The sequence below is a fragment of the Lycium barbarum genome, chromosome 2, assembly GCF_019175385.1.
Source record: "Lycium barbarum isolate Lr01 chromosome 2, ASM1917538v2, whole genome shotgun sequence".
Lineage (NCBI taxonomy): Eukaryota > Viridiplantae > Streptophyta > Magnoliopsida > Solanales > Solanaceae > Lycium > Lycium barbarum.
Window position 1 is genome coordinate 115,066,961 of NC_083338.1, and position 72,089 is coordinate 115,139,049.

At 38.9% G+C, this 72,089-nt stretch overlaps 5 protein-coding genes and 1 non-coding gene across 7 annotated transcripts in view; 4 read left to right on the top strand and 2 right to left on the bottom strand.

The window, feature by feature from the left end:
- LOC132626839 (uncharacterized) overlaps nt 1-2,360 on the top strand; it is a 3,097-nt gene extending 737 nt beyond the window's left edge. Inside the window, exon 2 of the mRNA XM_060341847.1 lies at nt 1,697-2,360. Coding sequence (XP_060197830.1) covers nt 1,771-2,115 — 345 coding nt within the window. The 5' untranslated portion in view covers nt 1,697-1,770 and the 3' untranslated portion in view covers nt 2,116-2,360. The remainder of the gene's footprint in view (nt 1-1,696) is intronic.
- A 3,555-nt stretch (nt 2,361-5,915) lies between these two features.
- Nucleotides 5,916-15,238, top strand: LOC132626840 (probable serine/threonine-protein phosphatase 2A regulatory subunit B'' subunit TON2). The gene is made up of 12 exons (XM_060341848.1): nt 5,916-6,294; nt 7,920-8,011; nt 8,115-8,177; nt 8,453-8,551; nt 9,395-9,553; nt 10,341-10,412; nt 10,541-10,673; nt 10,891-10,955; nt 11,820-11,895; nt 12,606-12,707; nt 13,708-13,900; nt 14,677-15,238. The coding sequence occupies exons 1-12, from the start codon at nt 6,153-6,155 to the stop codon at nt 14,915-14,917; spliced, it is 1,437 nt and encodes a 478-aa protein (XP_060197831.1). The 5' UTR covers nt 5,916-6,152; the 3' UTR covers nt 14,918-15,238.
- Nucleotides 14,031-14,148, top strand: LOC132629664 (small nucleolar RNA snoR104). The gene has a single exon (XR_009578424.1). It is a non-coding gene; the product is annotated as a small nucleolar RNA snoR104 (small nucleolar RNA).
- Nucleotides 15,239-18,662: 3,424 nt separating the features above from the next.
- On the top strand, nt 18,663-21,727 carry LOC132626841 (proline-rich receptor-like protein kinase PERK3). 2 transcript variants are annotated; one of them, XM_060341849.1, is made up of 9 exons: nt 18,665-19,078; nt 19,170-19,475; nt 19,585-19,770; nt 19,848-20,056; nt 20,348-20,474; nt 20,541-20,612; nt 20,679-20,862; nt 20,945-21,077; nt 21,160-21,727. In XM_060341849.1, exons 3-9 carry the CDS (start codon nt 19,620-19,622, stop codon nt 21,406-21,408), a joined length of 1,125 nt encoding a protein of 374 aa, XP_060197832.1. In that variant the 5' UTR covers nt 18,665-19,078; nt 19,170-19,475; nt 19,585-19,619; the 3' UTR covers nt 21,409-21,727. The 2 variants fall into 2 exon arrangements, with proteins under 2 accessions (XP_060197833.1, XP_060197832.1); XM_060341850.1 differs by having other exon boundaries at nt 18,663-19,078; nt 19,170-19,770; nt 19,854-20,056.
- A 20,782-nt stretch (nt 21,728-42,509) lies between these two features.
- On the bottom strand, nt 42,510-43,061 carry LOC132628768 (uncharacterized). The gene has a single exon (XM_060344534.1). It carries the CDS (start codon nt 43,059-43,061, stop codon nt 42,510-42,512), a length of 552 nt encoding a protein of 183 aa, XP_060200517.1.
- A 57-nt stretch (nt 43,062-43,118) lies between these two features.
- LOC132628769 (uncharacterized) lies at nt 43,119-51,793 on the bottom strand. Its single transcript, XM_060344535.1, has 3 exons — nt 51,735-51,793; nt 43,670-44,087; nt 43,119-43,319 (listed from the first exon to the last, which is right to left on the bottom strand). The coding sequence occupies exons 1-3, from the start codon at nt 51,791-51,793 to the stop codon at nt 43,119-43,121; spliced, it is 678 nt and encodes a 225-aa protein (XP_060200518.1).
- Between the last annotated feature and the right edge of the window lie 20,296 nt (nt 51,794-72,089).

Sequence of the window (72,089 nt, forward strand, 5' to 3'; positions counted from 1 at the left end):
GATTACCGAACCGAAGTTTGAAAGTTCGGTATTTGGTATATACTTTCAATTACCGATTACCGAATTACTGGACCCGAACTTTAAAAATACTGAACCGAATACCGAACGCCCAATCCTAGGAAAGAGGCAGGGAAAAATGGGGAGGGGATCAGAAGGTGGTGATTCGAACCTCGCCGAATGCACTTAGCCAATCAACTCAGCTATTAAAATGTTCCTCTCCACACTCAAAAATTTCAAAACATAAGTTTTTTTTTTTTTTTTTTTTTTAAATTGAAGTGTTTGGTCAAAGCTTTTAGAGGAAGAAAAAGTGCTCTGAAGTAAAGCATGTTTTCGAGAAACTGAAAAAATATAGTTTCTCCACAAAAACACATTTTTTATTTTGAGAAATTACACTTAAAAAGTATTTTTTGAAAATTTGATCAAATTACTAATGGTTGCTCAAGAGTTCTTTTCAAATTAATTAGTCATACGCAGACAGCTTTTGCTCTTCTGCTCTGACTTTTTCTTTTCGCTTTGTTTCTCCTGGCATTTATCTTTAACGTCAAAAGCGATATTATATTAAGCACAAATTCAAAATATTACAGCCCATAATTGTGTCGCTTAGGATACTTTAATTTCCTATACTAGCTAACATTACAATTTTTTTCATCAAGTTCCTTCCTAGTTGAAGGAGTAATAGTTCATAATCAATTAATTTATATCTTAATCTTAACGAATTAGGGTTAGTCATGTGCTCTAAAACGTGCATGGGAGGCACACAATGTTCTCCAATATGTAGAAAATAAAAATACGATTACTTTGATACTTTCATAGTTGCAATTTGTGCCGAGTTACAACATACTCTTAGTACAGGCTATAATGCAAACAATGTATCGCCAAAAACAATCGATCTAAACCTGAAGAGGCATCTTAACAGCATATCTAAAATGTGCTTCCTCTTATCTAAAAGGTTTACCAGGCTAATACTAATCTCTTGCTTTTTCTGTTTCACAATATCTCTGACACCATATACTATTAAGATTCTTTTTTGACAATGACAAACTGTATTAAGATTCTATAAACTTTCAAAGAACACAAATCAAATAGCCATGCCTTTGGGCCTTGAGCACACCAGACTAGACCTCAAAATGCCAAATAACAATAAAATGTCAATATCTTGCATTTTCTAAAAGGTGAGATCCAACTATGGTAGTCTGGTTCTTGAGACTACTTGTGTCAATACATCAAAAGTTAGATAGAACTCAAAGGTGGTCATGGCTGTGTTTTTTTTGTACATCTGATAGTTGTAAGAACATTTGTTGTCTGCTTTTCATTTTTTTCTCTTAGATAAATGAGATCAGGTAATTTGATTCTTTCCACTCTGTTTGTTCTATTTACATATGCACATTAATCTAAATGAACACATAATCCTTTTCCAATAATAATACGTTATAAAAAGCAATTTCCTAAAAAGTAAAATAAAATTAAACAATAAATAAGAAGACGAAACTAATGGCACCAAAGTTTACAAATCCAATACTTTAGAGGGTCGAAACAAATTGCAAATGTGAAAGTATCAAAGTAATGCTTCTTTTATTTTCTACATATCGGATAACATTGTGTGCCTCCCATGGAGGGGTTTAGACCATATAATGTTGGGGCATTTGTAGGTAATGCTCTTCCTCAAAGTAACCAGGTAATGCTCTTTTTTCTGTAGCCAAGCAACAAACGTCTCCGAGGTGGTTTTATCTTTCTGAGGACAGATTCAAGTGGTAAATAAAGGGAGCAGCGATGACTTCTCAGGAAAAAAGTGAAGGTAGTCAACAATCAGCTGAAGCAGAAAAGCAGTTGGGAAGCTACTCATATACTAATTGGGCAGACAAGATACAAGACCAGTACCAGAAGATCAAAGAGAATGCAGAAACTTACCCCTATGTTTGGGGTTCCTATATAGTTGTGTATGGGGGATTCGGGCTTTGGTTTGCCTATAGATGGAGAAAGCTCCGTAAAACTGAAAGTCGAGTTCGAGTCCTTCAAGAAAGACTCCGGAAACTTGTTGAAGCTGAAGCGTCAACTAGTTCCTCATCTGCTTCCGCTAGTAAGGCGCCTCCATCTTCTGATATATCGACCAAATAGATACTTGTTTTTACCCGTGCAAGTAACTACCCATTTCTTTTGTGCTCAAATACTAAATTGAAGTTGTTAATGAAATTATAAGGATGTCACTCCTTGTGTGATGATGCGTGATTGTAAAGGCAAAGTTGGCTAAGAGTTAGTAGGGTTATGAGGAAAACAGTACACTTACTAAAGTTGATGTACATTTCGTGGCATTTTGAGATCCCTGACCCATAACGATGTAGAAAGCAAATGCTTGGATTTGACGCTTTTGTGTGGACAATGACTGTGACTTCCGTTTATCTAAGAGATGGAATGTGACTTATGGAGGCTAAATTACTTTTAGCATTTGTCTTTGCCAAGAGAAAATTTTCCCTGTTGCATTATTTTCAAGAACCATCTCAGGCAAACTTAGGCCTAAGAAATTTATGTCACTTGCACATTTTGTACAATAAAAATTCACGTACTCCGTTGGATTTTAAGTGGAATATTGGTTTCTACTCATCTGTCTTCAACTTTCACAAGTAAAATTCAATAAAATTTATGTCAAACCGTACTTCAGTTTCAACTTTAACTCAACACATTGTTTTGATGGCCGTTGCATTTTTTATGAGGGTTAAATTATCTTACTGTTCCGGTACTCTTTTCATGCGAAGCTGAATTTCATGTTGTGAATTCTGAAGTAGCGGTCAACTCCACTAATTTATGCAGTTAACACATCGTTGGTTTAGAAAGAAAGTATAACTTGCTTTTCAGAGATAATGTAATAAGTACTTACTGACATAATATGAGTAAGTTTATATGTCTTGAAATTTTCATTCAAGGTTATTATAGATTCCTTAAATCAGCAACCTTTTGATTTGTTGATATTTAAGGGAGGGAGGGAGAGTTTCTATCCGGCTTCTTGTGTGATTTGTCTTTTGTCCAAAGGGCAATTCGCAGAATTGCCCTTCTTTTGGGGTGATCTTTAAATTTTGCCCTTCATATTTGAAATCTTTAAATTTTGCCCTTCGGCTAAATCTCATGGGTTTCAGGTTCGAACCCTCACACAGTCAAAATTTTAAAAAAAAATCGCAAGACAGAGTTTAAATTTCGCTATGCCCCCATCGGCATACACTTGTGAAGGAATTACCAAAGTTATGTCGGACCCGGCATACTTATGCCTTATGGGCAGACTTGGCATAAGTATGTCGGTCCGACATAACTTTGGTAATTCCTTCACAAGTTTATGCCGGGTCCGGCATAAAAGTTTGCCCATTAAAAGTATGCCCCATCGGCATAAACTTGTTAAGGAATTACCAAACTTATGCCGATGGGGGCATACTTATGCCTTATGGGCAGACTTTGCCTTGAAGCATATATATGTATTTTTTTTTAACTTTTCAAGGTAAACTTTTAGTAATGCCTTAACTAAAAGTGTGCCCCATAAAACATAACTAAAAGTATGCCCCATAAGGCGTAAGTTTTCCTTAAGGCATAACTAAAAGTTTGTCTTATAAGGCAAAGTTTAAATTTTGCTATGCCCCTTCCGGCAGACTTTGCCTTGAGGCATATGTATATATATATATATATATATTTTTTTACTTTTCGAGGTAAACTTTTAATTATGCCTTAACTAAAAAATGTGCCCCAAAGACATAACTAAAAGTATGCCCATAAGACGGAACTTTTCCTTAAGGCAAAACTTAAACTTTGCCTTAAGAAAAGTTCTTGCCTTATGGGGCATAATTTTGTTATGCCTTAACTAAAATTCTGCCCCATAAGGCATAACTAAGCTATGTCTTAGGAAAAATTCTGCCTTATGGGACAGACTTTTAGTTATGCCGGATCCGGCATAACTTTAGCTTTTCCTTAAAGATTGTATGCTGGATCCGGCATACACTTCTCCAATCCTGCCTTGCGAAATTATTTTTTTATTTTATGCCTGAGCGCGGGTTCGAACCCAGAACTTCATGTATTCGCCCACCTTTCCAAGCAAAGGGCAAAACTTAAAGACCACAACTATGAAGGGCAAAATTTAAAGACCACAAATTTCAGGGGCAAAATTTAAAGACCACCCCAAACGAAGGGCAATCCACGCAAAAAAATGTTGTCCAAACATAGTAGTTCTAGGCTTCTAGCTTGTCATTTTGTGCCAGAATATAGGGCAAAGTGTATTAATTGGACAAAAGAGCATGGCTAGAGATTCAAATGTCAGGAATGCAACAAGAAATTGAATCTTTGGGCCATAATATAGGGCAGAGTGAACTAATTAGCTTGAGATTCAAATGTTAGGGATGCAACAAAAAGATAATTTTGAATTAATGAAAAACATATTCTCCCCTTTCCATAATAAATGGTGTTTCTAGTTTGGGTACACCCCTTGAAAAAATTACTCATTCCTAAAAAGTAAGAAGTGTTTTATTACTAGTAATAATTTTTAACCAAATGTCTTAAAAAAGAAGTAGCTCTTTGATGATTTTTCATTTGTTGTGTAAAGCTCCATCTATTTAAATGGAAGGAAAAAAAAATCAATGTCTTCTTGATTTTGAGAAACAATACTTATTTTGAAACAAAATAGAAAGATAAAAACACCACTTATTTTAAAATGGAGGGAATAACATCTATCGCATAATTAAAGCTTACAAGCTTGGTTTACTTCCATACAAATTAAAGAACTATGCATAATTAAAGCTTACAAGCTTGGTTTACTTCCATACAAATTAAAGAACTATCTCATTGCTATTATTTATGCAAGAAGCCGAAAATGGTCGTTAATCTTTTTATAGTTTTGCTTTTTTGTCATCTCCTACTTGAGCTACTTTAATTTAAAATGCTAGAATTGAGAATTTAAGCCCTAGGTTCTTCAACTTGAAACCTTCTATTTGAAGGGCAAATATCATCAACATTTAATTTTGATTAGTGTTTTGGAGTTCACGTGGTCTTGATTCGGACTCGTCGATCAGTGTCAATTTTTTCAATCGACTTTTGTCTTCGGGTTTGATTTGATATAAAAATAAAAATAAATGTTTCTTTAGTGATTTTTGACTATCTAAACTCATGTTTTTAATTTGAGGTGATTTTGAAATCTCGAAGTATCTTTTGGTTTATTGGAAAGGTTATCTAAATTACGCAATTGAGGTAGTGAGATTTTAAGTTTTGGATGTTTGCCACTCAAAATTTGCTTTAAAGATGTATTTGTCTGTCCAACACATAGTGTTGGGATAAGCTATGCTCCGCAAAATCAATGGTTTGTAGATCATCCATTTATAGTTTATCTTTTTTTAAACTGGATATGTGTGTACTTATCAAGAAAAATAATAGTGAAGAGAGTGGGAGTTAGTGATTATGATAGTGAGGTCTGTATCAATGAAAATTTAATTATTAGTTGCATTTTTTGTACTCATGTCATGATTCTCGATTTCATTGAATTTTTGGCATCACAAGGTATTGGTAAAAGTTTAAATGGTTTGCTGGTTCAAATTTCTTTTGCTGGAATTCGAGGAAGAGATGACGATCGACATCGAGACCAACGGCGCCGACGTAGTAGTTGGAGATGGGCGTGGATTACTTTGCTTTGGAAACGGGTCAGGTTTTTTTATTAATGAGCTGACACGTGTCATTCTGTTAAAAAATAAAGATAAATTAGTGTCAACGTATAAGAAAGGAGCATACTTAAACTGAAAATATAATAAAGGGTATATTTATATCATTTCTAATATTACAAGAGTATATTTGAGCCTTTACCGTTAATAATAATAATAATAATAATAAAGAGTCTTACATTTAATAATTTGGTGGTTAATTTAAGCATTGAGCCAAAGTAAAAAGAGAAAAAAATAGTACAGTTTTATTTTGGTGAGCAAAACAACAAAAACTGAGTTGACGATAAAACTATCTGGGGATTGTTTTCCCTGTGTGGAGTCAATTTCCAAACATAAATTTATTAATTTTCCTTTCCTCTCTGACTTGTGTTCAACAGATCGAGGGAACCAATCGACAAGCTTTCACTGTTGTAAATGTACATTTCTAGGGTTTCGAGATCAAAGCTCATTTGAGACCATTATTTTGTTGAAGAAATGTACAGTGGGTCAAGCGATGGAGAAGGGCCTGAGGCTCCGGCACAGCGAAAGATTCCCCCGGCATCCTCAATGCTTTGGGTCAGAAACCTCCGTAGATACATCGGATCCGGGGCGGGTCTCGGATCCGAAGCCCTTATGGGTCTGTCTTTCTTTCTATACATACATTTACCACTACTCAGCTTTTTATTTATTTTCGTCCATATACTACTCCCTCCGTCTCAATTTAGTTTGACTGACAACAGAATTTAAGAAACAGAAGGACACTTTTGAATATTGTCGTCTTAAATTAAAGATATGCACAATGTACCAAAATGCCATTTAATCTTGTGGTTTTAAACATGTCACGTGAAAAGTTGAAATTATATAGTTGCCAAAAAAAAAAAAAAAAAGGAAAGATACTTTCTTTTTGCATAGATTTACCAGAACTTGTTTATGTACTCCCTCACTTGTCCAGTTTGGACTTTGCGCATCCTTTAGTAAAAGTGAAAATCTATTTTTGGAATAGTGGACAAGTAAAAGTGAACGGAGGGAGTATGTTTTTTCTCTTGATATGCTAAAAGTGAACCGAGGAAGTATTTTCCAATTTTTTTTTGTCTCAGCTTTTTCTTTATTTTCGTTCCATATGATAGAGCTGAAGAAATAGGATACTGTTGCGGGGAATTGGATGCAGAGGATTCATACAGCTTAAATAGTTTGCGATCAAGATGCCTCTTTTGTTGTTGCTCTATACAACTGTGGTGACAATTATGTATTTATATATGCAAGCATTGAAGGTGTTTTTTTTTTTTTTTTTTTGTTTTTCAAGTGGGCGGTGTTAGTTTAACTTTACTGTGATTTTTCTGAGGTTAATTCATGCCTTATAAAGATTTAATTCTTTAGATGCTTTGAGGAGTCACAAGCTGAAATTGTTTCTATGTGACATTCAATTAATCATTTATATGCATTTTCATTTCAAAAGTGTTATACATGTGATATTTTATGTGCTAGTTTTATTTTTGAAATTAGTATTGTTCACGAGCTATTAATCCTTGACGGAAGATGGCAGATGGAGGAGGACTAGTTAAACTATAGTGGAGACAGTGAGATCCAACTATGGTAGTCTGGTTCTTGAGACTACTTGTGTCAATACATAAAAAGTTAGATAGAACTCAAAGGTGGTCATGGCTGTGTGTTTTTTTTTGTACATCTGATAGTTGTAAGAACATTTGTTGTCTACTTTTCATTTTTTTCCTTAGATAAATGAGATCTGGTAATTTGATTCTTTCCACTCTGTTTGTTTTATTTACATATGCACATTAGGAAACAGAAAAAATTATGTTAAGGATGAGCTTCTCCCATATTATGATGATGCATTTCATGCCGTTGGAGCCAAGAACACCGTGTGATATTTTACTTGCTTTCTATTGATCAAAAGGTCCATCTAGAATTCAAGTGGGCTACTGTTCCGTACTTGTGTCCAATGGTTCAAATTGACTCCACATTTGTCACTTCAGGACGGATTAGTTTTCTGTAACGATTTAGGTGTCTATTTGCAGAGCTGGCTTTTCTAAGCTAATGTGTTTGTTTAGTTTTTCCCTCCCATACTAGTTTTTCCCTCCTATACTAACTTAGCTGGGTGATTCAAACATTTTCTGTGTCAAAACCTTCTTTTTAATGTTTTGATTTGGTTTAACACTTCCCTTGATATGAAAGTCTATTGTTGCTGTAAATTGTGAATCTATGTGCAGTCTGCGTCGTCTGACTATGTTGCCTTGTTTCATTCAGAGCTTGAAACAAAAAGAATCTTGCTAGATATTTTCAAGGAGAAGCAGCAAAAGAGTGCTGAAGCTGCCACAATTCCTAGCTTTTATAAGAAGGTATCACACTGCATTCCTTTAAGATAGTGTTAGTTGTGTTGCTTCTACCTCATTTCCTATTCTCATCCTTAATACTTCTTCTATCATTTTTTCTTTCTTATAGAAACCTGAAGAGGGATCTATTAGTCATAGGGTTCAGAGGCTGGCAAAATACCGATTTTTAAAGGTATTAATACCCTTTTCCCAGTTTGCATGTGCTTACTAGTTGTATAGCCTTAAGCATTGAGGTCCAGTCTTCCAGTGCTCATGGCCAAGGAGCTTCTATCTGTTGTTACCGAGGGGTTCTGGTTTTCTGGTTGATGGCCATCATGTTGATATTGATATTGATGACTAGTAATTTTTACTTATTTTTTGGAAACAGTGTCATTGGGATTGTAGAAATTGTTATAGGTTACGTTTGTGAAAATATATAAAGTTAATAAACCACTTTTATTTGTTCAGAAACAATCTGACCTTTTGCTGAATGCTGATGATTTGGATGCTATGTGGGTCTGCTTAAGAGAGAACTGCGTGATAGATGATGCAACTGGTGCAGAAAAGGTTAGACCTTAACTTTATTTTCCTGCGGTTCAACTCTAGTAACCAGCATCAAGTGAGTAATGAGATACTCTTTGGGAGGCTCTCCTCTCTTGTCTCGTGTTTGACCACACATTAACACATACATACATATGGTAGATATTTTGCACTCGCTCCAGCTCTGTGTTGTTGCCCCTTTCCGGTGAGTTAATTTTAGATTCATAATGGAGTAACGTGTTGATAAAAATTGTTGCATATACAGTCTTCTTCAATTGGAAATGTCTAAACTGTGTTTGCCAAATGTCACCTACATGAGCACATAGGTGCATCATTCAGAAAACTGTCAGCAGATTTCTATTTGTTGAACTTAGAGTTGGAGACTATAATTCAGGAAGTGTTAGAATGGACAATTTTAGAGTCCTCATCGTTTCGATTTTTTGTCCGAATGGCTGTCATACCTAATCACTGTAGTCGCTTGAATCCTACTTCCCATTTACTTTGGCTCAGCTAATAATAAACCTGAATATGTTGATAGAATAGGTGTTAAGTGGTTATGGTTGTATTTTTCATGCTTCAGTTTTTTTTTTTTTTTGGTGGCTCCTTGTTGATGTGCTTTTGACGATATCTAGTTGCGTGAATATATCTTCAACTTCCTTAACTGCTTCTCTTTTATGTCGGTTGCACTGTCTTTGTTCTTTGAGCAATTAACCATAGACATTGTTTTGAGCCATCTGAGAAAAAAAAGACAAAAAGTTTTCTTGATTTATTATTGGTGATATTATTATTTCAATATTGTAATATTTCTTTGCTTTCTTGTAACACTTGTAAGCATGAAATGCTGAGAAAGTGATTCTTTGTCTTGTTTAGATGAATTATGAAGACTTTTGCCACATTGCCTCTGTCTGCACAGAACAAATAGGGCCTAAATGTCGCCGCTTTTTCAGTCCTTCAAATTTCATGAAGTTTGAGAAGGATGAATCAGGGAGAATTGCCATCCTGCCATTTTACCTTTATGTGATGCGTACAGTGAGTATTATCAATCCCTATCTGCAAAGTCCTTTTAGTTCTAATTTTCTTCCCTCAACAGTGTTTTTATAAACTCAGATATCCTTCCCTGTCAAATCATTTGCATGTGCTTGTTTTAGTGTCTTTCTCATGGATCTTCCTGAAGGAAAAGAGGGAAAATGTGAAGAAACTAAAGAAAGAGAAAATGTAAATAAGATTCAGCTCTTGAGAAGAGAGTGTGAATTTTTCCTGACAGAATTGCACCCCTCTGAACTGCATAAATCAACTCTATTTTATTTGTTAAAAAAACTGGAGGCACCATGAATTGGCTGTCCTCCAATTCTATAATAGAGTTAATATGTTACTCGCAGATCTTGCTAGCTACTTAGACTTATATTGAACAGGAACTTCTGTTGAACCAGAAAGTTCATCCAATAGCATGGCGTTCCGTATCCGTCTCTGTAAGAATATATAATGCGTAATTATTGGATGTTTTTCGTAGTTAAAAGAGATGTTCTGAAAGGTTTCTGCAGGCAAGCTACTTGGCCATGATTTTCTAATGAGGGTTCATCTTGCGAGATGTAATGGTTACTTTGATGTTGGCGACCAAAAGTTCTGTAGTCATTTGATACTTGTTCTTTTTTGGAATTTGATGATTAGTAGTCCTTGGTCCTCTGGAAGAGTTGATGCATCTTCTTGGCTTACTTTAAATGGAGAGTTAATATTAGCTAAGAATAAATTAGGAAGAGGTATTAAGCTGTCTGTGTCAGATTTTTTGCATATGTAATATGATCTCTCTGCTTTTTAGGTTTCACTTACTCAAGCCCGAATTGACATGAGTGAGCTTGATGAAGACTCTGATGGCTTCCTTCAACCCCATGTATGGTTCTCCACTATTCTCAACTCCAATGACTATTACTACTTTTTGCCTTATGCAGTTATTACATTTGTATTATTAGCTCACTTAGACAAATTGTATTCACATATGCACTTTTTGAGGTCAAACAGGAAATGGAAGCCTATATACGGGGCCTGATTCCTAACCTAGCACAGCTTCGAGACATGCCAGCAGCTTTTGTGCAAATGTATTGCCGTATAGCTGCACACAAATTTTTCTTCTTTTGTGATCCCCATAGACGAGGTTTGTATTTTTTATGACTGTTTTCATTACCCGGTTTATGTGGTACTCCTGCTTTTTTGTAATTCAGCAAATCGATAATTTTCTAAGCACAATGTTCTTGCTTTATGTCCCCAACCCATTAGATCTTAGTTACCCTTATCGCGGGCTGCTGGACAAACTCTTTTTTTACAGTCATTACCTGAATTTACCTTGAAAAGTGCAATGTTGATCCCAACAGGTAAGGCATGCATAAAAAAGATATTGCTTAGCAACTGTCTCCAGGAGTTGATGGAACTTCACCAGGTAACTTCTGGTTGTTGTCTGCTACTACTTTATGCAATTAAGTTTGCTTCAAGAGCTATAGATAAATATTGCACAAGTTGTTTAAAGTGTATGGCAGTTTACCTGTCATTTCTTCGTGTGACAGTTATAGTGGGCTTTATTCTCAATCCTAAAGGAAATGCTCATATCCCTTCATTTTAATCAGCTTTGAACATTTAACTTCTTACATTTAGCACCTCCTTCAGCAAAATTTATGGATTCCTTATAATCAAACTTTCTGCCCTAAAGGAAATGCTCATATGGCTTATTCTCTCCCTAATCAATCCAATTGAATTTCAGAAATGTTTTCCAAAGAAATGCTCATATGCTTGATTAAAAAAAAATCATTATTTAAGCTGTTTGGGACTTGGTGAAATACTGGAAAGCACTTTTACATCTCAAATTAGTTTATTCAACTTTTGATATCTTTTGCAACCCTAGTATTTTGCTAAATGTTATTGCTTTAAAATTGCGGGTTGGCAAGTAGAATCCGGTTATTCGGCTGTTCCCAGAACTTCTAAACACATAAAAGTGACGATCCCAGGTCATTATTTTGCATAATCTTAACAAAGTTATTCGCATAGTTTTCTGAACCTACTTTTACAATCTCACCTAGAATCTGAAATCCACAGTTTTTTAACAATCTACCCCTAAAACATCTACTCCTTTGCATGCACAAAAATGTTCACGTAAACTATTTTTTAGCAAGCATTCATTATTTTCGGAAGGAGAAGTATATAACTGTATTATTTTACTTTCCCTATTTATTTTAAAAGCAAGAATCTGCAGTTGCATTAGTTTTCCTTTTACTTAGAGGATGACTTGTTCACATTTTTGTTCTACTAGGAGACTGAGGAAGAAGTCACTGACACAGAACAAGCTGAAAACTGGTTTTCCTTGACTTCTGCACAGCGCATTTGTGGTCAGTGCTTTAAATCTCTTAATTTAGAAGCAGATCCATGTCATGCTTTGTCTACTGCTTTGCTTCTACACAGCTTTTGTTGGAGCTGTAAGCCTTGGTTGCAGTATGTTTATGTTATAGTTCCAACGTTTCCCGACTCCTGGACCATTTTGTCTGCTAGTTTACCAGCTCTGATACATTGTTCCCCTTTGAATGAGTATAGTTCCATATAGTATATCAAGTACAGAACTGTAAGGTGTATAAGTGGTGATCCTGCTCTCAAAAGATATGCTGTCGTAAGTACTTGTGAGGTGATAGGAAACAAAGGTTGAGGTGGTATGAAACAAAGGTTGTCAGTTTAGTGCTTCCAATTTTCTCAATACTTGGTCATGCATTACAAGATTGGTTGTAGCTTTCATACATGAGCTGGTGGAAATTTGAAATTCAAACCGCATACAATGGAGAAAGTTGGTTGTTAGATGTCCAAATACCTGCTTGTGTGGTTGTTGCGGGAAACACAATATCCTAATTTCCATTGTAGTTCTGCTCACATCTTTCTTATTATTCCCCGTTTTCTCCACAGTTTCCTCCTTTCCCTTCTTTTTCTTCTTGTTCTCCTTTTCCTTCTCTCTCTCTCTCTGCTGTTTTCTTGTTTTTTTCTATTTTTCTGGGTACTGGTCCTCGTCTTCCTTCATTGATTTATGATCAATATGTTTATATGAATTATGCAGACATGTTTCTTGCTCTTGATAAAGATATGAACGGAACATTGAGCAAGCAGGAGCTAAGGGAATATGCAGATGGTACACTAACAGATATCTTCATTGAAAGAGGTAAAACTGAGAGTCTGCTTATGTACCATTTAATGTATCTTTCTTGAGATCTATAGGACGTTTCAGATGTGTGGTCCACTGCAGCTGTGGTCTATTTTCCTAACTATTTCATTCATTTTCTGCAATTATTGCTTGAATTTGTCCTATAGGAGTCACTCCTGCAGTTCACATTGAAACCTTGCTGTCCAAGATAGACACTGTGTATTCACCTACCTGACACTAAACCTAGGAATATGCCTTGTGTTGATGCCATCATCGAAGTCCTACAATTGTCTCGTTGCTAGAATCAGTTCTGACACCACCTGTTGAGTTACCCGCAAATTGGGAACACTTCCAATTGTTAGGCACCATAAAGCAGTTCAAGATGTTATAATGATTAAGAAAACATTTGGAAACGTTCTATCTTAAAAAAAATAAGATTAGTATGTAATCTAAACACTAGAAACATTACCTCCATCATCAATATAGTTGCCTACTTTACTGCGGCAATCTTTCCCTCTAACCCTCTATAGGTCGTGTTTACAGTATCTACAGTCCAGACTCTAGATAGAATAGATGCACCTCTACTCATCTTCTGGATATTAAAGGATTTTGGCCCTTTTTTCGAAAAGGAATTAAAGGAATTTGGCCCTTTTAAAGATGGATTACCTGAAGTGTTCCATTTGCATGGACGTAAAATTATCCTGCCTTTCGTTCAAGGAAATACCACAAACATTTCAAATGAACTTCAGCCACATCATGTTGCTTTTCCACTTTGCCTTGCTGTTTGTAACATGATGCAGTGGACTACTCTTGGCCCGTTCATCTAACAGCTCTCTTTCTCTCTCATAAGGTTTTCTTCATCTCTGTGCTCGTTATCTCATACCAATTTGCATTGCTCATCTGTACAGTCACAAGTCCTGTGGTGTTTTCATTTTTGAACCTCCTATAGCTTTTATATTTTACAAGGATTGAATTTGTATGTTTGTTGTGAATTTCTGTTGGTTTGTGTAATTACTAGTTTTTGACGAGCATGTTCGACGTGGAAAAATTGGAGGTGGCAATGCCCGTGAGATGGATTTTGAAAGTTTTCTTGACTTCGTTCTGGCCCTGGAAAACAAGGATGCTCCGGAGGGTCTAACATATTTGTTCAGATGTCTTGATCTCCATGGAAGGGGTTTCCTAACTACAGCTGATATTCACACGCTATTCAGGTAAAAGGAACATGAAGTTATATTTTTGCTTTGAGTAAATTTTCTCGACCTGTCTGGTTAGTGGTACATTGGTAATTGTATTTGTTTTTCCTACTGGAGAAAAGAAAAATTGAAATATGGAAGTGAAAGAAGGGATCACATATAAGTTGATATGTATCCTGATTCAGTCTTCCTAAACAGAGTTTCTGGGGTTTCCTGCTTGTGGTTCCTGAAATAGTGCTGCAAGTCTCAAATAACCAGATACATCAGCTCATTGAATTGCCATCCACTCAATAGGCTGAATTGCACTATTTGATTCTATACGCTACCCGTACCATTTACCTCTCCCTTGTACACTAAATGGGATGTGGAAAAGAGAACAAAAACTCAAGAAAGGTTGGAGGGTTTTGGAGTTGATCCATCTAGGTGTTAGTCACCATAATTTGCTACAGAATTTCTTCCAGTGTCTGTCCTGATTAAGGCCTATTTGGTATGATGTAAAATGTTTTCCTTAATGAGATCTTTTTGTATTTGGTTGTTTATAACTGAAGTATATGTTTCGGTAAATGGAAACATTCTCCCACTTCCGCTCTCCATTAATATTATATTGCACCGACTTATGTCCAAAAACACCAAAAATGATTTTGGTTCATACTTTTCAGTCCGTCAAACATTTTACATTATCTCAGATAGGGATAAATATTCATATCTAAAGTCAGATTTATTCTTTTATCGCCGAGCATTCCACTATAGTGGTCCATGTCTGATATGACTGTCCTTTGTATTTTAAAAAACAGAGATGTCCATCAGAAATGGATTGAAGGAGGGAACTATGAACTTTGCATCGAGGACGTAAGGGATGAAATATGGGATATGGTGAAGCCGGCTGATCCTTTGAGGATATCACTGGCTGATTTGCTATCATGCAAACAAGGTGGCACTGTTGCAAGCATGCTTATAGACGTCCGTGGTTTCTGGGCCCATGACAACAGGGAAAATCTTCTACAGGAAGAGGAAGAACCCCAAGAAGAAGGATGAAGGATTAAAGAGCCAATCATCTGTAATTGCATTAACATCAGATCCTAGTTTGCAGAATAGATTATCCTATGTATGTATGTAGAGAATTCAGCTTTTCTTAGTTGTGTGAATGGGAAGTGGCTAACAATGCGGTCACTATGGTAGTCTTGGATGCTGAACAAACCTCCAGAAGTTGTATGTTTGAAATCTTGTGTAGCAGAGAGATTCCTGAAATCTGAGATGGAGACTGAATCAAAGGTGCATGTTGCTTAGTTCACTGGCCATACCCCACAAAAGTGAGCATGTTTTACAAGTCTTATAATGAAAAGCTATTTCAGGTTTTCCTTCTCTCTTGTATCATCTCTACCTTTGGCCAAGTATATTATGCTTTTCATGAACTTGTTGAGTTTTATCAATATGAAATTGTTTTTCTGTGAGAAACTATAGTCTAGAGTTCTTGTAACCAAGATAAATCTCTTGAATCTGACTAAAGTCGAATTCAAAGTACTTGCTGACCCCTTTTCAGTTCTCATTTCTCAAATGATTTCTTCTAATTAACGTTCATAGTAAAACAAAAGAATATATTTATCCACACTGATTATTCGTGATGTATATAACTTTTTCCCGCATAGCACATCAGACACACGTTGCCTTTTAAAAATAAATTATTTAGCAATATTGGGATGATTAAAATGGAAATACAACAACAACATATCCAGTGAATCCCACAATGTGGGGATGATTAAAATGGAAATAAAGGAGAGATTTTGTAGTCCTCTCACCTAGTTTAAGATTGAGGTATAGTTTGTTTAATCTGATGATAATGCACTCTGCAACACCCATTAGAATAAATAACGAAAAAAGAATCTATTGTGATGAAGACGAGACGAAACAGAAAAAGAAATAAAGGAAGGAGTAAACAACGACCCATAAGAAACACCAAAATAATATTTTCTTGATAATGAAAGTAGCAGATGGGAGTAAAATTGGTCTTAGGACCACTGGTGTTTGTAACCAATTGCATTCGACTGCACATACATAATGCACATACATAATGGTTTTATAAAAATTACCTTCAGCGTCGACCTCAAACTATTGGTTGTTTCAATTGATTAGCTGAACATATGATAAAATGTTTTAGAATTTTTTTGGGCGTGTTCTCAAGTGACCATTACCTTACATTAATAAGTTGCAAAACCTCAAACTTGTTCCAGTTGAGAGGCCGACATGTGTAATTAAAGGAGATGACATATTTTATGTGATTAATTTAATTACATAATAGACGGTTGAGAACATGCACAAAAGTTTTTCTAAAATTTAAACTCATAGTGTTTAATAGGAATAGCCATAGAGAACTGCACATGCACATATCCCTACTTTTAGACACTACAGCATATTGAAAGCAACACCTCTCTTTCAGATTTTTAATTTTCCAGCATTACTCTCCTCCTTTTTGGTTAAGTCTCTTGACCAAAGACACATCTAACTTCTCTCCTCTTAATGGCTAGTTTCTTAGCTAGAGAAACTACCGCCTTACTTTTTGCTGCAGGTTCAGTTGAATTGATAGCTTATAATCATGTATACATATCCAACACATTTACATGAAATGTGTGCAAATATATATGTACTACACCATCTGAACCCATTAATACTAAATTCTCAATTTGCCTCTATTCTTGACTAGAACTAGCATACAACGTGGATGCTTTTTAGTAGTCAAATTTAGGCCCCGAGTGGATATGGCTTGAAACCATGTTTGGACATACAATTTGAATATTTTAAATTGTATTTTCTCTTATAGACATAAAAACCTCACAAATTGTGAAAACTATCAAAACATTCCCAATTCTTATACAATCTTACCAAATGAGCAAATCATAGTTTATAACAAAATTAGTACACTACTAGAAGGATTTTCTAAAAAATGCAACATCAATTAATCAAACTTTACTTCAATAAAATCGAAAATTTAACATGAATAGTAATGTAACTACTATTTAATATAATCTTCCCACGTAAATTAAAGATTGGTAGACATAAATAAAGGTTGGTGGAAGTTAGTGAGATTAGTAAATGATTGACGGGGGTAATTGTTAAAAATATTTACCAACTTATGATTTTTTTTACAAAATATTAACTTATGGGTTAAATTTTGTATTTAAAAAAGTTGAAACCGTGGTTTCAAACCCAAACCATGCTTTTTTGGATGATTTGGGTTCAAACCAGATTTCAAACCACGACTAAAAATTGATGGCCAAACGCTGATTTGAAACCATGGTTTCAAAATTGATGGCCAAACGCCTACTTATTGTTCACTTGTTTTAAAACGATTATGAATTGAGATTGGCTCGATTAGAGATAAATTCAAATTTTTAAATCGATACCATTGCACCCACTTATACTTTTTTTTTTAAAGTCAATTGGGCGGTTAACTTCATGTAAATGTACATTTTTTATTTATTCACTGTAGCTCCCTCTCTGTTCCTCCCAAGATAGAGGACACAAAAGTCATAAGAAAGAAAATAACAAAACTTATAAATGAGACAGAGCCAGACAAAAAGAGGTTGTACAGGGAATATCTTACATCTCAAGAATCTTCCATACAAGTACCAAGAGCTCATCTTACAGCCTTTGGGGGTAAAAAAGGGAGAAAAAAGAAAAGGTAAATGCCAACAGCCCCACAAGCGGTAAATATAGAGGCAAATAAAAATTTAAATACTCATAATATAAAAAATCAAACAATCATCAGGTCATCAGAAAACCAACAATAGACAAATGTCTTCACTGAACAATACCCCTCGTCCCAATTTATGTGATGAAGTTTTAAAAAAGAATGAAATACGTACTTTCGAATTTGGGGTGTAAAATATGCCATAGATACTTTTAAGACTATAGATTCATGTCATTAAGAATAAAATGAGAAGTTTAAAATTATATTTTATAAATAAAGAAAGACGTTATTCTTTTTGGGACTACAATACATATTAAAAAAGAATGTGACACAAAATGGGACAAAGTGAGTACTTTGGTATTAGAGTCTTTCATATAACACTATAGTGAGATATTTTTGTACATGGTGATGGTGCATAAGACTTTTTTCTTTTAAATTCACAGCGATCGGATTGGCTGACCCCTATCATTGTATTATCACTCTGTCACCAACCATTATATTAGTACCCAAAAAGTGGAACAGGAGGACAAAGACTTAAACTCAGTGTGCATTATAAAACACTAATAGATCCATGGAACACTAAAAAGTAATCATTTGCTAAAGTTAGCATAACTTTATATATTTTTTGGTTATAATATGGGGAAGAATAAACTTCACATAGAATTTAGCATAAGTTATACAATGATTGTTTTTTTTTTCCTTTTTCACATAAAACATAGCACTGTGTTAATACAATATTTGGTTCATATTTGTATTAGTTATGAGAGAACCTATGTAGTATTATTTTATGCAGAATAGGAGATGACATAATTCATCGGAGATGACATAACTCATCACTGCATAACTAATTTATGCCTTACTAATACATGCATAACTACTACTCATGCATAACTCTAACTAGCAACCAAATGACCCCTAAATATTAAGGTCTAATATAAAAGAAGACAGCAAATAAGTCCAGCAGCATTTGTGTGTATGGATTTTGGTGTGGGGAATGTCTTATTTGCTCAGCTGTCGTGATCTGTAATGACGTGATGTCTCATTCTACCAACAAAAATAATAATAGAGACACTCTTCTTTCCAGGTCATACAAAGAAAAGAAAGCAAAAATGCTCATAGTGTGGATACAAGGAAAAGACTTAAAATTGATAAATGGATTTTTTTTCACCTTTTCTTTTGATTCCTTTCAATTATTATGTCTGTCCAGTAAAAGGGAGCAGTAGTTTTTTTCACTGTTCCTAACCTAGTAAAGACAAAAACTTTTTTCACTATCAGTTACAGCTACTCAGATTGGATGAGAACCTCTCTTCCTTATTTCCTATATTTTGAAAGGTTCCCAACACTTGACTAAAGCACATTTTATTGGTAATTTCATTAGGTTTGTAACACCCTATCTTATTACTAAGATATTCTTGCTGTGTGGAAATTGTTACACCTTTAAGTGTCATCTTCAGTGCCAACTATCTTACTACACAGGGGAATCAAAAAGTACTACTTGTACAACTGACAAGGTATGTAATCTTAACTGAATTGGTGTAAAGAGGGACAGAATCTGAAGAAAGCCACAAATATTAATTCCCTTTTCTTTGTTTTACTGAGCAGGCCAGCCAAGGGAAAAAGTGAAGAAGAAGAAAGAGATTTTTGTTGGGTATGAAAAGAGGCTGATAGAGCTTCTTTCTTTCTTGACATATTGGTATGTGTGAATGCATGGACAAGAAAGTGGGCTACTATGGAAATTAGCCAATGAGTTGTCTGATACAAGGAAATTGGCAGCATTTTCTTCCTTACCATTGTTACTGTTTCCCAAATGGATTCTTGAGATCAGCATTTGGTCAGAAACTATGTTTAGTACACAAGAGGACCACCAACTTGATGTGATTTTTCATACTGATGGAGTACTTCAAGTTGGTACGTTTATTCATCTTTATGGTTTTTAGCACTGTTATAAAGGAGTACATGAAATTTCAACAGTAATTTGACTGGAAAGTGTTTCTTCATTGATCCATATTACCACAAGTGTCAATGTTCAAATCAGTTGGATGATTTTCTTGGATGGCAAGTTCATTTGTACCTATAGCAGGAGGAATTGGAGGGGCAGTACTCCTCTTGGGAGTAATTTGCTTTGTATGTTTTCGCGCGTACCGCAGCAGGAAGAATTCAAATAAGAATTCAGACTCAGCTTCTTCAGATCCATCTGCAGTAGGTAATGTAGAAAAATAAAATCATCACTAAAATTTTCCCTGCTAACTCTACTTTCTGCTAAATGTACTGCCCAAGTAGTTTCAGTGGAGATGAAAAGGGAAGCATCTTTTGGTCCATCAAGGCTATTCAGAATGGAAGAGTTGGAGAAAGCCACAAATCATTTTGATGAAAACAATCTCATTGGTTGTGGAAGTTTTGGTCTGGTTTTCAAAGGGTTGCTCTGTGATGGAACTGTCGTTGCTATAAAAAGGCGTTTAGGGATTCCTAAACAGGAGTTTACTGAAGAGGTATGTCTAGCTATTAAAAGGGGTTGATTGTTTAATACAATACGAAGAAAAGGCAAGGAATGGATTATGTACTATCCTACTCATTTTTCATTTCATTCGTTTCCTTCTTAAGGAACCAATACATTTTTGAATTTCATATTCCTGTTTTAATAAAAAAGAAAAGAAGTTGAAACTAGAACCTCAAAGGAATATGCTTATTATCATTTCAATACAAAAGTTTAACCAATCTTGAAACCATCTAATTCAATTATCTTTCTAAAGTTAGCTCTAACTTTGCATTTCGAATAATAGGTTGCCCATTTATCAAGGGTTCAGCACCGGAACCTGGTCAGTCTTTTAGGTTACTGCCAAGATAGTGGATACTCCATGCTGGTTTTTGAATATTTGCCTAATGGAAGCATGCGCAACCACTTGTATGGTAGGGCTCTATCCTTGCATATATATTAGCCCATTATATGCCAAAGCTGATTGGTTCTCTTGTCAGACACTGGAAGGGAATCTGCAACAAAGCTAGAATTCAAGCAAAGGTTATCTATTGCTATTGGAACAGCTAAAGGTATATCATAAGACTCGTTCAAAACCAAAACAAAGATGACTCTAAATTTGTTCTTGACTCTAACAGGATTAAGTCATTTACATGGGCAACGCCCTTCAATAATCCATGGGAACTTTAAAACAGCTAATGTTCTGGTTGATGAGGACTTCATTGCCAAAGTTGCAGACGCGGGCATTCTGAAGTTGCTCGAAAAAATTGATGATGCAGGTCCATCTGGCCTCAGTTCTGTCAATGCTTTTAGAGATCCAGAGTAAACAGCCACTTTGCCTCATTTGAGTACGAACTTGACATTTAAGCACTTTTTGATATGTTTTCTGTTCCATGTTGTTTAGGATAAACCAAATTGGAATTCTCTGTGAGACAAGTGATGTTTATAGTTTTGGGGTATTCCTGATAGAGCTCATAACTGGAAGGGATGCTTCACATATAGATGAGTTTGGATCAAACCAAAGCGTACTTGATTGGGTAAGTTAAAGAACCAAATTCAATATCTAAACATTTCATGATGTTTATACTGACTGCTTATGTAAACTTTGGCAAAATTAAGGTTGAAAAAGAGCTGAGTTCAGAGGATTTAGTGGATCATAGGCTGATGGGAAGCTTCACGGGGGAGGTGATGAAGGATTTGATCAAGATAGCATTGAGATGCATGAGTTTTCCTGGTAGATATAGGCCAACCATGGAAACGGTTGTGTTGGATCTTGAAAGGCTTCTTGAGAGGGAGATCATGCACACAACTGGTATGGGAGAAGGTACTTCCACAGTTACTCTAGGAAGTCAATTGTTTACAAACTGAAGCAGTGATTTCTGTTTTCTCCAAAGAATTCAGCCTGCAACTAAATGTACATCCGCTTGAATGGTCTCCCCTCCTTCTGCTTCTTTTTACAAAGGTAGAGAAGCAAAAGGTCGTTGCCTGAAATGTTAATCGGCAACTATTTTTTTGTTTGTTTTTTCAGTCCATTACGCTAGCAATCCTGATAGGCGTTTATGGGCATTATTGTTTGATTTATGATATTTAGCATCCTGCTTGATTGTGGTTGGGCCTTGATGATTATTGTAACCAGAAGAAGAGGGAAACCTTCTTTGTTAGTACAATATCCCGTGCTCCTTTTACATTGAGTTAATTGAATAGTAATTGCTCTTCCAATTTGAATAATTTATTCTCATCGGATTATCAACTGTTTCACATAGAAGAAATTGTTGTTGCCAAGATTTAATCTTAAGAGGATGGTGCAAGAACATTTACTGCATATATATACATTTCACCCGGTTCAAGTTCATGAATGAGAGGACCTAACAGCACATTCAGTTCATGAACATTATTACGTTCCCGATTACATTTGGAACTTGAGGATTCTGAAATAAAGCTTGGATATATTTCATCTTTATAGAGACCACTAAGGACTTACATTCTGAGGATTGACTAATTGATTATGTAATTCACTTCTGATTCCTCATTGCTGCCAGATCATCGAGTAACGATGTTTACTCCGAATTTGGATAATCAATTAAATTTGTGGGTGAGGTATAGGATATGTGGTTATGCCTTGAATCCCTTTGATAGAGAAAAGAATATATGAATGTATTATGAAGAAGCAACTAATAATTGGTGGTTTGTTATGGACTTGAATGTTTACTAATATATATGTTACTTGATTGAAGAAATGTAATAGAGATGAACACAATGAATTCGGATTGCACATGATAATGAGAGAGATTTGTATATATTTCTAGTAGAAAAGAATGTTCTTGATGTTAAGGAGCTAACCCCTTAAAAGTGAGCAATGACCCTTATTTATAGTGTTGCCTCATGGGCTCCATACAATAAGAGAAAACTAAAAATAAAGAAAACTCTGACTTGGATTAGGTTGGGTTAGGTTGGTCGTACGGTCTGACACCCGTACGATTGGCAGTTAAGCGTGGCAGGACGTTATCGACGCGTGGCAATCGCCCAACGGATCTCCCGGACCAACGGCCACGAATCAACGGACTGACGGCCACGACCAAACGGACCAACGGCAACGACCAACTCGGCCATGAAGAAAATCGGACCAAATGATGCCCCGACCTTGGCCTCGGTTTGGTCGTTCCTCCGGTTCAGAACGAAAGTCTTCATGCACATTCTTGTCCCCTTCTTCCCTCGGTTACGGGTCTCACCGGTTCAACGCATATCTGGTTTTTACCGTATACAGATAGTCCCCACACTTCTCGGACCGTAGATTTATCAGAGTAACGGGAAGTGAATGAATCAATAAACCGGTGACTCCGTTTGCCCGTTGCTATCTTTTCATTTTTGGCGGGAACAGTTGCGTCACGTCTCATTTTCTTCGGCCACGTGTCTTATTCCGGATGGTCAACTCTGACAACCGCCATAACGCACGTCGCTTCAGGTCACTCCTCATTAATTATGGGACACGTGGCTCCCCCTGATTGGCCGGCATCGGTAACCGTTCCATTCCCATGCCTATATAAGGCTCTTCACCTCTTCATTCAAACATTTTTACGACTCATTCCTCTTCCTCTTCATCTTCACTCTTCACTGCATTTCTTCACCTTTACCATAACTAATTTCCCTCCATATCAAGTTTGTTGTTGGTTCATTGCTTATACCACGTGAAAGGAAGCAGCTTTGCCAACATCTTTACTAGCCGCTCTTATTTGAGTGTTCTTACTCTGTCACTTCTTGGACCGTCTGTTCCCTTACTCCTCTTTAACTTCTTTTCTGAATCCACTCAGCTCCTTTTCATATTTTCAAATGTCTGAAACTACTTCCTATGATATTCCCTCGGTTTCATCTCAAGGAACCGACCCTGCATCTCCAATTAAAGCAAAGAGCACCTTCGAGCCCACTGCCTCGGACATTATACTGGCCAAGCCTAACTTCAACAAAGACCTCGAGGTCGAAAAACCTTCTTCGGTATCCGATAGGGGGTTTGATGTGAGGCGATATCCCTCATCCATTACCGAGGAAAAGCTCAACTTAGTCCGGACTGATTGCGGGTGGGACACCTGTTCGGCCCAAGTTTTTTCCCCCGGGCCAAGTGAATCAGTCACCGACCACCGGGAAGGTTTTTTATACGTGTACACTTACCCTTTCACTCTTAAGCTCGACTCTTCGATCGATCCGGTCATCTTGGACATGTGCCGGACCTACGACGTGACCTTGGCACAGATTGGTCCGATCGTTTGGAGGGTCGTGGCATGCCTCCGGTTGTTGGCCAACAATGCCGGGAAGGAGCTCATGCTGGCCCACTTGATACGCTTATATTCCCCGAGGTTGTTCCGGGGTGGCGTAATAAAACTCGCAAAGCGCAGTCGGAATCCATTTTTCTCGAAAATGGATGAGGATAGAGACAGGGGCTGGTTGGAGCGATATGTCCGGGTGAGGACCTCGGACATCATTCCGGACAGTCACATGCCTTTTCTGGAAGCGTGGAACAACAAGCGTAAGCCTGAACTCTAAGTAATTGCTTTTATATGTTTTGTCAAACTTCGATCCCACTTTCTCACCACTTTTCTTATTTATATTAGCCAATGGATGGATTCCTCCGGTCGTTCGGAATCTGAACGAATGGGTTACTGCACTCCTTAGCCAGTATGTCCACGACGACCGGACATGGGGCCACCTGTCACGCGGCCGATGGGTCGCCCAGAACCACGGTAATACTTTGCGTCTACCCGTGTTCACTGCATCTTCTGCTACCCGTATTCATTGCGTCTTCGATTTTCAGGTTTGCCCAAGGGCTCGGTGGATCCCAAACCGGAGAAGGCAGCCGAACCCATGACATCGACACCCGAGTTCGATTCAGCAGGTGCATCTCGTGTCCTTGCTGCTGCTGCCAAAAGAAAAAGGCCCTCGGACAAAGGGCAGAAAGCCAAGAAAAGGGCGAAGAGCGTCGTTAGGACTTTACGGGACGAAGCAGAGCCCGAGCTCCTCGTCCGGAGTATCAGTGCGGCCTCTACCATGGCCCCTATTCCGAAAGGGTTGTCACTGTTTCACCCCATCCTTCAACTGGGGAAGGACCCTCGGCTCCCGTCTTATACACAGGTGAGGAAGAAATTCATATCCCAACTCCTCTAAGGTCGATTGAATTCATCGATATTTCAGGCGACGCTTCTTCCGAGGAGACCCCCCTTCAAAGGACAAAAAGATCCAAGGAGGCGGCTGCTGCCGAAGCCGGTCAAAGGACCGAACCGGTCGTAGAGACCGAAGTCCCCATTGACGTTCATCCGATGCCCGAGCACGAGCCTGCTGCGTCTTCGGAGATCCTTCCTTTTGCAGAAGCAGCTGAAGTCTTTCTGAGTTCCCCAACTCCGGCTCCGAGGCCGGATGAGTTTGAGGACATGTTCTCGAGCACCCCTCCTGCAACCGGCGAAGCCGCGGGTTTCGGACATCTCCAGATCCCTCAAGCCACGAGGGCGGTTGGTCGGGCCACCGAATCTGGTGCCAGGGACAGCTTGATGCGCATCTTTCCGGCCCCAAGTGTGGAGCCGAGGAGGACAAGATCGGCCACGGTCACCGTCCCCGAGGATTGCAACTTTCTTTCTTGCCCGGTGGGCGTGGCAAGCTATCTGAGGCCTCTTGTCTCGGATTCGGACAAGCGAAAGATGAACGGGTCTCTTGGCAGTGCCTTATTAACGAGAGTATGCAAGCGGGCAACCGGGTAAGTTTATTAGCCATCCTTGCATAGTTTCACTGAGTATTTTAGCCTCGTTTTGTTTCAAGTTTTTAACTTGTTTCATTTGCAGAGTGTGGTGCTTGTCAACGAGGCCTTTGTCCGTGCCCAGCAAGAGGTGGACGACCTCAAGGGCTAGCTGGATGCCCAAAGCCGAGAGACCGAGAAGTTTTTGCATCTTCTGCGAGTGAAGGAGGACGAGTTGAATCAAGCAGTAGCTCTTTCCAACCTCCGACCTGAGCTTGACGCAGCAAAGGCCGAAAATCGTCAGTTAAAGTGTGAGCTGGCCGCGATGGCCGAATACAATCGGAGTCTTGAAGCTGACAAGATCAGCCTTAGCCGGGATAACGCTCAATTTTCCTCGAGGCTTGATGAGCTCGAAACCACCCTTTCTCAACTCCGGGGGGAGCTGGATTCGGTGAAGTCTGATGCTGCAAGCTTGGCCGAGAGGAACCGACTGCTCGAATCTGAGAGTGCCCGGTACAAAGAGCGCATAAGGGTGTTCGAGGAGAAGGCGGAGTAGAGGGCCCAGATATACGATGATCTGAAAACCGAGCTTAAGGAGACGGCTGATGCTAATAACACCCTCAAGGCCGAGCTCGAGTCGGCTATCCGCATGCAAGATGTCCTCGGAGAGGTTCGGGATAATCTGGCGGCAAAGTTAGCCCAGGCCGAGGCTGATTTGGAGGAAGCTCTGTAGAGTGTGGAGGCCGCCGAGGCTCATGCCACTATTGCTGCTGAGTACGAAAAATGAAAGTTTCGGAGGATCACCCTTGAGCAAGCCGAGCATGGCTTTACGGATCTTCCGGCCCTTATTCTCGAGGCTAGAAGAATCGAGGAAGAGGCCAAGGGTGCCCTCGGGGATGACTCCGAGCGGACAATGTCTGAACACTCTGGCTCTAGCCATTCCGGATAGATTTAGGGCCTGTACTTAGCTTTTTATTTTTTGTCTTTGTAGGGGTCTCTGATGTAAAATCCTCTACATATAAATAGAACATGTGTTTTTCTTGATTCTTTTCTTTGAATGGCTGTTTGTTATGACCTTCGCCCGAATTGTCGGTTCGTTTAAATAGTCGTTATTTCTGACTATGCCCGAATATCGGCTTCTCACTTCATCCAACACATTTTGTCCGAGAATTTTATTGAGGTTTTTCCCATGGGACTTACTTTATGCTTTGTGAATTCGGGCGTCTCCGAATCACGACGGGCATTTTTAGGGCCGAAATTTTTCGGCTATTTTGATCTTTTAGGGCCGGTATTTTTCGGACACCTGAATCTCAGCCTTAGCTATAATTTGATGTAAAAGTCCCCATTCGTGGGATTAATGACTTTGGCTCGGTTCGCCATGACCTTGTTTCCTTTGTCGAATTTCGACCGTAGTGCCCGGTATAGGGTGTATGAATGAAAAATAGTGCCGAAATACGGCGGTTATCACCGGGGTGAACTGTTTTAACAGGAAGACATCCGAGATATCATTTATCCAAACTTTCGATAATTTTTACATTGCAAGTGTTTGTGTACATGAGAATGAATTTTTCCCTTCTGTTTTTGCCGTAGCAAATACTAAATGGACACGATTCATTCTGATCGTTTGGTCCTTACATCGGAACCTAATGCAGAAGATCCGGTTCTTGATTTTTCCATAGCAAATGTTATGTGGACACGATTCGTTTTGATCGTTTGGTCCTTACATCGGAACCTAATATTAAAGGTCCGGTTTTATTTTGTTGAGGGCGGCCTCCGGTTTCAGCTAACCGGGGTAAACTTCAGAGTGGGTGTGATGGTCCCCTAGCTCTTATCCGAGCTGCAAGATCGGGTGAGTGCTATTAAGTCCCCACTCGTTGGGTGTGACCCCGAGTTTCTGGGCGTCTGTCTTCGTCTTCATTGAGTAACACGTTGTACTTGTTGCCTCATTAAAAACCTTGTCGGAAAACCCATTTTGGGACAAAACCGTTCTAAGGAAAAGAGTGCAACACGTGTTTTCAGTCCTAAATTCTAACTTTATTCGGCTCTCGATTTTTCTGCAAAAGAGAAAGGTTAAATAGAAAACATGGGGAGTCCATACCTTAGCAGTAGTATCTTTTCAGATGGGCCACGTTCCAATTATTGCGCAACCGTTGCCCGTCCATGGATTCCAACTGATACGATTCTTTTCCCGTGATCCCGGTTATCTTATACGGACCTTCCCAGTTCGGACCCAGTTTTCCTTCGTTGGGATTTTTGGTGTTCAAGGTAACTTTTCGGAGCACCAAGTCCCCAACTTGGAAATGCCGAAAATTGGTCTTCGATTGTAGTACCTTTCCATTCTCTGTTTCTGGGCTGCAATACGGACTAACGTGTTTTCGCGAAGTTCATCCGTGAGGTCGAGTTTTACGTCCATGGCCTCCTCGTTTGACTCCTTGGTAGTGTAGCTGAATCGGAGAGTGGGTTCACCAACTTCCACGGGAATAAGGGCTTCAGCCCTGTAGACCAACGAGAAAGGAGTTTCTCCCGTACTTGATTTTGATGTGGTTCTGTATGCCCATAACACCTCCGATAATATTTCCCTCCAGTGATGCTTTGACGCTTCAAGTATTTTTGTCACGACCCGACTCGGGGCCGCGACGAGCACCCGGTGCTAGCCCACCCGGGCACCCTCTTAGCTTACTCTTATGCTTACATCTAGGTGAGCCACATAATTATACATGCATTTCCATTCATTCGCCAACTAGTCCCATTTGGACAACAACACAATTATATCATCATAGGCATCTATGCCACAACAATGTACATGGGCCGACGAGGCCAACAAAATGATATACAAAAATATAGGCCGACAAGGCCAGACATATCTAACCATATACACGTGACTACAAGCCTCTAAGAAGGGTATAACATGTCACATGAGCGGGACAGGACCCCGCTATGCCCATAATTATATACACAAAAGAATAAGTACCCAAAAGCTATGGCTCCGAAGGAAATGGAGCTCTGCTATGCAATCTCTGAATAAGCAGCTATGGATCAAGTCTGCCTCCCTGTGCACCTGCGGGCATGACGCAGCGTCCACAAACAAAAGGACGTCAGTACGAAGAATGTACTGAGTATGTAAAGCATGATCAACATCGATATAGAAGCATAATAGACAACATTTGAAGCAGCATAGGGGGGGGGGGGGGGGGGAGACAATAATATCATCATCATGGCACTTACTTGCTTTCCATAGGGGCATTCCGTTTCTATTGCGTATCCGCATACATACATCCATATCCGTACTTAATTACTCTCATAATCATTTACATCTCATATACATAACATATTCGTACTCTTAATGATGTCATATACATAGCATATACATATATATATATATATATATATATACATAGATACATAGCGTGCCCGACCATGAAGGTTCGGTGTCTTATACATACTTGGCCAACTAAGGCTCAAGGTCATATCTACCTGGCCCTACCAAGGCATCAGGGTTATCCGTACCATCTGCTGATGTGTGCGCGCGTTTCGTAATTGTATACACACTCTATACATATTCATATACATATATTCTACCCGGCGTTATAGGCCCGGGGTTTCATTATAGCCCTTCATAGGCACACATAAGTATAATAGCCCTTAGGCACCCTTTACATCATAATTTATATCATCATCGTTACTATCGTCATCATTATCGTTACTTCTATATCATAGACTTACTCGTCATATGAGGTGCGTAGTACAATCGTCGTACATATCAAGTATCGTGAGCTTATGAGCTCGGATTATCAATCGTTTGGAGACAACATACTCATATAGAGGAATTAGGAATTTGGCCAAGAACCATGCCTTATGAAAGAAGGGTTAGCCTTACATACCTTTTCGTCGGACTATTCTTCACTTGCACGTTCCCTTCCAATGTTAGCGTTTCTACCTTCATTAATATTATAACAATGGCCATTAGTCATTCGCATTATCCATATTCTCAATTCACTTCCATTATCCCTATTTATGGTCACAACACCCAACTTCGCCCATTCATATACAATGTCTATTTCATGATCTTGACGTCATTTATAACACATTCATATCACAATACAACAACAATCATGATTCAATTCAAACTATGTCTCAAAAACGTCACTATTCATCATTCATAACCCATTTTGCTATTCTCTTCTAATGACCAAGCATTTTAACTCCCAAATACCTTAAACAACATATAAATATCATGAATCTTACCTTAGATGTTGTAGGAACAAGCTTTAGTTGATAATACTCCACTTTGAGCAAAACCCTAGTTTTTCTCCATTTGGATTTCTTGACTTTAGATGATCCTTGATGGGTTCTTACTCTTGATTCACTTATTTAATGTTGTTGATGGCTTATAATCCTTGAAAACTTGTATAATAAATGTAGAGAGATGTTTTAGAGAGAGAGATGAAATGTTGAAATGATTTCATGAACTTGGTCCTTTATTTAATAACATTCCACTGATCCGTCGGGTTCCATTATACGGTCCGTATAATGGTTATACGGTCCGTATAATAGACCGTGAAATAGGTCTGCGTGCACCCCTTCACTGTGACCGTTTGACGGTTCGTTATACGGTCCGCATAACTGACCGTAAAATTCCACCAGCAACCAACCTCCACTGTGATGGTTTTACGGTCCATTATACGGTCCGTAAAACATTATACGGTCCGTATAATGAGCCGTAAAACTCATCAGTTCACTGAACTTATTCTCGTCACTTCGATTGATTTCCGATCCTTATGGAACCTTCTTAACACTTGTTTAACACTTCATTAGCAGTCCAAGGGACGTTATAACTCTTTCCCAAAATGCCCTTAAGTCATCATTAACCCGATACTCGCATTTCACTAGTTCATTCACTTGCGTACCAACGGAAGATTTCCCGAGGTGTAACACTTTTCCTCAGATTTTTTATTATTGTCTTGTTCTTGGATTCCGCCTGTCCGTTTGCACACGGGTGATACGGGGTTGATACAATTTTCTTGATCTTCAATCCTTTGAGAAAATCATTGACTTTGCCACCCACGAACTGGGGTCCGTTATCACAGGTTATCTCAGTAGGGATGCCGAAGCGATAGATGATGTGGTCCCATATGAAGTCAATGACTTCCTTCTCTCTGATTTTTTCAAAGGCCTGCGCTTCAACCCACTTAGAGAAATAATCAGTCATAAACAGAATGAAACGGGCTTTACCTGGTGCCCATGGTAATGGGCTGACAATGTCCATTCCCCACTTCATGAAAGGCCAAGGTGAAACCACCGAATGCAGCAACTCCCCGGGCTGGTGGATCATCGGAGCATGTCTCTGACACCCGTCACATTTTCGGACAAATTTTTTGAGTCTTCGTCCATCCGGTTCCAGTAATAACCGGCCCTGATGATTTTTCGGACCAGAGCTTCAGCACCGGAGTGGTTGCCACAGGTTCCTTCGTGCACTCCCTCAACACATACTCTGTCTTTCCGGGACCCAAACACTTAGCCAGGGGGCCGAAGAAGGATCGTCGGTACAATTGGCCGTCTACCAAGCAGAAACGCGCAGCTTTGGTCCTTAATGACCGTGATTCTTTTGGGTCATTCGGGAGCTTTCCGTCACGCAAGTAGTCGGTGTACTTGTTCGCCAATCCCAAGTCAAACCCATTGTGTTTATTTCGGCATGTCCGTTTTCTATTGCCGTGTTCAACAAGTGCACCGTAGTTCCGGGGTTGATTTCTTCCGCTTCGATCGAGGATCCCAAATTTGCCAATGCATCGGCTTCGCTGTTCTGTTCCCTCGGTATATGCTGCATGGTCCATTCTTTAATCCGATGTAGTATCACTTGGATTTTTTCAAGATACCTCTGCATCCGTTCGTCCTTGACCTCGAAGACGCCGTTCACCCGGCTTAGGACCAAGAGCGAATCGCACTTTGCCTCGATTATTTCGGCCCCCATACTCCGGGCCAGTTCCAAACCTGCAATTATAGCCTCATACTCGGCTTCATTGTTAGTCAATTTAGCAGTTCTAATAGACTGTCGAACGGCATCCCCGACCGGGGTCCTAAGGGCGATCCCAAGCCAGGAACCTTTGAGGTTCGAGGCTCCATCCGTATGTATTGACCAAATACCCGAGGCTTTCCCCGAGGTCAGCAGAAACTCTTTCTCAACCTCGGGGACCATAGCCGGGGTAAAATCTACCACAAAATCGGCCAAGATCTGGGACTTGATGGCCGTTCGAGGTTTGTACTCGATATTATATCCGCTAATTTCGACGGCCCATTTAGTTAGTCTACCTGATAATTCCGGTTTATGCATGATGTTTTTCAGGGGGTAAGTAGTTACTACAAATATTGGGTGGCATTGGAAGTAGGGCTTGAGCTTTCTAGAAGTACTTACCAGTGCCAATGCCAATTTTTCTAAGTGGGGATAACGGGTCTCTGCATCCCCCAAAGTTCTACTTACATAATAGATAGGGAATTGCGTACCTGATTCTTCTCGGACCAAAACGCCACTTACCGCTACCTCGGAGACAGCAAGGTAGAGAAAAAACAGCTCGTCCGCCTTTGGCGTATGCAACAGCGGTGGGCTGGACAAGTATCTCTTCAATTCTTGTAAAGCTCTTTGGCACTCCGGCGTCCAAACGAAGTCGTTCTTCTTCCTTAGTAAGGAGAAGAAACGATGACGCTTGTCCGAGGACCTCGATATGAAACGACTCAACGCCGCTATCCTTCCAGTGAGCCTCTTTACTCCTTTGACGTTATTCACCACCTCGATATCCTTGATGGCCTTGATCTTGTCCGGGTTGATTTCGATCCCCCGATTTGACACCATGAAACCCAGAAATTTACCGGACCTTACCCCAAAGGCACATTTTTCCGGGTTGAGTTTCATGTTATACTTGCGGAGTACGTCGAAAGTTTCCTGCAATTGTTTTAAATGGTCCTCTGTTTCCAGGGACTTGACCACCATGTCGTCAATATAAACTTCTATTGTTTTCCCTATTTGTTCTTCGAACATCTCATTAACTAGGCGTTGGGAAGTTGCACCGGCATTTTTTAGTCCAAACGGCATGATATTATAACAGTAAGTCCCATACCGGGTGATGAAGGATGTTTTCTCTTGATCCTCCAGGTGCATCCGAATCTGGTTATACCCGGAGTAGGCATCGAGAAAACTTAACATCTCATGTCCGGCCGTCGCATCGATCATTCTATCGATGTGAGGCAACGGGAATGAATCCTTCGGGCATGCTTTATTTAAATCCTTGTGATCAACACACATTCGAAATTTATTACCTTTCTTGGGCACCACTACCACGTTAGCTAGCCAGTCCGGGTACTTTACCTCCCGAATAGAACCTATTTTTAAAAGCTTTGTTACCTCGTCTTTGACGAAGACGTGTTTTGCTTCCGCTATGGGCCTTCTCTTCTGCTTCACCGGGGGAAACTTCCCGTCTAAGCTGAGCTTGTGAGTTGCTATCTCTGGTGATATACCTGTCATATCTATATGGGACCATGCGAAGCAATCTGCGTTAGCTCAAAGAAATTCAATTAGCTTGTTCTTGAGCTCCAGGGTTAACCCCGTGCCCAGGTATACCTTTCTGTCGGTAGATACTCGAACAAGATGATCTGCTCCAGCTCCTCTACTGTTGACTTGGTTGCGTCCGAGTCATATGGCATGACGAATGATCTGGGCACACCAAAGTCATCCTCTTCGCACCCCTGGTCCAACCCTGTATGCTGTGATTTCTATTTGGTGTCCGTTTCCCCGGTTGAGTTCTTCTCCCTTTGATACGATGTTTCAGGCTGAGGTGTCATTTCCTCGACCGCAAACATCTCCCTTGCAGCGGGCTGTTCGCCTCGGATGGTTATTATCCCCTCCGGTGTCGGGATTTTCAGCAACTGATGCAATGTCGATGACACGACCCTCATGCTATGTATCCAGGGTCTGCCTAGTAATGCGTTATACTTCATGTCCCCTTCGATCACATAGAACACCGTTTGCTGGATAGTGCCATTGATATTAACCGGCAGCGATATCTCCCCTTTTGTGGTTTCGCTCGCCATGTTGGACCCGCTGAGTACCCGGGCTATCGGTACGATCTGATCGAGCAGCCCTAGCTGTTCGACCACTCTCCATCGGATGATGATGGCCGAGCTACCTGGGTCAATCAAAATACGTTTAATCTGAGTTTTAAATATAAGAATAGAAATTACCAATGCATCATTGTGCGGTTGAATGATGCCTTCTGCATCCTCGTTGCTGAAAGAGATGGAAACCTCGAGTAAGTAATCCCGGCTGCGGTTTTCGCGAACAATAGAAACCTTGGCCCGTTTCATCACCGGCCCTCGAGGGGCATCGGTTCCCCCAACTATCATGTTGATTACATGCTGGGGTTCTACTGGCTCGGCCCTTCGATGAGCCTCCCTTTCCTTGTAGTGATTTTTGGCTCGTTCACTCAGCAATTCTCGGAGATGACCATTCTTCAGTAACCGGGCTACCTCCTCTCTTAGCTGGCGACAATCCTCGGTTCTGTGACCATGGGTTACATGGTATTCACACACCATGCTCGGGTCCCGTTGGCCCGGATTCGACCTTAGAGGTCTCGGCCATTTTACATCCGGGACACGGCCAATGGCCGAGACGAGGCCCGAGGTACTGACGTTGAAGTTGTACTCCAATATCTTTGGTAAATGCTTGTTGCCGGCAGAGCTTCCGGCGTCGCTCCGGAATGAGAGACCCCGACTGTTCGACGGGCGCTCGACCCGTTTACTACCCCGACATGGGAAATGGCTTGGGCTAACCCTTGATTTCTTCGACCTAAAGCTTGGCTTCTCCGAACAGGAGTATGGCCGATACCTTTCCCTCGACGACTCGGCCTTTGTTTCGTAACCCTTCATTGGTCTCTCAAAAATGTTGTTCACATTTATCGGCCCCGGGGGAAGTTCGAATTGATCATCCTCCACCCGAATTTTCAACTCGTATCGGTTATGGACATCAACCCATGTCACAGCCTCGTACTCGAGCAAGCTTTCCTTTAATTTGAACGAAGCCGTTGAGCTCTGAACATTGAGCCCCTTTGTGAAAGCTTGTGCAGCCCATTCTTCTGGAACCGGGGGGAGCTCCATTCGTTCCCTTTGGAATCGGTTGACAAACTCACGCAGTAATTGATCGTCTCTCTGAGTTATACGGAAAATATCTGCCTTACGGGCCTGCACCTTCTTGGCACCGGCGTGAGCTTTTATGAAGGTATCAGCGAGCATTTCGAATGAAGTGATCGAATGCTTGGGCAGATGGTCGTACCATGTCAATGCCCCTTTTGACAAAGTTTCCCCAAATTTTTTCAGCAATACCGATTCAATTTCATCCTCCTCCATATCATTTCCCTTTATAGCGCACGTGTATGAGGTCACGTGTTCGTGTGGGTCCGTTGTGCCGTCATATTTCTGGATATCCGGCGTCTTGAACCTCTTCGGGATTAGTTTTGGAGTTGCACTCGGAGGAAAAGGCCTTTGGATGTACCTCTTCGAATCCGGCCCTTTCAGTAAAGGCGGAACCCCCGGGATTTGGTCTACCCGAGAGTTGTATGTTTCCACCCTCTTCTCGGTTGAGTCTACCCGTTTTGCCAAAGTTTCGAGCATTCTCAGAACCTCGGTGGAGGACCCGGCTCCGGAACCATCGCTCTCGACCATCCGTGCCTCATCTCTTCTGGGTTCAGCAACACCCTTTGCCTCCTCCGAGGTCGTTTTATCCCCTCCGTTTTGCAACCGGGCTATTGCGATTCCCTGTTTGGAAATCGCCGCTATCTGTTCTTGCAATATTTCAAAGATTAAACGTAAGTCAACATTATCCTTCGGGGTACCCGGTTTTTTCCGGCCCTGAGTCTGGGACAAAGTAATCGAATTGTGTGTATTTAAAGGGTCAGTAGCCGGTTGGACTGCATTCTCCTGATCCACGGTGTTTTGATGGTTGAGGCCCTCTCTCGAATTAATGGGGTTAGGATCAGTGGGGTTTGGTAGTCCCCGTGGACCGCTTCCTTCGTTTTCAGCCACGATTTCGTGGTTGTTGACGTGACTAGATTGCCCACTGTCAGCCATCTAGTCTGTTTTTTTTTTCCAGTGACGAACAGAAGATGCTTTTGATTTTGATGGGTAAGGTAGAGATCAAGATAAAATACCACTATTATCCTGGCCCCACGGTGGGCGCCAAACTGTTTATCCCGAATTTGGATAATCAATTAAATTTGTGGGTGAGGTATAGGATATGTGGTTATGCCTTGAATCCCTTTGATAGAGAAAAGAAATATATGAATGCATTATGAAGAAGCAACTAATAATTGGTGGTTTGTTATGGACTTGAATGTTTACTAATATATGTGTGTTACTTGATTGAAGAAATGTAATAGAGATGAACACAATGAATTCGGATTGCACACGATAATGACAGAGATTTGTATATATTTCTAGTAGAAAAGAATGTTCTTGATGTTAAGGAGCTAACCCCTTAAAAGTGAGCAATGGCCCTTATTTATAGTGTTGCCTCATGGGCTCCATACAATAAGAGAAAACTAAAAATAAAGAAAACTCTGACTTGGATTAGGTTGGGTTAGGTTGGCCGTACGGTCTGACACCCATACGATTGGCAGTTGAGCGTGGCAGGACGTTATCGACGCGTGGAAATCGCCCAACGGATCTCCCGGACCAACGGCCACGACCAAACGGACCAACGGCAACGACCAACTCGGCCATGAAGAAAACCGGACCAAATGATGCCCCGACCTTGGCCTCGGTTTGGTCGTTCCTCCGGTTCAGAACGAAAGTCTTCATGCACGTTCTTGTCCCCTTCTTCCCTCGGTTCCGGGTCTCACCGGTTCAACGCATATCCGGTTTTTACCGTATACAAACGGTGATCTCATCAGATAAAAAAAAGCACCGCTGCATCAATGAAAAAAATATGTGGGGAGCTCTTTCATCCAAAGTGCATAACTAAAATCGTCCAAACATATGTATTGGACATAAAACAATTTCTTTATCTTCAGTTACCAGCATGTTTCTTTCTTCCCTTCAAATAAGAAACACCATTGTTATATTAAAGATGACTACAAAATGTTCAATTCAGGAAACCATTAAATCTTGAGTACCATCCCACTCCACCTTCCTCTTTTTTCTAATAGAAATTGTTTACCACTGCAACAATCATCAGCCATTTTTGCCGTAATGGATGCTGGAGATCCCATAACTGCTATTCAGCAATGTAGTCAACCATTCAATCAACTTAGCCTAAAATCATTGCTTGATACCAAGTATAGTTGTTGACATGTTTTTGACGAGTTTAACTTCTATATACAAACTATTCATAATAAGTACTCCCTCGGTTTCAATTTGTTTGTCTAGTTTTGACTTGGCAGGGAGTTTGAGAAAGTAAAAAGACTTTTGAATCTTGTGGTATTAAACTAAATAAATGTAGAATGTAGTCATGTACCAAATTCTTTTTAATCTTATGGTCTTAAACATATCACGTGGAAAGTTGAAATTAAAAAGTTGCTAAAAAAGAAAAGAAATATTCTCTTTTAAACGGACTAAAGTAAGACAAACAAACGGAGAGAGCAACATTTTTCACTTAAAAAATAATGCAAGTAACCTACTAAAAAAAGTCAAAATTTGCACGTGTAAGATTCTACACATTGTCCATGGATACAAGTTAAATCACCATCTTGGTTTTGGTGTCAATGAATTTCTCGACTCAAGTAAGAAAAAATAAGGGAAAGAACAGGGTGAAAGGGATAGAAGAGGCTGATAATTTCTATAATTGGGGTGGAGTTGAGAAAAAGGGTAAAATGGTGTCATTTCTCATTTCCAACAAATATAAGGAGAGACATTCACATGTTGGTGGGACCAAGCATGCTAAACTTTTTGCAGCACTTTCTTGCTAAATTTGAGGGTCCTTAATTTTGCCACAGCTTCAGCTCCAGCTCCAAGTTTCTTAAGTCTATAATTCATCAAGGCCTACTTGTTCCATAATCTGACAGTAACCAAAAACTTACTTTTTTTTTAATCAAAATCAAATAATGAAGCCCGCTAATATTAAGACACAGTAAAACTGAACATGTAGGAATGAATGAACACAGTCCGTTAAGACTTTAATAGAAGAAATGACAATGCCAAAATTTATTTTTAGATATCGTATACTACGTCAAAATATAGATATTTCTTTTTGAAAAAAGAATCTAAAAGAAAATTCATAAAAACCCACAAAACCAATTGACCCGAGAAATCAAATTAGTTAGAAAGGGAAAAATATAGTCAGTTTATGGGACATGTTATATGGGACCATTCGAAAGTCCAGATATTGGCATATACCATTGGGTATGAAACTCATTGTGATTTTTTTTTTCAAGAATAAAATTAAAGTACATGAGAACCCAAAATTGTAAGAGAAGTTGGAGAAAGACATGACAATTTTTTTTAGTCATACGATATTCAAAACTCATTGATCAAATTAATTCAGATAAGCAGTAAAGAACTCTTAAGGTGAAGCCTTGCTATTAAAAAATTTTGAACTAAAATTCGACATTTCTAGCTAATGATGAAGGGAACGGATTAAAAAAAATGAAAATTGACAACATTGGCACCTTTTTTTTGGGAAATATATTACCATACAACAAAACTGAAGACACACTAAGGAGCACCTGAAGTTCCAACCCTCTTCTAGAAAGATTGCTGGATCTTTCAAGCCTCAAAGAACTAATTACAAATTTTCTCAATAAACCACTCACATTTCCTAGCATGTTTGGAATCTCTAAACATCTATATTCTCTCCTTAACTATTGTTTTCATCTGTTGTATCACAAACTCTATATTTACACTTTGCTTTCTAAAAAAATTTCAGTTTCTAACCAACCAAATATGATAGATCATAGCTCCTAGAACAGCAGCAACAATTTCTTCTTCATCCTGGGCCAATGCTTCTGTTTTATCAGCTGCAGTACATCAACAATATAATTCTTTGACAATTGCAATTTAATCCGGTCATTCATAGCCTGCCACAGTCCCATAGCCCATGTGCAGTCCTTGAAGAGATGGTTATTGTCTTCATGAGCATGCATATCACACAGTTCACATTCAGTATTTGGACATTTAATTCCTGCTAATCTTCCCCTAGTTAACAGTTTCTTTTGAGCTGCCAACCATAAGATGAATTTATGTTTAGGTTGCAGGATTTTACTCCATATCAGTGTGCTTGTTTCCATTGCTTGTCCTGCACCTATCATATCATAGTAGCCCTTTGCAATTGAGTACTTGCCTGAGGTTGTAAGATTGTATCTGTCTGCATTGTACCACCTCCTCATGCCAAGTTTGAGTTTATTGAGCCTCTTCCAATACCAGCTACAGTCAGCTGGTGCTGTGTAGTCCCAGAAATTCTCATCTTCTTTCATATAGATACCATGAAACCACTTCACCCAAAGTATTTCCTTGTTGGTCAATAGCAACCAGATCAGCTTGCCAAATGCTACTATATTCCATACTCTACAACACTTAATGTTCAAACCATCTTGTTTCTTGGGTTAGCAGATCTTGTCCCATGCTACTAGGGACAGTTTTCTTCTTCTCCTCTATACTTCCCAACAAGAAAATCCTGCACTTTTTATCCACTTCATTCACTACACTCTAGGGTAAGATGAACACTGCCCCCCAAAAGTTGTGCAAGGAAAATAGTATAGAGTTGATCACTTGTAACTTTCTAGCATAAGACAAATGTCTAGTTGACACTTATCTAATTTTCTCAGTTATCTTCAAACATAATTGTTGGCAATCAATCTTGTTCCATTTCTTTAGGGATAAAGGCAAGCCTAGATACCTCATTGGAAAAGATCCACTTGAGAAACATGTAATGTCCAGCAGTCTTTATTTCATTGAATCAGTAACCCCAGCAATATACAAACTAGATTTATCTGTATTTGCTTCCCATCCAGTTGTTTTAGAGAAATTGTCTAATGCTTCCATCACTCTTCTCACAGATTTTTCATTCCCTTTGCAGAAGATCATTAAATTGTTATAGCCCGTATTTTGTACGTTTGGATAATTCGAGATAATTGCGAAAAGTTAAGGGCAAGACTATTTTCCAAAATTATTTTAGTGAACAAGTTGTTTATTAGTATGGAAATATTGAGAAAGGCTAAGGGTAAAAAGGTAAATTCACAAGGTGGTCTATGGTAATATTGAGAAAGGCTAAGGGCAAAATTGGAATTAGGAAAATAATATTTCATGAATTACAACACAAAAAAAAAAGATTAGTCTTGAAACAAATAGGCCAAGCGGGCCGTTTATGTGGTGTGGGCCTTTGCCCACATGGATGCTTAATGTGTATAAATAAAAGATGACCTATGGATCATATTATTCATCTTCTTCTAATTCAAGAAACTTGAAGAAGCTTCAAGAAAAAAAAAATATAGTAGTATTCGGCCTTGGCAAAAAAATTTGGTGCCATGGAAATTTGTCAAGAAAAATTATTTTCTTCTAGTATTCCAACTAATTTAAAGGCCCTAATTAACATGGAGTGGTTGTTGGAACAAGCAAAGTATTCATGGTGCAAGATGGAAGCTCTAGCCGATTAGAGGAGTCAAAGAATAAAGGTAAGGTTTAACCCCTTCTTTCATGTGTTATGGATGATTTGTGAGTGTTGAAGTATGTGGAAATGGATGAAATTCATGATTTATATATGTGGAGGTGGTGGCCGAATAGGGCCATGTTGTGTGGATATGATGAATTGATTTTATTTAGTAGTTTGATTGTTGATATTGTGGATTCCATAATAAAATGAAGGTTTGATGAATTGAAATGAAGTTGGAATCATTGTGGGATTGTTGAAGATGTTAATGTGACATTAGTATGGTTTCTTATATTTGTAGGAATGCTATTGCTAATGTGTAGATTGTAAATATAATTCATGAATTTGGAAGTGAGACATGTGTTTGGAAGATTTGTAAGTTGGGTTGTTGTGATTGAATTTGAAAGAAGGAAATAGGTTGTTATTATTCTTGTTGAATTTGGAAGGTTTCGGGTGAAGTAGTATGTTGATTGGGTTGTTGTGAATGTTATGTGAATTGTTTGAAGTATTCTTGAATCATGTTAGAATGATTTCGGATAAATACTTGAATGTGAGATCATTGGTATTGGCTTGATTATATGTGATTGAATTGAATATAAATGAAATGTCGTTGAATTGTGTGACGAAGGTTGTTAATGTTAGAATATATTTTGGATTGATTGTGGAAGTTTTTAGTACGATTGTCGGATTGTTATTGACAAATTGGCCGAGTTGCATTCTCGGGTTTGTTGTTGAATTGGCCGAGTTAGATTCTCGGGGATGGTGTATTTACAGGGGAAATGCTGCCGAAATTTCGGCAGATTATAAACGAATTCATTTGAAAGACTAAGACAAGTATATGTCGATGAGTCTAATGATTATGTCAATTCTCTTGAATGTAGATTAGCAAGTTTGGACAAATAAGCGTAGCTAATTGGACGTGGGACAGGTATGTAAGGCTTACCCTTTCTTTCTTTTGGCATGATCCTTATGAAACGAGCAGATGACGTATATGCATGATTTCAAAGAAATTCCTATTCTTAGAGCCACTAGGATGGCCAATATTTTTGACTTCCATAAGCTATTTCATATGGTTTTGATGCGTATCTATGATGTCCGAAGATCTATTTGATAAGTTTCCGAATGGCATTCGAGAGATAATTGATATGCCTAATGTCTTGGTTTTCAAATGATAGCACGTTTGATTATTCCATCGAGTCTTTGATACATTTTGATACGTACATATGGTTCCCAAATGCTCTATTTGATTTGATCCGTAACGATATCCGAAAGGTACTTGATATGATTGTTGCTTTGATTTTCCAAAAATGGCTTCTGAAACGTTCGTAGAAGGTTCTGTACTTGAAACGCTCATAACTTTCTTATACTAAATCGGATTGACCCGAAACTTGATTCTGAGCCTTCAGGTGTCGGAAGTATACTTGTCCATCGAGTCTTAGAATTGATTTATATGCATATGGTTTCTCACTACTCTGCTCGTGCATACTATTGTGGTATCGTTCGCTGGGTCCCGGGACGGTTATGTCATTGTGCGCACTATGTTATACTCGGCACTAACATGTTATGTTATATATATGGATCGGGCTGCACGTTCCGCAGCAATATAATATATTATGTATGGATCGGGCTGCACGTCCCGCAGCAATATAATATATATGTATGGATCGGGCTGCACGTTCCGCAGCAATATAATATATATATGTATGGATCGGGCTGCACGTTCCGCAGCAATATAATATATATGTATGGATCGGGCTGCACGTTCCGCAACAATATAATATAGATATGGATCGGGTCGTCCGTTCCTCGGCACTAATATATTATATTTATGGATCGGGCCGTACGTTCCTCGGCACTAATATATTATATTTATGGATCGGGCCGTACGTTCCTCGGCACTAATATATTATAGTTATGGATCGGACTGTACGTTCCTCGGCACTATTATATTACAAATGGATCGGTTATATGTATATGCTTATGATGACATATGATGTCGGTACGCACGATCTGTGTTTGGAAAAATAAGCATTTTGGTATTCTGAATAATGTAATTACCTTTGTACTGCTTGTTTCGATTATGGTTCCGTTTTCTATATTCCATGCCTTACATGCTCAGTACATTTTCCATACTGACCCCCTTTCTTCGGGGGCTGCGTTTCATGCCGCGCAGGTACACCCAGATGAGTAGAAGCCATTATAGAAGATGTTCCAGCGGCGTTGGCAAGCTCCATTTGCTCCTGGAGTGCTGCAGAGTCAGAGTATATGTGCCATGGTTTCTGATTAATGTTAGAGACTTTGCAGACAGAGTTGTGGGTATAGAATGTCAGTTTTGTAAGCGGCTCCATCAGCCGATATGTCATTCTGTATTATGTGATAAAATTCCATATAATTACAAATTTTTGTTTGATTTAAGAACAACGAAAAAGAATATTTCTGAAAGTTGTATTATGTATTTCATCTTTATTTGATTTAAAGATCCAAAAAGATTATGTGTGCATTAAGGGTCAGAGGGTTCGCTCGGCCCTAAGTAAGGGTCGGGTGCCCATCACACCCTAGGGAGATTAGGGTGTGACATAAATCATCTGTAAAGGTTAGATAAGTAAGTTGTTGCTCCTTGCACATGGGGTGGTATCAGAAATCAGGTAATTGGCTCATCTTCCTTAAGATCCTAGACAAATAATCCATCAGTAGCACAAGGAGCAGAGGTGAGATGGGATCCTCCTGTATCAACCCTCTCCTTCCTTCAAAGTATCCACATCCCTTTTTATTCTCTTTGACTGAAAATCTTGTTGTATTAATACACACCATTACCAGTTGAATGAACTTGTCTTGAAATCCATATCCCTCAAGCATTTCCTCCACAAACTCCCACTTGACCATATCATAAGATTTCCTTAGGTCAATTGTCATTAGGCATCTAGCAGAGGAATTTTTCCTATTGTAACACCTCAAAATGTCATGACACATCAGAACATTATGCACAAGTGATCTGCCTTTCACAAATGTAGCTTGAGTGTCACGCACTATACTAGGTAAAATGACAGTCAGTCTTACACACAACATTTTAAAAATGCACTTATACAGTACATTACAACATGATATAGGTCTGTATTGACTAGCAAATTCAGGTTTAGCTACCTTTGGGATGATTGAGATCATAGTTGCATTCAGTTGCTTCAGCATCTTCCTATTACTCATGAACTCCAGTATAGCATCACACACATTATTCCCAATCACCTTTCAAGCAGCCCTAAAGAAACCACTGCCATAACTATCTGGCCTAGGGCTCTTATTCTCATTAATGCTAAACATTGCTTGCTTGACATCTTTTGCAGTATAAGCTTGCACCAGCTGCATTTGTTGTTCTATTGTCAATCTTGCCCCTTGAGAAAAGATTTGTGCTTGAGCCTGTCTCCTATTTACATCATCCTTTCCAAGCAGCTTTTGATAGTAGTCCACAAGCACATTAGCAATTGTCTCAGGTTCATGTTGTCATTGTTGTTGAGCATCCTTTATCTGAGTTATGGTTTGCATTAACTTCTTTTGCTTAAGTACAGAAAAGAAATATCTGGTGTTATCATCTCCCATTTTATCTAAGTAGCTTTACTCTTCTTTATTAACAATGATTCAACAAGATATGTAGAAGTTTTGAATTTTGCACACATCACCTTCTCCTTTTGTTGCAGTGGCCCATCAGTTGGATTACATTACAATAAAGTCTGGAGTCTTTGCCATTCAGCTCTTTGTTTATGCACCTGGGATAAAAAATTATTAAAATCTTTCTTATGCACCTTCCTCAGGCTTCCTTTTAACAGTTTCAACTGCTTTACTATTTTGTGCATTTTGCATCCAACCACTTCCTTTGCCCAGTCCTGTGCTACTATCCTTAAGAAATCAGGATGTGTACTCCAGATATTGGAGAATTTAAAAGAACTTTTCTTTTTTGTTCTATCTTCTATCACCTTAACCACTAGGGGGCAATGGTCACTCACCCCCTCAGGCAGCACATTAACTATGCATTGTGGCATGTTACCCACCCATTCTCCATTTACTAAGGCCCAATCAATTTTTATGAAAATTTTGTCTGTACCATGCTTATCACTCCAAGTAAATTGACATCCAGTATTTGGTAACTCTGAAAGTTCACACTCATCCAAAAAATGTTGGAAATCAACTACCTCAGCAAAAGTGACAGGATTACCTCCAATTCTGTTCTCAAGATAAATGACATTATTTGTTACACCTCAGACATTCCGTGTTGTCATACTGTGAATAGACTAACGCAAGCTCAAGGAGAACATGAAGCCCTTATGACATTAAGGAGAGTATTAAGTAGCTTTGAAGTATATACGATAAGATTTTTATGTCATATGACTCGGAGAAACTAAGTTTGTTGAGGAGAATTGAAGTATAAGTTGTGTTTGGGAAAGGTCTCGCAAGTTATCGAGTTAAGGATTATTTAGTAATGTCTTGAGGGGAAGTTATAAGTCTCCTTAGATGGTTAACAAAGTATTAAACAAGTGCTAAGAAGGTTCTATAAGGATTAGAGATCAAATGAATCGACGAGAACAAATTCGGGAAAAGGGTGAGTTATATGACCAATTATACGGTTCGTATTACTTTATACAGTCCGTATAATGGTTTGTATAACAGTCACAGTGAAGGGTCATCATTGGAGAGATTATACGGTCACTTATACGGACCGTATAAAATTACACGGACCGTATAAGTGTCCGTATAATCCATAGCGGGCAGCTTTTAAATTTTATAAAAAGAGGGCCCCAAGTTCTTATTTCTCATTTCACTCATTATCCACACTTCAAGAGAGCTCTAGAATATTCCATACACCATACTAACACAGATCCAAGGGGGAAATCAAAGATCAAACACCAACAATCAAGTGAATCAAGTGTATAGGTGCTCATTAGGGTTTGTAGAAGTCAAGGATTCCTTTTTGTGTTGATGTTAGGGTTTTCTCAAGTGGAGTAACTTCATCCAAAGACCATTCCTACATAATCAAAGGTAATTTTGACACTTATTAAATATTATTAAAGGTATTGAGTGGTTGAAAGACTTGGATTAGAGGAGAATGTAGAATATGAGCTCAAATATGGAAATAAGGCAATTTTGAGTAGTAAGCTAATTTGAGTCAAGATTCTTAGTATGAGATGAGTATAATCTTGTTAATAATGATGCTAATGACATTGAGGAAGTGTTATGTGAAGAACGAATATGATGTTGTATTATACTCATATTTATGGATGGTTTGAAGGTGAATTTGAGAAGTGAACAATATTTAACTTGAGGAATCTATTGATTATGATATTATGAGTATCGCTATCGATGTTTGGGAACTGTTATATTATATGGAGAAAGTTGTCGAAACAAAGAAAATGCTGCCTAATTTCCGTTAGCCCTTTAGTTGCTTTAGCTTAGCTTAGGCATGTTTCCAATGGCTTAACTATGGTGCGGATTCTCTTGAATGTAGAATTGTGAGCTTAGAAGGAGAACGCTTAGCCGTTAAGGAGACGTAAAGGTATCTAAGGCTAGTCCCTTTTCTTTCAAAGGCATTGTCATGACTCCACTAGGGGCCATGACGGGTACCCGGGGCTAACCACTGAGCACCGCTCATACTACTATTCATCATACTCATCCTGCGCTTATTCATTAAGCTCATGCTTCTAATCATAGGGAAACCATTTTCACTTTGAAACATAATTACTTTTTCTTTATACATAAGCCCTTTGGCTATCAAAATAATATACATATACAAATGGGAAATTGTGAGACCATATTACCCACACATACGTATCTACGAGCCTCTACTAGAGTACTAGACATATGGACGGGACAGGACCCCGTTGTGCCCAAAATATATATATATACACAAAATAATAATCAATGGCACCTCCGGAACGATGGAGTGCTCTCAAAGTCTGCTGATACCTCCTACGAATCCGGATCACCTCCCTGTCTACCTGTGGGCATGAACACAACGTTCAAAGAAAAGGGCGTCAGTACGAACATTGTACTGAGGATGTAAGGCATGAAAAGAAACTGGCATAATAAAGAAATCATGAACATGAGGTAAAGATATAACCTGCTTAGCCTTTTAAAAGTAAATGCATTTTATACATATCCTATATATCATCGTCGTTAACCCGCGTTCGGGTAACCATCATACGCTGCCCACTAGTGGTGTCATGTCCGACCCTCTAGGCACGGTGTAATCATAAGCAGCCCGCATTAGCGGTGACATGTCCGGCCATCTAGGTGCGGTGGAATCATATACAGCCCGCCTTCGCGGTGACATGTCCGGCCATCTAGGCACGATGGAATCGTATTATCGCATACATCTCATAAAATCATCATAAAACATATATTAGAATCCCAAGATAATCTATAACCATATCGGGGTGATGTAAGGTCGAGAACCCCAGATTCTATTATGGAAAAATCATAATCATCATACCTCACCTTGAAGGAACTAGTATCATAAGGTGGGTCTAGCAATAATAATTAAAGTCGTATCAGAGGCTTTAGAATCTCTAGACTTAGGCTCCTCATTACCATTATCGAATTCATAAGGCATCTATTATTTTTTGTCTCAGAAGGAGCTCTATATAGCGTTGACTCATATTTTCCGGAATGTAAGAAAGTCATGGAAAGAAAAGGGAATTCATTTCATGAGAATCATGCCATAGAAGGAAGGGACTAGCCTTACATACCTTTTCGTTTGGCTACTCTATCACTTGAACGTTCTCTTCCAATGCTCACGTCTCTACCTTCAAGAGAGTTCGTATTAACATTAGCTAATCGATCACATGAACATGCTTAACTAAGGCTAGAGAAAATTGGGTAGCATTTCCTTTGTTTATATAACTTTCTCCATATCATATATCAACTCCCAAATGTTTATAATAACATTCACAATATCCTAAGCAATAATCTCCATTCACTTACATTATCCACATTTCCTAATTTCATTTCAAGTCATCTATAATCATGGTCATAGTGCACTACTACATTTACTCACATATAATGTTTATACCATTGATTCTACATTTAAGCTCCATATTTTATGTTCTTCCATAATCCAAGTCTTTCAACCCCTCAATACCCTCAATAATAAGAAATAAACATAAAACTCACCTTAAACACTTAGGAACAAGCCTTGAGTCACTATAATCCATTAGAATGGAATCCTTCACTTGCATGCCAAAGAAATTCTCACTCTCCACAAACCCTAATAAGCTTCATAGTATATGAATCTCTTAAATCTTGGCTTTTGCTCTTGATTTCTTGGTATAGATTGTTGTAGAAATAGAGAGAAAGTTTTAGAGGGTTCTATAGAGATATAGGGTCTGTTCTTGGGAGAAATAATGAAATAAAACATGGGGGCTTATATTTATAAACAGGGCTGGAAGCTTCCAGATCCGCGGGTTGACGAGCAGGGTCGACGGCTCGCCAACGTGCACCTTCGATTCTCTGCCTGCGAGGTGTGATCGCAGAACCTCATCGATGGTGCCAGGCGACGGCTCGTCGACGTGTCAACGGTCCGTTCCTTGGGCCGTCGACGCTGACTGGTGTCAGTTGTTTCCTAAACTGCTTCGTCTTGCTCCGATTCGATTCGTTTCACTTCCAATTTCCTCAAAATGTCAAGAATACGTACTTATACACCTGTACACATACCAAGAAAAATATCTCATGACCAAAACTCTGGTGCGGACTACCGTACCGAAGGTATATACCACCAATAAGCCGAAATCTCCATGAAATAAAATGGGAGGTGTAACATGCATGACTCCTCTACTATGATTTCCTTTCTTATATTTCCATGACCTTCTTACATTCCAAAGTTAAAAGTCTAAGATTATTAAGAGTTCCTTTTGAGCTAGAGACAAGACATGTCCTATTATAACGATGATGCTATTATGAGTTAACAATCTTATTTCATGAGCTCATTGATGTTATTTCTTGTTGTTGTCACACCTCATAATATTGGTTCCCTCAAGGTGAGACCTAGCGGTGATTTTTGATCCATAAGATAATCGGAGGTTCCCGACCTTACATCACTCCGATAGAGTTACAACTTTTACTTGAGCTCTCATGCATGCTTCATATTATGTATATGTAAGATTACACCGTGCCTAGTTGGCCGGGCAGCACCACTACGATATGCATAGTGTGTAGCTATGATGATGATTACACCGTGCCTAATTGGCCGGGCAGACACCACTAGTGGGCGGCTTGAGATGTTTACCCCGTACACGGGCTAATAATGATCACACCGTACTTATATGGTCGGGCAGTTTATATATGTGTACATGATATGATGATGTTTACTATTAAAAGTAGCATGCATAATTTCGCCTTAAGAGGAATTCAGTTACAGGTTATCCCTTCACTTTATGTTCTCTCATTTCTATATTATGTTGATATGTATGTTTTACATAGTCAGTACATTGTTCGTACTGACATCTTTTCTTTTATGGACGCTGTGTTCATGCCCACAGGTAGGCAGGGAGACGGCACAGACGCTTAGGAGCTTACTCAGCAGATTTATAGGAACACCCACTACTCCGGAGGTGCAGCCTATTGGTATATTCTTTTGTGTACATATTTAGGGCATAATGGGGTCCTGTCCTATCCTTATGATTTCCGCACTCCAGTTAGAGGATCATAGATACTTATGTGTAGGTTACAGAAACTATGTGATCCCCTTCATTGTATATTTTGTACATCATTTTTGTAGCCTCCTCGGCTTATGCACACATACATGTTTTGGGAGATATTGACGATCATTTTATGATAAGTTTGTGGTGATAATGATCTATGTCCAGGTTGAGTATGATAGATAGCATGATGAGTGGTGCTCGGTAGCCAACTCCAAGTACCTGTCATGGCCCACTAGTTGGGTCATGAAAAAAGTGGTATTAGAGCAGTTCCGTCCTAGGATGTGTCTATGAGCCGTGTCCAGTAAAGTCTTGCTTATGGGTGTGAAGCGCATCGCACTTATAAACAAGTGGATGCGGGGAATTTAGGAACAATGACCATCTTTCTTCTTCATAGATCCTGCGATAGAGCTATGTTATAAGATTTTATTTTTCCCTAATTGTGCGTTATGATTTCAGCAATGCCGGTAAAGAGGAAAGCAACAACCGCCCAGAAGGGCAAGACTGCGACAGAAAGGCGGATTGAACAGGAGTCCCCGGTGAATATAGAAGAGGGTGAGTTCTACAATGAGGCTCCATCTCGGACTTCTCATACTCCGTCTATATTAGAGGAACATGAAGGGGTCTCCACCCCAACTCCAGTGCCTCCAATTCCTCCACCAGGTGCTTCGGGTTAGCAGATGACCGAGGCTATTCAGTTGTTGACACAGGTAGTTGCTGCCCAGGCTCAGCGATAGAGTATGGGTCCCAGTGATAGAGAGACTAATACCAGAGCCCGTGATTTTATGAGTTTGAACCCGCCAGCATTTTTTGGGTCAAAGTAGGATGAAGACCCGCAGTGTTTTATAGACGATATGTTGAGGACGCTGAGGATTACACATGATTCAGATAAAGAGTCAGTGGAGTTGGCATCCTATAGGTTGTGGGATGTAGCCGTTCTTTGGTATAATAACTGAGTGAAGGGAAAATGCACCTCCCTCAGTTTGGCAAGAGTTTGTCGACGCTTTTATTCACCATTATTTGTCACCTGAAGTCCGTCGAGCTCGAGCTGATAGGTTTCTGAATCTAAAGTAAGGGAATATAAGTGCTTGGGAGTATAGTCTTCGCTTCAATTCATTGGCCCGATATGCTCCGACTATGGTGGCCGATATGAGAGACCGAGTACATCGATTTGTGAGTGGCATAAGTCCATATTTGATCAAGTATTGCTTGACAGCTTCACTTCAGGATGGGATGGACATTTCCCGTATTCAGGCCCATGCTTAAAATTTAGAAGAGCAGCAACAGCCGCAGAGGGGTGAGCGTAATATGGATAGGGGGAAGAGTAAGAGGGCTAGATCTGCAGGTGCTAGTAGTGAGTATAGAGAGGGATAGAGGCAACAGTGCTCCCGATATTCAAGCCAGTCTGCAGCTAGTGCACCTCCTCAATTTGTAGGCAGGAGATTTGGTCTCCCCATTTATTCTAGTCCGGATCAGAGTTCGAGGGTCTTAGGTCCTCAGTTTAGAGGTGATTCTAGTCAAAGGAGACTACTGGTATCGCGATACAACCAGTGCAGTAGATTACATTTAGGTCAGTGTCGCCAAGGCTCATATGCTTGTTATGCCTATGGTCAGACTGGGCATATGATGCGTGATTGTCCATCGATGAGTGGTAGAGTCGGGGCTCAGCCTACAGGATCAGTAGCAGGTTCTTCTTCATCCGTGCGCCCCGTAGGGCAGACTCCCCAGGCATCAGCAGGTCGTGGCAAGGGCAGAGGGGTAGCATCCAGTTCAGGTGGCCCCTAGCCCCATATTTATGCTTTAGCCGGATGCCAGGATCTTGAGCCCTCCCCTGATGTGGTTACAGGTATACTATCCATATTCCCTCCTATGATATATATGCCCTAATTGATCCGGGTTCTACTGTAATACCTCAGACCTTTAACTTAAGCCTTGACCATGATCCCAGACTTAGAAAACCAGATAAAGAATGTGAGAATTGAAAATTTCTTTTCAGCTGTCAAATGGGGATTTACGTCCCAGAATACGGACCATAAACCAGTATACGACCCATATTTCAAGTCGTAAAGTGTTACCTCAAAATCACTGTGCATTCTGGAATTTGGCATGTGGAATTTTATATTGTTAATTACGGATCGTATTTTGAAATATGGCCTGTAAACCGTGATCGTATTTAGGAAGGAACATAAAATAGTGATGCTGTTTGAAGTATGTTGAAATGTGGCCTAGGTTTACAGACCGTATTTTGGTCCGTATTTTCCAACCCGCACCAGAACCTATAAATACCAGCCTGCAGTTAGTTATTCCGTTTTTCAAAATTCCAAGCCCTAGAAACGAAGTGTTCTTCTTCTAACAATCCAAAACAACAAGGTAAGTCATTCTAAACCCTTCCAAATCAAGTCTATCATATATGCTATTAATCTAATCATGAAACCATGTTCTTAACATAGGGTTTTCAAGAAAACTAAATTAAAGAGCATAAAGAGCAAAATCTTGGAATTCTCTTTCCAAGACCAGATTACTATTCAAGTTTAAGAGCAATTCCAGGTATGTTAGGCATACTATCTACATGAGAAACATTGTTTAATCATCCTCATAACTCAATTATCATAATTCTCAGAAATCTAGTCAGTTCATGATTTTGCCCTAGTTCTTGATTTTCATAACCTAGGGTTAGAGCTTAGTTTTCTGATTATATTCATACTTGTTATGCATGCTATGAACCCTAGCTTAATCTAAAATACTTGTAATCCAATCTACGAGTCTCAGAATGCAGTCTAAGTCATCAGTCAGGTGACCGAGCATGAAGTCAGTTTTACACCTGTTGCTTCATGTTTGATTGGGCCTAAGGCCATAGTTATGATTTATATGCATATATAATTATTTTGGGCCTAAGGCCATAGTTATGATTTATATGCATATATAATTATTTTGGGCCTGAGGCCATAGCTTTAAGACCTTGTTACTTATTGGGCCTGAGGCCATAGTTACATGATATTTGCACAGGTGGTTTCTATACAGATCAGCTCATGAGATGAGTATTCAGTTTCATTATGCTTTATTGTTCATATCCCTTATTATTGCTTCAGTTGCTTATCATAATTGTACAGTTCAAATGTACTAACGTCCTTATGCATGGGCCTGTACTTCACGGTGCAGAGTCTGAGTTTCAAGAGGATACAGCAGCCGCTTAGCTGCCAGCACTTTGAGTACATCAGCTAGTTGGTGAGCCCCTCTCATCCAGGGCTTCCCTTCTATTCCCAGTTTTTCAAGTATTAGTTAGTTCATTAGTATTTGAGGCATGTCAGGGTCTTATCCTGACCTAGTTATTCTTTCAGTATTTTGATCATAGAGGTTTCATAGACACAAACTTTAGTTAGTTATGTTGGTTTTGCCTTATAACATATATTTCCGCATTCATTGTTATATTTGAGTTAGAGCATTCTCTTGCTTCCATGATATAACTGTTAGATTCAGAAGCCATGGGTTCACTCGGTCATAGACAGTCAGGCATCGGTGCCGTGTCGCGCCCAGGCCATGATTCGGGGCATGACAAAGCTTGATATCAGAGCAGCCAAGTTCAGTGTCGTAGGGAGTCTATGAAATCGTGTCCAGTGGGGTCTCATTTATATGTATGACGGTTGCAGGCATATAAACAACAGACCACCGGGACATATTAAAGAAGTCTCACTTATTTGTATTCTAGATCGTGCAACTAAAGCTATAACTTCAGGATGTCTTCCTAATTCTTGCGTTTATGTAATTTCAGATGATTATGGCTCTAAAGAGAAAGACTACCAATAGTTTAAGGGCAGCTTCCAACGCTGCTCGTCATGAGGCTATTCGAGCCAATGCTGATCAGGCGCCTACACCAGAGACTACTCCTACCGCTCCAGCTCCGACAGAGATTTTGGTTCCTCAGATCGGAACAACTAATGTGGATGTTGGGAGTGTTATTACAATGCTCACACAGTTAGCGGCTGGTCAGGAAGCCAGGTCTAATTCTGGAAATCATGGAGAATCCTCTAGGGCTAAAGGGTTCATAAGAATGAAGCCCCAGTCTTCTCGGGGACAAAGAAGGAAGAGGACCCTCAAGATTTCATTGATGGTCTTCAGATGATTTATAGAATGATGACTATGACGGAGACAGAAGCAGCTACATTTGGAGCTTACCAGCTGCAAGGAGTAGCAAATGCCTGGTACGAGACTTGGGAATTATCCCGAGGTAATAATTCTTCTGATGCCACATGGAAAAATATGCTACTGAGCTTGTTCCTAACTTGAGGAATAGAGTAAAGAGGTTTGTCACTGGTCTTGATTCTCACTTATATGATGGGGCGAATATTGCAGCCCAGAATTGAGGTATGACTATCGCCAAGATATTGGCATTTGTGCAAGGAAATGAAACAAGGCTCAGGGAGGAGGAAGTTATGCAGAAAGAGAAAGACAAAGAGTTTTACAAGCGGGTTAAATCAACGGGGCAGTTCAGCGGGAATAGTGCAAAGAACAGAAAATTCTTCAGCAACAGGTCATCTGGACCCGTTCCTTCATCAGCCAATGCTCCAGTTCCTAAGTTCAGAGAGGAGAAGAGATGATGCTTTCGAGTGTCAGGCTCCCAATCTAAAAGAAATTCGAGCAGTCATGGCTTCCACCCAGTTTGTAATACTTGTGGGAAGAGACATTCAGGGACATACCGTTCGGGCATGGATGGTTGCTTTGGATGTGTCCAGTCAAGTCTCTTTTTAAGATATTATCCATTTTCTAAGCAAGGTACAGGTGGGACCATAATTCAGTCCACCAATTCGGTTGCAAACAACACTCATGCTCAATCGGGTAGAGCCCCAATGAGATCAGGGAATGCAGGTGGTGTTCCAAACCGTTTGTATGCTTTAGGTGCTCGACAGTATGTTGAGGGTCGTATCGATGTTGTCACAAGTACTATCACCATTTTCAGTTATGATGTTTTTGCACTTATGGACCCAGGATTCACCCTTTCTTATGTAACCCTTTTATTGCTAAAAAGTTTGGAGTCAAACCAGAACCATTGTCCAAACCTTTTGAAGTGTCTAACCCTGTTGGTGAGGCAATTCTAGCTAGATATGTGTATAGAGGTAGTCCGGTGAGAGTGTACCATTAGTTGACAATAGCAGACCTTCACGAGTTAGAAATTGTAGATTTTGATGTGATCATGGGGATGGATTGGCTATATTCTTGTTATGCGTCAGTTTGTTATTGGACCAAAATAGTCAAATTTGAATTCCCAAATGAGCCAGCCTTAGTTTGGTCCGGTGATTCAGTAGCACCCAGAAGTCAGTTTATCTCTTATCTGAAGGCCCGAAAGGTGATTTCCAAGGGCTATATCTATCATCTAGTCCGGGTTAGGGATGCAGATATCCAAACCCTGACTCTTCAGTCAGTTCCAGCAATCACTGAGTTTTCAGAAGTCTTTCCAGAGGATCTTTCGGGAATCCCTCCTAATAGGAAAATAGAGTTCGGAATTGATCTACGCCCTAGCACTAAGCCTATCTCTATTCCGCCATATAGAATGGCTCCAGCAAAACTCAAAGAACTTAAGGCTCAGTTAAAAGACCACCACGATACGGGATTCATTCTCCCTAGTGTTTCTCCATGGGGCGCACCAGTTCTATTCGTGCGAAAGAAAGATGGTTCCATGCGTATGTGTATAGACTATCGCCAGCTCAATAAAGTCACTATCAAGAACAAATATCCTCTTCCTAGAATAGATGACTTATTTGAGCAACTTTAGCGTGCCCAGTTTTATTCTAAGATAGACCTCAGATCTAGTTACCATCAGCTTAAGATCAAGGAAAAAGATATTCCTAAGACAGGTTTCAGGACCAAATATGGACACTATAAGTTTTGTGTCATATCTTTCGGGTTGACGAATGCGCCAACAGCCTTCATGGATCTTATCAGCAGAATTTTTAAGCCATATCTCGATCTCTTCGTGATTGTCTTCATCGACGATATTTTAGTATACTCCCGTAGCTAGTCAGATCATTCTCAGGACCTCAGAGTAGTATTGCAGACATTTAAGGACCGTGAGCTATGCGCAAAATTTTCCAAGTGTGAATTTTGGCTTAAGTCCGTGGCATTCTTAGGCTATGTTATTTCCGGAGTGGGTATTCGTATTGATAACAATAAGATTGAGGCTGTCAAGAGTTGGCCCAGACTTATCTCTGTTTTAGATATTCGTAGTTTCTTGGGTCTGACCGGTTACAACAGGCGTTTCATAGAGGGATTTTCCTCCATCTCAGCTCCGTTGACTAGATTGACTCAGAAGAAGTTAAGTTTCAGTGGTCATATGCTTGTGAGTGCAGTTTCGAGGAGTTGAAAACAAGGTTGACTTCAGCTCCGGTTTTGACCTTGCTGGAAGGGATTGAGGGGTTCGTAGTTTATTGTGATGCTTCGGGCATGGGTCTCGGTTGTGTCTTAATGAAGCATGGTAAGGTTGTAGCTTATGCATCTCGTCAGCTCAAGGTTCACGAGAATAATTATCTGAATCATGACCTAGAGTTGGCAGCTGTAGTTTTTGCATTTAAGATATAGTGTCATTATTTGTATGGAGTGCATGTGGATATTTTCACAGATCATAAAAGCCTGTAGTATATTTTCAAGCAAATATAGTTGAATCTTGGGCAGAGAAGATGGCTCAAGTTGCTTAAGGACTATGACGTGGATATTCTCTATCATCTAGGGAAGGCGAATGTTGTAGCCGATGCTCTCAATCGGCGTTCCGTGGGAAGTTTAGCTCATGTTAATGCAGATAAGAAAATTATGACCAAGGAAGTCCACTGTTTGGCCAGTCTTGGGGTTCGACTATTGGACTCCGAGGATGGCAGTGTTGTTGTTTAGAATAGAGCCCTTTCTTCCTTAGTTGTTGAAGTTAAAGAGAAGCAGTATAAAGACCCCTACTTGTTGCAGCTGAAAGAGGGGATTCAAAAGCATAAGACGACGGCTTTCGAACAAGGGAGAGATGACGGAACCTTAAGATATCAAGGCAGATTATGTGTTCCAGCTGTAGATGGGCTCAGAGAGAGAATTATGTCTGAAGCTCATCACTCCAGGTATTCCATTCACCGAGTTTCCATAAAGATGTATCACGATCTTAAAGAGATTTATTGGTGGAATGACATGAAGAAGAATGTAGCAGATTTTGTGGCTAAGTATCCAAATTGTCAGCAAGTGAAAGTCGAACACCAGAGGCCTAATAGCTTGGCTCAGAATATTAATATTCCTATTTGGCAGTAGGAGATGATAAATATGGATTTCGTAGCAGGTTTATCTCATTCAGCTATGAGGCATGATTCAATTTGGGTGACTGTGGACAGACTTATGAAGTCAGCGCACTTCTTACTAGTTAAGACCACAGATGTAGCAGAGGACTATGCCAAGTTATATATTCGCGAAATTGTCTGACTTCATGGGACTGCAGTGTCTATTATTTCAGATCGTGGTGCTCAATTCACAGTAAAATTTTGGAAATCCTTTCAGAAAGGATTGGGTTCAAAGGTTAACCTTGGTACAACTTTTCACCCTCAGACAAATGGCCTGGCAGAGCGCACAATTCAGACCCTTGAGGATATGTTAAGGGCATGTGTCCTTGATTTCAAAGGTAATTGTGATGATCACCTACCTCTTATCGAGTTTGCTTACAACAACAATCACCATGCTAATATCGGGATGGCACCGTTTGAAGCTCTTTATGGTTGGAGGTGTAGATCACCGATTAGTTAGTTTGAAGTTGGTAAAATAGAGTTGTTGGGACCAGATTTGGTCTATCGGGCTATGGAAAAGGTCAATTTAATTCAAGGGCATTTAAAGATGACCTAGAGTCACCAGATGTCTTACACAGATGTGAGACGGAGAGATTTAGTGTTTGAAGTTAATGATTGGGTATTTCTCAAAGTCTTGCCTATGAAGGGTGTCATAAGGTTTGGTAAGAAGGGGAAACTTAGTCCCCGCTATATTGGACCATACAGAATTCTGTGAAAGGTTGGTTTAGTAGCTTATGAGCTTGAATTGCCACAAGACTTGGCTGCCGTACACCTAGTATTTTATGTGTCCATGTTGAGAAAGTGTATGGGAGACCCCTCATTGGTTATCCCGACTGATGACATAGCAGTCAATGATTTTGACTTACGAAGAAGTCCCAGTGAAAATCCTCGATCGTCAGGTCCGCAAGTTAAGAACTAAAGAGATAGCCTCAGAAAAGGTCTTGTGGAGAAGTCAGAAAGTTGAAAATGCTACATGGGAAGTCGAAGAAGACATGAAGTCCAGATATCCCTATCTTTTTGAAGAATTAACAGGAACAGGTGAAGGTATCGTACTTCCCCTCTCAAATCCTTCCTTCTATAATTTCCATTATCAGTATTCAGCCGGTTAGACAGTCAGTCTAATAGTTACTCAGTTCAACAGATAATTCAGTCCAACCCGTTTCAGTTCAGTTTTCATGTGCTCATGACAGTTAGTGTGCACATGTCTCAGCAATCCCTTTTGACCAAAATCCATCATTCGAGAACGAATGATCCCAAGGGGGAGATACTGTAACACCTCAGACTTTTAACTTAAGCCTTGACCGTGATCCCAGACTTAGAAAATCAGATAACGAATGTGAGAATTGGAAGTTTCTTTTTAGCTGTCAGATGGGGATTTACGCCCTAGAATACGGACCGTAAACCAGTATACGGCCCGTATTTCAAGTCATAAAGTGTTACCCCAAAATCACTGTGCATTTTGCAATTTGGCATGTGGAATTTTATAATGTTAAATACGGACCGTATTTTGAAATACGGCCCGTAAACCGTGATCGTATTTAGGAAGGAACCTAAAACACTGATGCTGTTTGAAGTATGTTGAAATACGACCCAGGTTTAAGGACCGTAAATCAGTTTACAGACCGTATTTTGGTCCGTATTTTCCACCCCGCACCAGAACCTATAAATACCAGCCTGCAGTTAGTTATTCCGTTTTTCATAATTCCAAGCCCTAGAAACGAAGTGTTCTTCTCCCAACAATCCAAAACAACAAGGTAAGTCATTCCAAACCCTTCCAAATAAATTCTATCATATATGTTCTTAATCTAATCATGAAACCATGTTCTTAACATAGGGTTTTCAAGAAAACTCAATTAAAGAGCATAAAGAGCAAAACCTTGGAATTCTTTTTCCAAGACCAGATTGCAATTCAAGTTCGAGAGCAACTCCAGGTATATTAAGCATACTATCTACATGAGGAACATTGTTTAATCATCCTCATAACTCAATTATCATAATTCTCAGAAATCCAGCCAGTTCATGATTTTGCCGTAGTTCTTGATTTTCATAACCTAGGGTTAGAGCTCAGTTTTCTGATTATGTTCATACTCGTTATGCATGCTATAGACCCTATCTTAATCTAAAAGACTTGTAATTTAATCTACGAGTCTCAGAATGCAGTCTAAGTCATCAGTCAGGTGACAGAGCCAGTAGTCAGTTTTACACCTATTGCTTCATGTTTGATTGGGCCTAAGGTCATAGTTATGATTCATATGCATATGTAATTATTTTGGGCCTGAGGCCATAGCTTTGATATCTCATTACTTATTGGGCCTGAGGCCATAGTTACATGATATTTGTACATGTGGTTTCTATACAGATCAGCTCATGAGATGAACATTCAGTTTCATTATGCTTTATTGTTCATATCCCTCATTATTGCTTCAGTTGCTTATCATACTTGTACAGTTCAAATGTACTAACGTCTTTATGCATGGTCCTGCACTTCACGGTGTAGAGTATGAGTTTCAGAAGGATACAGCAGCCGCTTAGCTGCCAACGCTTTGAGTACATCAGCTAGTTGGTGAGCCCCTCTCATCCAGGGCTTCCTGTCCATTCCCAGTTTTTCAAGTATTAGTTAGTTCATTAGTATTTGAGGCTTGTCAGGATCTTATCCTGACCTAGTTATTCTTTCAGTATTTTGATCATAGAGGTTTCATAGACACAAACTTTAGTTAGTTATGTTGGTTTTGCCTTATGACATTTATTTCCGCATTCATTATTATATTTGAGTTAGAGCATTCTCTTGCTTCCATGATATAACTGTTAGATTCAGTAGCCATGGGTTCGCTCGATCATAGACAGTCAGGCATTGGTGCCGTGTCGCGCCCAGACCATGATTCGGGGCGTGACATCTACCTTATCTTATATCACTCCTTTCATTGCCAGCCGTATTAGGGTGAAAACCGAGCCAATAAAACCTTTTGAGGTATCTACTCTGGTTGATGATCCAGTAATAGCTAGACAAGTATACAAAAATTATGCGATTGTGGTATGTGATCGTCAGACTAAAGCCGATTTGATTGAGCTGGAGATGTTGGATTTTGATGTTATTATGGGCATGGATTTGTTAGATTCTTGTTATGCTAATGTGGACTGCAGAACCAAGATGGTTCGATTTCAATTCCTAGGAGAACCAGTGCTTGAATGGAAACGTAACACAGCATCTCTGAAAGGTAGGTTTATTTTCTATCTCATGGCAAGAAAGATGATTGCTAAGGGCTACATTTATCATCTAGTCTGAGTTCATGACGCCGAAGCAAAGCCGCCAATTCTTCAATCCGTCCCTGTAGTAAATGACTTTCTGGATGTATTTCCAGATGAACTTCCAGGCCTTCCACCGGAATGGGAAATTCATTTTACCATTGATGTGCTGCCGAACACTGAACCTATATCTATTCCTTCTTATAGAATGGTTCTAGCAGAATTGAAAAAGCTAAAGGCACAACTGAAGGACTTGCTTGAGAAGGAATTTATTAGACCCAATTCATCACCATGGGGAGCACCTGTCTTGTTCGTGAGGAAGAAAGATGGTTCTTTGCGAATGTAAATTGATTATAGACAGTTCAACAAGGTAACAATAAAGAATCAATATTCACTTCCGAGGATCGATGATTTGTTTGATCAATTACAAGGTGCTAAGTGGTTTTCCAAGATAGGCCTAAGATCAGGATATCACCAAGTGAGATTCAAGGAAGAACACATCCCAAAAACGGCTTTCAGAAATAGATATGGTCATTATGAATTTCGAGTAATGTCATTTGGGTTTACTAATGCTCCAGCAGTGTTTATGAATTTGATGAATAATGTATTCAGACCTTTTCTGGATCTATTTGTGATCGTGTTCATCCGCGACATTTTGGTATATTCTCGGTCAAAAGCGGAGCATGCAGATCATTTACGTATTGTCCTTGGAATTCTTTGGACTCGTGAGCTATATGCTAAATTTTCAAAATGTGAGTTTTGGTTGAATTCTGTGACTTTTCTAGGCCATATTGTCTCAGCTGATGGTATTCACGTAGATACTCAAAAGATTGAGCCTGTGAAGACTTGGCCAAGGCCTACAACGCCTACAGAGGTCCGTAGCTTTTTGGGATTAGCGGGTTATTATAGAAGATTTGTGGAAGGATTCTCTTTTATTTCAGCAACATTGACGAAGCTAACTCAGAAATCAACAAAATTTCAGTGGACTAATGCTTGTGAACGCAGCTTCTAAGAATTGAAGGATAGATTGACCTCAGCCCCAGTTCTAACACTTCCAGAAGGATCAGAAGGTTATGTTGTTTATTATGATGCCTCCGGTGTCGGATTGGGCTGTGTGTTGATGCAGCACGAAAAGGTTATAGCCTATGCCTCCAGATAGTTGAGGAAACATGAGAAGAATTTCCCGACCTAGGATATTGAATTAGCTGTGGTTATTCCTGCACTAAAGATATGGAAACATTATTTGTATGTTTTTCACGTTGATATTTATATAGATCATAAGAGTCTCCAGTATATTTTCAAGCAGAAAGAGTTGAACCTGCGGTAGAGGCGATGGTTAGAGCTACTGAAAGACTATGATGTGAGTATTTTATATCACCCGAGGAAGGCGAATGTGGAGGTTGGCACTCTTAGCCATAAATCCATGGGTAGTCTATATGATGTTTAGCCAGAGAAGAAAGGATTAGTCCGCGAGCTCCACTAGTTAGCTAGCCTAGGAGTCCGCTTAGCGGACTCGGGCAATGCAGGAGTTACGGTGCACAATCCATCTATTTCATTGCTAGCCATGGAAGTGAAAAGGAGCCAATATAAAGATCCCCAGTTGAATCACTATAGAGATACACTTCTTCAGAAAGAGAAGTCACCATTTGAGGTTTCTGCAGATGCAGTTCTCAGGTACCGAGACAGGCTATGTGTTCCAGATGTTGCAGGACTACGTCGTCAGATTTTGGAAGAAGCTCATTACTCCCATTATTCTATTCACCCAGGAGAGACAAAGATGTACCGCGATCTCAAGTTAATGTATTGATGGAATGGAATGAAGAAAGATACAGCAGAACTTGTAGCTTAGTGTCTGAATTGCCAACAAGTGAAAATTGAGCATCAAAAGCCAGGTGGATTGTTGCAAGCCATGGAAATTCCAATCTGGAATTGGAATGTGATCAACATGGATTTTATTGTAGGTTTGCCTCGTTCTCTGCGTAAGTATGACTCTATATGAGTAATCGTGGACAGAATTACAAAATCGGCTCATTTTCTTTCAGTCAGAATTACATATTCAGCAGAAGACTATGCAAAGTTGTATCTTCAAGAGATAGTGTGACTTCATGGTGTCCCAGTATCCATTATCACAGATACGGGGGCACAATTTATAGCTAAATTCTGGAAGTCTTTTTAAGAATGTTTGGGAACTCAAATAAGACTCAACACATCATTTCATCCACAGATAGATAGACAAGCTGAATGCACTATTCAGACCTTGGAAGATATGTTGCGGGCATGTGTATTGGATTTTGGAGGCAATTAGGATGATCATTTGCCACTTATTGAATTTTCCTATAACAACAGTTATCATTCCAACATCCAGATGGCTCCGTATGAAGCTCTGTACGGAAGGAAGTGTAGATTGCCAATTGGATGGTTTAAAGTTGGAGAGACACAACTTATAGGTCTAGAATTGATTCAACAAGGGATGGAAAAGATTAAGCTTATCAGAGACCGATTGTTGATATCCAGAGTCGCCAGAAATCTTATGCGGATAATTGTCGACAAAACTTGGAATTCCAAGTTAATGATTGGGTATTCCTAAAGGAAAGGAAAGCTTAGCCCTCGATATATTGGACCTTATAAGATTGTGCGCAAGGTGGGACAAATGGCTTATAAACTAAATCTACCTCCAGAACTTAAATCAGTCCACCTAGTTTTTCATGTGTCGATGCTTCGCAAATGTGTTGGAGATCCTTCTAGATTCATGTAGGTAGATGATGTTCAAGTTATCGAGAAGTTTGTTTATGAAGAGGTACCCATTGCTATACTAGATTGACAAGTGCGGAAACTCAGGAACAAAGAGGTAACCTCGGTCAAGGTCTTACGGAGAAACAATAATAGAGAAGAAATGACTTAGGAGGTAGAAGAAGATATAAAGTCCAGATATCTGCAATTTTTTCCACCCCCATAAGAGGTTCAATATGAGACGCCATTATCATAAGATATGTAATGCTTTCTTTTTATACTTTTGGTCGCGTATGGCAATGTTTTCTTGCCATTGTCATTGTAGCCCTGTGAGGCGATGTTATTTTGAGTTGTTGTGACAGGATGGTAGTGCCATATTACAGGGAAAACTCTGGCGAAATTTTCATAGAATCCCCGAAAACTTAACATTTGAGGACGAATGTTCTTAAGGGGGGGGGGGGGGGGGGGAGAATGTTACACCTCAGACATTCCGTGTTGTCGTATTGTAAATAGACTAACACAAGCTTAAGGCGAACATGAAGCCCTTATGACATTAATGAGAGTATTAAGTATCTTTGAAGTATATACGATAATATTTTGAAGTCATATGACTCGGAGAAACTAAGTTCGTTGAGGAAAATCGAAGTATAAGTTGTCTTTGGGAAAGGTCTCGCAAGTTCTCAAGTAAAGGATTATTTAGTAATTTCTTAAGGAGAAGTTATAAGGCTCCTTAGATGGTTAATGAAGTATTAAACAAGTGCTAAGAATGTTCTATAAGGATTAGAGATCAAATTAATCGACGAGAACAAATTCGAGAAGAGGGTGAGTTATAGGACCAATTATACGGTCCGTATCACTTTATACGGTCCGTATAATGGTCTGTATAACAGTCACAGTGAAGGGTCATCACTAGAGAGATTATACGGTCACTTATACGGGTCGTATAAAATTACACGGACCGTATAAGTGTCTGTATAATCCATAGCAAGCAACTTTTAAATTTTATAAAAAGAGGACCCCAAGTTCTTATCTCTCATTTCATTCATTCTCCACACTTCAAGAGAGCTCTAGAAAATTCCATACACCATACTAATACAAATCCAAGGGGGAAATCAAATATCAAACACCAACAATCAAGTGAATCAAGTGTATGGGTGCTCAGTGGGGTTTGTAGAAGTCAAAGATTCCTTTTTATGTTGATGTTGGGGTTTTCTCAAGTGGAGTACCTTCATCCAAAGACCATTCCTACATAATCAAAGGTTAGTTTTACACTTATTTCATGTTATTAAAGGAATTGAGTGGTTGAAAGACTTGGATTAGAGGAGAATGTAGAATATGAGCTCAAATATGGAAATAAGGGCATTTTGAGTAGTAAGCTAGTTTGAATCATGATTCTTAGTATGAGATGAGTATAATCTTGTTATGAATGATGCTAATGACATTGAGGAAGTTTTATGTGAAGAACGGATATGATGTTGTATTATACTCATAGTTATAGATGGTTTGAAGGTGAATTTGAGAAGTGAACAATATTTAACTTGAGAAATCTATTGATTATGATATTATGAGTGTCGCTATCGATGTTTGGGAATTGTTATATTATATGGAGAAATTTTTCGAAACAAAGGAAATGTTGCCCAATTTTCGTTAGCCCTTTAGTCGCTTTAGCTTAGATTAGGCATGTTTCCAATGGCCTAACCATGGTGCGGATTCTCTTGAATGTAGAATTGTGAGCTTGGAGGAGAACGCTTAGTCGTTAAGGAGACGTAAAGGTATGTAAGGCTAGTCCCTTTTCTTTCAAAGGCATGACTCGTCTACTACGATTTCCTTTCTTATATTTCCATGACCTTCTTACATTCCAAAGTTGAAAGTCTAAGATTATTAAGAGTTCCTTATGAGCTAGAGATAAGACATGTCCTATGATAACGATGATGCTATTATATTGTTATTTCATGATCTCATTGATGTTATTTCTTGTTGTTTTCTCACTTCATAATATTGGTTCCCTCAAGGTGAGACCTAGCGGTGATGTTTGATCCATAAGATAATCGGAGGTTCCCGACCTTAAGTCACTCCGATAGAGTTACAGCTTTCACTTGAGTGTCTCATGCATACTTCATATTTTGTAAATGCAAGATTACATCGTGTCTATTTGGCCGAGCAGTCACCACTACGATAGGAATAGTGGGCAGCTATGATGATGATTACACCGTGCCTAATTGGCCGAGCAGACACTACTAGTGGGCGGCTTGAGATATTTACCCCGGACGCCGGCTAATGATGGTCACACCGTACCTATATGGTCGGGCAGTTTATATATATGTACATGATATGATGATGTTTACTATTAAAAGTAGCATGCATGATTTCGCCTTAAGAGGCAATCAGTTACAGGTTATCCCTTCACTTTATGTTCTCCCATTTCTATATTATGTTGATATGCATGCCTTACATACTTAGTACATTGTTCGTACTGACGTCCTTTCTTTTATGGACACTGTGTTCATGCCCACAGGTAGGCAGGGAGACGGCACAGACGCTTAGGAGCTTACTCAGCAGATTTGCAGGAACACCTCACTACTCCGAAGGTGTAGCCTATTGGTATATTCTTTTGTGTTCATATTTAGGGCATAATGGGGTCCTTTCCCATCCTTATGATTTCCGCACTCCAGTTATAGGCTCGTAGATACTTATGTGTAGGTTGTAGATACTATGTGACCCCCTTCATTGTATATTTTGTACATCATTTTTGTAGCCTCCTGGGCTTATGCACACATACATGTTTTGGGAGATATTGACAATCGTTTTATGACAAGTTTGTGGTGAGAATGATGTATGTCCAGGTTGAGTATGATAGATAGCATGATAAGTGGTGCTCGGGAGCTAGCTCCGGGTACCCGTCATGGCCCACTAGTTAGGTCGTGACAGTATTGAAGTCACCCATTATGATCCAAGGAACTTGAAACCCCCCTTTTACCTGCTCCAAGTATTCCCATAATACCTTTCTCTCCTCTTTTAAATTGAAAGCATATAAAAAAGTTATACAAAACTGCAACTGCATAGGAATGAATTCGACATCACATGTGATTGCTTGTGCACATTCACTTATGACATCTACCTCATACCAATAAGCTCTCCAAATTACCCATACTCTTCCATTATAATAGTAAACATGGTTAGTTCTTATTTCCCATCCACCAAACATGCTATTAGGAACAGTCCTGATATTATTAACTTTCACCCTTGTTTCTAGTAACCCAATCAACCTTACATCTAACTCATTGCAGAGGAATTCGACTTCTTTCTACTTATTGAGGCCATTTAGGCCTCTCACATTCCAGTTGAGTATTTTGACCATCATCAGTTGGGGCCTTAGCACCACCTCCACCCTTCCTAGCATTTGGACTTACCACATTTTGACTACTAGTTCCATTACTTTCCTTTGCTAATGGTTGGAAAGTATTTGTTGTCTGTACTACACCTTCATTTGGTTTTTGAGTTGTTACTGGTCATGTCTGTTTCCAATTTGTACCATGTGGATGTCTTTTCCATTTCCTATTTCCTTGACCTCCTCCTTTGGCATTTTATTGACCCTGAACATTCACTTGTACTGCAGTTTCCTTCTCTTTGCCTTTGTCAGTTCTTTCTTTCCCACTCCCCTTAGTTTTAGGATCTTTTTCCCCGGTCACATGATCTTGTTGTCTCTCAACTGGTTTAGTTGCCTTGTTCTTTCTACATATGTCCTCAGTGTGACCATATTTCTGACAAATTTTGCATATGGATGGCTTCCAATCATAAGTCACCTTCTGCTCCATCAAATTCCCTCTTTCATTTAGAAAAAAAATATAGTATCTGGCAGTGTTGATCCAATCCTCATCTCTACCAAAAGTCTTGCAAAGTTCAGCCCTATCTTTTTCTCTGTGCTTTTATCCACCATAAGAGGTTTTCCAACAAGACTACCTATTTTGCTTAAACTCTTAGCACTCTAGTACTTGAAATCAAGTCCTGGTAGTTTGATCCATATGGGCACAGAAAACAGTTCTTCTCTTGAGAATTCCATGTTAGGATCCCAAGCTTAACAATTAACTGTTTGTTATCAAAATGATAGATTCCACCCTGCAAGACTTCATTTTTCCCTTCCCAGAGTCAAATCTTACCAAAACTATGTCATTCATCATCATTACTATTTTTTTTATCCCCACCTCCTTTGTATGAATCCATTCAGTATGGAAAAAGGAGGGTGAGCTCCTAGTACATAGCATACAATAGAGTTCTTCTAGAATTCCACCTCTGTACTAATGTCATCCTCCTCAATTTCTACTATTAGGTGTTCTCTATTATGAGCCGGTAGAAACATATTCTAGTTTAAATCCAGCATTCGTAATTTTTGATATGTCAAAGTTATCCCATAGAGGCTTTAGTTGCACTACAAGTTATAGTATCAGGTTCAATGATATTACCAGTTGATGTTTCCGGTTGATCAACTTTATTTGCCAATAACTGTGAAGTTTCTAATGATCCTCTGATGAGATGGTTCCATTCTATTAGTTTTTCCTTCGCCGTCATTTGTTTAGGTCAATTTGGACTATTCACTGGTCCATCAGTAATCTCACTTGTAACAGTCCCATTACCCCCAATTGAATTCTTAGCTGGGCTCATAGTTGTGGATGTTGTACCCAGTTCAAGTTCCTGCAGTATTCCTCCTTCATTGTTTACAGTTTGATTATTGGTTTTCTTTATTTCAGCAATTTGATTAGTTCTCTTCATACCCTTTTTCTGTGCCATAATCGAATCCTACGTCAATTTCTCAATCTACTAGTTCATCCCTACTATTTTTGTGAATCAATTTCTATTGGAATCGAAGATCAGGCCTCCTACCCATGGTGGGCGCACGTTAAGCTAACGTGCACCGAAAGAGCACCAGCCTTGCCATCCATTGTGAAATTTATCATCTAAATTTTAATAATTGGCACTTTTAATCAGGTGACTATGAATATTTTCACAAAAGAGGATGACTTGGCGCGAGTTACAAATTCATGAGGTAAAAATTTGGCATCTTTATACTATTCGGACCCTTTTTTAGGGCCTAATGCAGGAGCAGAATTGCTGTCATACAAAACAGTAGGAAGTCATCAGGTTTTAAAGTAAATTATACAAGAACATAGATGCAAAACAAAATAACTTGGCAAAAATTGCACAAAGTAAAGACTAAACTATCTCTATCTTTGGATAAACCTTCGAGACCTCAAAGTTATCCCCCACAAAAGTCTTGAGTGAGTAAAAGCAGGGAATGTATGTAGTAGTTGTAGCGTTACCATGGTAAACATTGACCTTCCTAAACGTCTTCTCTTTTGGGTTGTAAGAAACGAGTTGTTTCCACCATAACCATTTTGCATCAAGATTTCTCCATCTTTCCAAATCATGATTGGCATATAGATATCATGTAGCATATCAGGAAGAATACTGCTCATCGAAATGCGATCTTTGACCCAAGATTGGGAAATTCCATACTCAAGATGCTCGCTCTTGAAACTATCAGACAGACACAAAATATCCCCCAACTTTGCGAGTCTCAAGTAGAAGCATGGAGTTCCCAAACTAGGCGGAGCTGGCAAAGACTTCACCTTTTCTGTCCCAATATCGAAGGAGTAAATGCTGGCCATAGCATGAGGATTTTCATCATCTATCCAATGAAGAGCACTATTAACAATGACATCACCAAATGTTCCCCACTGTTCATCAACTCCAAGAGTGTAAACCTCTAGTTGAGCTACTTCAGTATGACCATAATACTTTTTAAGTAATGATCTCAATACTTTATACGGGCCAGAGGCTTCACTAGAACAAAATCCATAAACAACATTACGATTTGTTTTCTCCCATTTGGGCACTTAAGCTTGACATACTCACCCAAAGAGGATTGCTGATATAGACAAATTAGGTTTTAAGACAATAGTCATGGATAAATATACACATGAACCCATAACATGATCCAATTAGTCTCGAAGTTTGTTCATGGTGAAATTGAGTGCTCAATAGAATGAGTCTGTTTTCGGGGCAAGAATCATAATCATAATCTGCTTTGAGCTCAAGAAGTGAATACAAAGATTCATAAGACAATTTAGCTGAAAACGGATCTTGTGTGATACATGTTAAAAATAAAGGGTCAGAGGTTATATTATACCAATTTCTAGAAACTAAAATTTAACGCGAAAAATGGACTTGATTGACAATTTTGAAAGAATCTCCACCATAATCACCCTCGGAAGATCCATAATATGAGCTCGTGGGATTTTTCTTCGTTTGCAATCACTCTTGCCAAATACCTGAATTTTCTTTTGAGATACTGCTAATGTGAAATTTTTGAACACAGAAGCATTAGAACTTAGCGTTGGATTTGAGAAATTTAAAGGAACATCGAAAATCTCTGAGGCATCCATTCTTTCTCTGGTTTTCTTTCAGTGAACAAAGATAGCAAGAGCGGGTTATGAGAGCTTTGTCCACAGATTTTTTGGCGCGAAAAAAGGCTTAAGGGCAGAATAGGGCTCCTCTCCATTTTCCGCAAGTTCCTACTTAGACGACAGACACATGTCATATTTAAGAATTAAAGGTTAGGCTTTAATTTCCCAAAGCAAAATCTTAATCATGGTTAGAATAACAATTGTTTCCTCTAAAGTTTTTGACAATCCTACAGCTCTAGCTAAAACATTACCTCATTTATAAATATATTTATTTACTCTAAAATTTCTGTAACTATGAGTTATAGCAAAAAATAAATAAAATTAACCTCGTACATATTCTTTTTAATTCAAAATTTACAAGTATTATGTTTTACTTTTTTAAAATTTTAAATATTAAATGTTGATGCAATTCGGTCTTACTGTTCCAACTACCCACTAAGCTAATGATTTCTATTTCTCTCATATTTGATAGGAGTAAAGAAGAACTAGGAGGGGGGTAGGGGTGGGGGTGGATATAGAACTGGTAGTTTCATATTTGTACAAAAATAAAAATACAACCAGTTAAAAAAAAAGGAACTCGTAGGGCCTGTTTGGAAAGCCACCTGGTAATTAGAATTGGTGTAATTAATTGGGTAGTAATTACACAGCTTAGCAATTACACAGTAGTATAATTACAACGACATGTTTATTTGTCATAACATAATTACAGTGTAATTACAAGCGTGTTGCTTGGTTGCACAAGTGTAATTACACAGTTAGTTTAATTTTAAAATAAATTTTAATTATAAAATTATAAAATTTTAAAATTAATATCTATAAAATATTTGCCTTTATAAATGATATTAAATTAGTTATTTAATAACACATTGTTTCTTGAAAATATATTAATTAATAATTATATATTTGTCACTAATATTGTAAAAAATAATTGATATATAGTTTTCAAATTAATAATATTTAATTAATTATAAAACTTAAAAGAAGACTTTTTTTTTGTGAGAACGTCATTGATTAGATGTTTGACAAAAAATAATATTTATAAATATAATGCCAACATTATTCAAATGTTGGACACAAAAAATCCCCCAAATGTAAGTGAAAAATAAACAACATGCAATGTGAAACCAAATAACTTAAAATTAAAAATATAACCTAAATTCAAAGTCCAAAAGAAAAAGTGTAACATAATACTCTTATGTAAATTCCAACATTATGTAAGTAAGTTCCAATGTAACTAAAGTAAATAATTCAAAAAAAAGGGAAAATATAAGTCTATAACCTCATTCACAACGAAATTTTACTTTAATAACGTCACTCGTTATATGCCAAGTTTGTTAATGACTCATTCTTTCTAATATTAAGAGGTGTAGTCTCAAAAATTAGAATAATATCACGGTTATGCTCAATGAATAAAATAAAAAATAAAAAAATACTAGAAATTACATGGAACCACAAGAAGTAAAGGTTGGGAATGAGAAGAAAGGAAATAAAAAATAAATAATATAAAAAGAAAAATACATTTTAAAAAATAAAAGTAAAAAAGAAATTAAAATAATAGAAATAAAAAATAAAGTAAAAATCAAAAGAAATTAAAATAAAAAATAAAAATAATTAAAAGAAACAAACTAAAAAGTAATTGTGTAATTACAGGGTGCAATTACACCCAATTCTCAACCCCTCTTGAGAAATTGAGAGTGTAATTACACCCTCTCAATTACACCAAATTTCCACCTAACTGTGTAATTACTTGGTCAAACAAATAGGTCAAACTATATAATTACACCCAATTCCAATTACCTAGGTGGCTTTCAAAACAGGCCCGAAGTAAAGTAGGAGAAGTGAGAAAACAAATTAAATATATTTATGAATGAAATAATGTTTTAGTTAGGATTGTGGGATTGCCAAAATAATTAGAATAAATAAAGGAAATAATCATTATTCTAACCATGATTAAGAGTTTGCTTTGAGTAATTAAATCCTAACCTTTAACTTAACTATGACATGTTTCCCTCATCTAAATAGGAACTCGGGAAAAAATGGAGAGAGTGGAAACGGAGAGGAGTCCCTTCCTTAAGGGCAGCTCTAGGGTAAGGCACTTTAGGTATTAAAGGGCCGTTTGATAGCTGGTTAGGATTATGCGGGTATTAGTAATGTAGGTATTAGTTATGCAAGTATTAATAATGCAGGTATTAGTTATGCAGGGTTTAATTATGAGGTATTAGTTATGTAGGGTTTAGTTATGCATAAGTTATTTCTTCGGATGTTGGTTTGTTATATTAAAAGTTAATAAATATTATATAATTTTTAAAATTAAAATATTTGTTTATAATTAAAATTAAAATATTATATATATTTTTTACAAATATTAAAGTATTATAGCAATATTATTATATTATAAAATAATATAAAAATGTTAGTTTAGGCACGAAAAGTATTTAAGTGGTGAAGATACGGGTAATATTACCATTTCAATTTTTTATTCATGTACTAGTTATTCCATCTTTTACCCCGCAAAAAAATAATACATAGATTCCCTCATAACTTATACATGTATTAATTATGCAGGTTTCTAAATTGCAACCCAAACATCGTACTATTTTATACATGAATAACTTTCTTCCTAACTAGCTACCAAACACAGTATAAGTATGCATAAATTATAATTAATAGGTGAATAAGGAGTTTCTTTACTAGCTACCAAACATGGTATAAGTTATGTAGAATTTTAATACATGAATAAATGCTCTTTTTACTAGCTACCACACGACCTCTAAGTGCATTTATTTATATTAAGATCTAAGCACTTATATTGAGTGAATAATTTATAATGTTAATATCATTAAGAGGTGTTTTTGTATGGATAATTTTTACCTCCCCTTTATCTGCAACCATTAGCTCCACCCGCACCCTTTCCTCCTTACCCCATCGCACCACCCCAACCACCCACCCACCCCTACCTCTTCTCTACCCCTCACCCCACTTCCACTAATCACCTCTGCCATCACAATCACCACCACCAATGTCAACCACTACTAACCCCCACCCTCCTAACCTCCCCCACAACCTCCTCCACCTCTCCCTCATCACTAACCACCTCTGTTATCACAACCACCACTCTCATCCTCCCAACCTTCACACCACCCACCTACCCGTACCCACCTACCAGCCCCTACCCCACCACAACTAACTTCACAAAGACCAGTACCAACCACCACCGCTGACAACCACTACTGTCAGTCGCTACCATATCTACCATCTCCATCATTATAATTATATTAGAAACCACCACTGCCGCCACCACTACTACCAGCCATTACCACCACTGCGACCAATTCTTGCTACCAATCACCTCTATCATCATAACTAGCACCACCGCCAATACCATTGTCAACCACCACACATTCTTCAGCCACCAACACCGCTAATTACTAACATCAACCAACACCACCATCACAACCAACACCATAATTATAGCGAGCCTGTCAGTACAACCCCAACCACCTTCACCATCACAACTATCACCAACACCATTACAAAACATCTCCACATCATTAGCGAATATAATGTCTTATTATTTATCAAATAGTGATTTTATTTTATTAGATTTATATATATTTTCTAATGTTTAGCTACTTTTTTTTATTTGAATTGTATATTTATTATGTTTAAATAAATACGTTATGCACATTGTGATGTCAAAAAATAAACAGTCTTAATCATTCAATGTTCAGATCTAGAGACAGTATCTTAATCATCCAGATATGCATTCAGATTCAGACATCTTAATTTTAATAAAAACAAATG

Coding starts and splice junctions, on each gene's coding strand:
- LOC132626840 (XM_060341848.1), top strand. CDS start 6,153: ATGTACAGTGGGTCAAGCGATGGAGAAGGGCCTGAGGCTCCGGCACAG. Junction 6,295..7,919: donor CGGATCCGAAGCCCTTATGG/GTCTGTCTTTCT, acceptor TGTTTCATTCAG/AGCTTGAAACAAAAAGAATC. Junction 10,674..10,890: donor TTGTGATCCCCATAGACGAG/GTTTGTATTTTT, acceptor TGATCCCAACAG/GTAAGGCATGCATAAAAAAG.
- LOC132626841 (XM_060341849.1), top strand. CDS start 19,620: ATGGCAAGTTCATTTGTACCTATAGCAGGAGGAATTGGAGGGGCAGTA. Junction 20,475..20,540: donor CATGCGCAACCACTTGTATG/GTAGGGCTCTAT, acceptor TTCTCTTGTCAG/ACACTGGAAGGGAATCTGCA. Junction 20,613..20,678: donor TGCTATTGGAACAGCTAAAG/GTATATCATAAG, acceptor TGACTCTAACAG/GATTAAGTCATTTACATGGG.
- LOC132628768 (XM_060344534.1), bottom strand. CDS start 43,061: ATGCTGAAGCAACTGAATGCAACTATGATCTCAATCATCCCAAAGGTA.
- LOC132628769 (XM_060344535.1), bottom strand. CDS start 51,793: ATGAGAGGGGCTCACCAACTAGCTGATGTACTCAAAGTGCTGGCAGCT. Junction 44,088..51,734: donor CTGGCAGCTAAGCGGCTGCT/GTATCCTCTTGA, acceptor TCTTGAGAACAG/AATTGGAGGTAATCCTGTCA. Junction 43,320..43,669: donor TAAAAGGAAGCCTGAGGAAG/GTGCATAAGAAA, acceptor TACTATCAAAAG/CTGCTTGGAAAGGATGATGT.